A 54,183-nucleotide genomic window follows, 5' to 3' on the forward strand; every position below is an offset into this window, starting at 1 on the left:
TTCTGTGATAATATTATAGTCAACTTTTACATAAAATGCATAACTCATAATTTCATGTAAATGTGTGATATAAGTTTTAATAGTTTTAGTGAATTCATTTGTCTGTTTAGGTTTTAAAATACATCAAAGTCAGCATAAATAACAAATGGTATTCTAGAAGTTTTTTATAACTTTTAAAAATATGAATTTATTTTCTTTTCCTTCTTCAAACATTATCGGTCTTCCTAATTTATTCTTACTACACATTTTTTATGTTCAGTTAATCCTGTTTCACCCAAAGTTACTTTTACATGGTTTATTTCCAAAAGTTGTAAAACACCTCTTACAAATAATTAATTTAGAACAATTTTTAGTTTTCTGACTTCTAATAAATCTTGAAAAATCTTTAATATAACAATAATGTGATGTTTATGATTATTGACAAAAATAAATCAAAATGATTTTTTTCTTCTTTATTATTTATAAATAGAGGGAAAATAGTACCTTTATTATTTAAACTATAAACATTAACTGAAACATTATTTAAACGTTCAAATTTTTTTAATTTGATTTATTGGTGTTGGGAAATCAATACATTTAAAATCTAACCCACTCTTTTTTTCAAGAAAATCAAAATATTTTTTGGTTAAATCGTGATTTATTAGAACGCTTATCATATTTGGTTAGTATAGAATATTTAAAACAGTATTTATCTTTATTTTTAACGTTTATAATAGCCTTTTTTTCTAGTATAAATTAGGTAAATCTAAATATGCACCTCCTTTTAATGGATTTACTAAATTGATTCTCAACTGTAACCCATCTATTGAAACAAGTGTCCATCCTGAACTTTAGCAATAAATTCAGATTCTTCAGCTAATTTTTATCAAACTTTATGTTTAACAAACTAGCGAAATCGGATGAATACATGCTAAAACATTCGAAGTTTTAAAAGCCACATCTTGTTTATCATGTGTTATAGGACGTGTGTAAGTAGCGTCAACGTGTAAATTAAATTTGATCGACGTTTTAATACACGATTGTCTTAACTTTAAAATTAACTCATGTAAAATAAGTTAAAAAATAATTTGTAATCTATATAATTTTCACAGTTCTTAATTATGAAAGTTTTTGAACCTTTCTAAATCTTTCTATTTCAATAAGTCCACTTCCAATCGTGTTCATACGCTGTTTTTTGTTATTATATTTCTGTTCATAATGAGACTGAAATAATAAAAAAAAAACACATTAAATTTATATATATATATATAAATGTATGTTTTTTTTTGTTTTACATTTTTAAAAAAAATAATAATAATAAAATTCTTAAATAAACAATGAGTACTTAGTTTTTTTTAAAAAAAAAATCATTTTAATTCAAACTAAAAGATTCTGTTAATAAATTTAGATCATCCAATAATGTACAATAATCGCTATGCAGATGATAAGCTAACGTCTGTTTTCGAAATCTAACATAACCATACAAATCATAATATTTATTAACAAGTAATATTTCATTTCTCAAATTTATTATATTCTCTTTTAAGATTTTTATTTTTTTTATATCTTGTAAAAGTGTTTTAGCTAAGTATTTTTCATATCTAATATTTTAATTTTTCTTTTGATTAAAATTATAGTTTTTCTTTGTTCATGTTTACTTTGTACTTCCTTCTCATCATTATCATCGATTTCTTCATCCAATCGATGAATTTCAATTAAGATATGGTTAAGTAAATCCATTTTCTAAAAAAAACATTTTTTTTTTTTTATGTTTTGGAAAAGCTATTATGAACAAAGTAAACTTCTATATAAGTAGGTGTATAAAAAAAGAAAAAATGGAAAATAGATTAAAGAAATAATATAAATCAGGTTAAAAAAATAGATTTATTTAAACAAATTTATTTATTTATTAATCTTCTAGTTGATTATTTAAAATTGTGGAACGATAACGTATAGGTCTATTACATTTTCACCAATATAATAAGAAAAATTAAACTCATCTAAAACGTTTCTTTTTTCATTTCTTAACCTATCTATTTCAACTAGATCTATTATTTTTTTTTTATATAAATTATTAATTTTTTTATTTAAGCTCTTATGTCATTTTTTTTCTTTCTTCATCTTGATCAACACTTTTTTGGTTTTCTAAAACTTTCAAATGTAATTCTTCAATCAAAGATCGGAGGTAAACGATTTGAGGAGATTCCATTTTATAATTCTGAAATTATAGGTAAATATTTATTCGTTTATTTTTTTATTTTAAATATAAAAAAGGTAATGTAAAAACTATATCTCATTTACACCACATCTAAAAAAAAATAATTTGTACCACTTTCAAGTTTATAATTCACACCAAATAAAATTTAAAAAAGGGGCATTATCTAATCTGTACTTACTAAAATTATAATTTGTAACATTGTTCACATATTAAAATTATAATTAAAAATAAACTTAAAATTAACGTGATGTAAAAAAAAAAAAAAAAAACTAAAATTTATTTATTTATTTAACGCAAATACATGTTATATTTTTGGTACAAATGAACCTATTTGTGGTGTAAATTATGTAAAATACCATTATTAAATGGAATCATTTTTTATATTGGAAATTATAATAGTAAATATTTAATTTAAAGCTAGTTAATAGTAGTAAAGTAATAGTACTTACATTTCTGTTAGCGTGAGATGCTTGAAAAAAATATACTGGCTTCTAGTTGTAGTGAACGGTCTTGGTGAAGATGGTTCAGCACGATTCAACGACAAAGTCCACTTTGTCGTATGTGTAAGAAATTTGAAATTAAAGTTATTTATTCACTGAATATAATAAAAGCAAGCTCGATGTATTGTTAAGTATAGAACAATGTCATCGGTCTATGCGTAAGTGAAGCTTAACTTTGTCTAATTCTTAATACTACCACAACCCATTTTATATTAAACTATTTGGGAGTAGTCCCCCAAAAATACGTACGTGTCACGGTAAACAGGAAATTCGACTATACGTTTCTATTTCATATTTTACTATAACCAATTATTTAAATACATATTTTTTAAATATATATATATATATATATATATATATATATATATAAACGATTATTAAAACTATGTTCGTAATCCAATTATTTAATATATTAATATTTATTATTCTAAATCTAACCAACTAATATCAGCTCAGGGCCACAATAATGAAGTAATGTAATATGTCGGATTTCTACATAGTGTTTTTACTGAACTAGCTGTATGTCTAATTCTTAATACTACCACAACCCATTTTATATTAAACTATTTGGGCGGCGTAGTCTCCAAAATATACGTACGTTTCTATTTCATGTTTACTATCACCAATTATTTAATTTTAATCTTACCTTGCTAAATTTACGTACCTTGCTAAATTGTATATAACCTTTCAAATCTGACATTGAAATGTAGAAGTCAATTACATTCTTTTAGATACAAATTGCACTTGTTATTACATTCTATTTTTTCGAATTGAAAAGACGTACCTTTCAAATTTTATTCTAGTTAGTGTTTTAGCTGAACTGATTATTTTAGTCTTAAGAGGAGGAGTAGAAGTGGTTATATATATATAAGAGACTCATCGATACAGTATATTCAGTTTACTTCAACAGATTTACAATCTAGACTTTTTTTTTTTAATAAAATTAATTTAATTTTGAAAAAATGTCCTGCTACTCATTTAAAAGCGATGACGAGGAGTCGGTTGTATTTTCCGAAGTAAGTAAAAAAAAAACATTTATTTTTTTTATTTTTTTTTTTATTATAATATAATATATAATTATTTTAATTAAAAGTCATTAAATATTTTATGAAAAATTTATTTTGTAAACCGTCATCAGCTTATCGTCTATTTTAATTATAGGATAATATTGCAACAACATCTCAAAAAAAAGGTACATCGAAAAGGTTAGCTGTAAAACCGGAGAAGAAACCAGTATCGAAAAAGACGAAAAAGGTGAGTTATATAAATTTATGACATATTATTACGAAAAAGTAAAAAAATATAATTTAATTATTATTTTATAGAGCACTGCTATTTGTTATACAGACAAAATATTAGATTTAATAACAGATCCAACTATACCAACCGATGCAGAGAACACCTTGAATATAAAAAAGGATGATTGTTCATTAACGGTTAAGACACCTGTAGACAATACGGCTGTAGATTACTGGACTATAGCACATTATAAATGTGCTAAAATTGATAAAGTTGCTCTGCAAGATAGGTAACAATAATAATAATAATAATAATAATAATATATTTTTAACTAAAGTGAAATATTTATAATAAAAATTAATTTAACCTAACCTAACTTTTTTAGATGGAAGCATGCTGAATGCTCACTCAAAATATCTTTAACAGGACAGCATCCGGATGATTTAACTACAGCCAAAGAAATGGTGACGCTCATTCAATCTGTTTTCGACAAAATGATGCGACATCCCGCCAAGAAGCTAATCAGACACAAACCAAAAAAATAAACTTATAAAATGTATGTAATAGGATATGGTGTTGGATTAATTTTATTTAATAAAAAAAATTTTTTTATATTTATATTTATTTTTTATTATTTAGATAAAAAAAAATAATAATAATTCATTTATAGGTTAAAATAAAAATAAAACAAAAACAAAAAAAAATAAAAATAAAAATATTGAAAGTTAGTATACAAGTGGTATTAATTTCACATTTTTTTTTTTTTTTTTTACAAGAACGATAAATTAAAATAAATTAAGAAACTTTTTTTATATTACATCACTAAATCTTGTAATATCATGTTCGACAATGAATTAAAATGAAATTGTAATAACTCGTACATAAATGAACAATCTTCACTTTGTATATTGCTGTAGCTGAAATCATAATTTTGAATATATTGATTTGTAAATTCGTTTCGTTGACAAGATGATGGTAACCCATTTACGTCAGACTTAATTAACGTATAAGCTGTATCAAACGTTTTTTGGTATGATTCCAATTTTTTCTGTTTTTCAACAATATACAAGTCAATACAATGTTGTAATTGTTTCAAACGATGAAGATCAATATGAGATAATGTTATATAATTATCATTAGAATATAAAACTATAGTTGATTGGTTTACATTAACAGAGTAGAAAAAATTATCAGCTATCTTAACACGTTTACAACGAGTATGCAAATTTTCGATAATTGTATTAAAATTGTTTTCGCACATTAACTTACACCACTGATCAAGATCTAACGTTACAACTTTTTTAGTTAATTTACATTCTAATAATATAATAATTGAAATTTGCTTATTAACTAGAAGTCCAACGGTTACACTTTTCTTACTAAAAGGACGAATATCGAACACAGATTTTGATACAACGATTGATGGATTCATATTGATAAAATAAAAAAAAACAGTAAACAGTATTTTTTTTCTAGAAATATGAATATGATCACTAGACAGCTTAGCTCAAACTAACAAGTTTTGTTTATCCATACATGTTTTATACTAAACAAATGTAAGGTTACAAAAGAAAAAAAAGAAAAAAAAATGTGAACGTATAGTGTCTAGTTGGATAAACAGTAAAGAGTTATTATACTTACCTACCTAATTCGATAGAACCTGAAACATTTTTTAAAAATCATTAACATATTAAATTTAAATTAGACGCGTTATCCCACTAGGCTATACGTTCACGAGGTATTAAATAAGTTATTAACACATTTAAGTTTATTAAATTCAGATTTTTTTTATTGAAATATAGAAAGTTAAATGAACTAAACAACAGTATCATATGACCTTGATCCACAATCACAATCACAAATATCGATAATCTTACCATATTTTTTTACTACATTTTCAACAAACTGATTTCCTTTTGATAATAATACAAAAACACATTTCGGATTCCATCTTGAATGTTCAATCCATGGATTATCTTCTTTTTCCCAACGATGCAATATAATACCGCAGCAAAAACATTCAACAATATCTTTTTCCCTGAATATATAAAACCGCTTTCAGCTAATGAGTATTTATCTTGAGATGAAGTCAACGGAAATAAATTGAATGTTTTCAATCTTGATATAAATGTAGTGAATTCTGGATATGTAGGATATGCATTGTTTCGTACTAACGAAACAAGTGAACAAAAACTGTTGTTAATTTGTTGAAAATTCATTTTTTATAAAAAAAAAATAAAAAAAACTTAAATGAATTAAACTTGATTAAAACTAACAGAACCTGATTGAACGATGGTTGAATATTAACTGAACTGTCTGAACTGAAATGAATTCAATAAAACGACTTTTATCTATAATTTATTAAAAAAAAAAAATGAAATTATTGTGTAACCTGAATGTTTAACTTACAAGGGAAATAAATAGTGTTGAAGTGTGTATACACTGTTTAAACTTTATGTGTAACAGGGGAAAAAATAATTGGTTAAAGGCGGAAACTATATCTTAAATTTTAAAAATCTCCGCAGTCAAAAGTGCGCAGAACATACATTATGGTTTTTGAGAATCAGTGTTTTTTACTAGTACAGCGGAGAAAAAAAAGTTTGAGGGGGAAAATCCCCCTTAAAATTTTACAATCTCCGCAGTCAAAAGTGCGCAGAACATACATTATGGTTTTTGAAAATCAGTGTTTTTTTACTGGTACAGCGGAGAAAAAAAAGTTTGAGGGGGAAAATCCACCTAAAAATTTTAAAATCACCGCAGTCTGGTAGAGCGGAGAAAAAAAAGTTTGAGGGGAAAAATCCCCCTTAAAAATTTGCAATCTCCGCAGTCAAAAGTGCGCAGAACATACAAATGTATACTACTTGCACCATTTACTTTGCTTACAACTTGTTTTAAAATTATATCAAAACATACATCTATTATTTCATTTTGTACATCTGCACTAAGATATGATGCGTTTCGAGGAGCATTCTGTAAATGGTTAGTTAACTCTTTATCACCCGCCTCAACTCTAAACTGTAACAAAGCTCGAAAGTTACCATCATTAGTGTTGTGTTGTAGGTATATTGGTCCCGAATCCCTATGACCTCTTAAGACTATTCCTTGACGACCACACAGAATAATAGTTTTAATAATTGGTTGTATTTTCTTGCGATTATGTTGAATTTCCATTTTTAAACTATTATTTATCTGCACATCAATAGAATTTTTGTTTTTGTTGTATACAGATAACAAATTTTCAGTATTCAAAACTGACATTTTATGGTAATTGGTATTTTCATGTTTATTAAACTCTTCAATAGCTTTTTTAAATTTGAAAATGTTCTAAAATAAGTTTTCCTAATTTTTGTTTTTCGCGACCTCCTTCATTTTGATTAAATAACACACAATATTTACAAAACACATCATCTAACATCTTTGAATAACTTAACCAGGACCATCTTGTCAACCAACTTAGTTGAAATTTTCAATTCCGATTCCCGCTTTTAGGAAATTTAATAGAAGTATCAGGTTTCCAAATGGTCATTAGTAGTTCAGCATGTTTATTTGAGTTAATCTACAATACAAGTAATACTAGAAACTTGCATAAAAATAGGCAACTATCTACTAAATAATAGAATATTAAAATAGTAATAGTATTTATGAAGCATATTGTTGATAATAATATAGTTTATATTCCATAATAATAATTAATAAATAATACCAAGAACCCCATTTCAAAGTTTCAAATCATTCATGAAAAACATAGTTTTTAAATGAAAATGTAACATATTGAATAAATCTTTTTTAAAAATCTAATAAAAAAACTCATAGCAAAGCTTATACCTAATAATTATTATAAAAGAAGTGATAATGTGCTACAATGTTGCATACTCTATACAGTGTGACACACTAAGAGGTACCACTAAATATTTCAGAACGATGACCTCGTATAGAAATGGGATTTTCACTAAATGAAATATAGTACCATTGATTATAAATACTATAGAATATACATAGCTCACTGCAATACGAAATACGCTGAGCGGAAATTATTTCCGATAGAGCGCGATATGATATTATTTTTGTCTATAATAAAATTTATATTATTATATTATTTTCTAATTGTCTGCGGATCGTCGAGCGTCGTCGTCATTACCGACCGCTGTCAGAACATCATCGTCAACCTCCGTTGCGCGTCAACCCGCGACCCGTACTCTTGCACGTGCAATATAATTTTCGCCCTCATAGCGTAACATTCGAATCCAACAAAATTAAAAAAAATTGTTAATTATAATCATCTTCGGTTGCTAGCAGCAGCAACTGGATTACAATTTTTGGGAGGAATAAAATACTTGTAGGGACATATCCTATGTGAACCGTGAGGGCTTTGCTCCCACACTACCAATAATATACTAACTACATTTTTTGAATAATATAATACAATATTATACAACATATTATTATTTATTAGCTTTTTTTTTATTTTATAATAAACACAAATTTAGAATAACATTTTAATCGAAGTGACATGGTACAATATGTTAGTATAATACAGTTAAAAAAGTACTAGGAAAAAAATGTATGGTATTTTAGGTTTTTTAATTATAAAAATATCTTTAGTTTATTCGCCTGTTGAATTTCTTTATTATGAAGTTTTGATGTAATCCATTTGCATTGTTTATACATTTTGGTTCTGAAAAGTAGCTCTATTATGTACATGTAATAATCTTTGCACGATGAGTTTAAAGTTGAGGTGGTTTTAGTAATTTTGTCGGTAGCATCGTTTATAAGTTGAATGACTATTTTTTTTTCAATTTTTGTCTTCAAATTTTTTTTTTTTTTTAAATAGTAAGGCATATATTTGTTATTTTCAAAAGTATTAATGAAGGCATTTTTAAACCTTTTGTATCAGTAAATATATCATCAAACGTTTTATAAGTTAATAATAATTGGTTTTTATCATTAAGATCTTTTTTGGTGATCAAATTTGCAAAACAATCAATGCACTTAAATTTCTCAAGACATTTATTTGCTAAATATCCTGAGAAATAAACAACGGTACATGTTTCCAGTGAAGTGGGTATGGGGCTACAGTCTAAAGATAACGAACTGGTTTCCGATGAGTTATTAGACAGTAAATCATTTTGTTCGTCATCGAGATCGGTTTCCATCAAATCTGGGTTTGGGCGATCGATTAAAATGTCTTTTAAAACATCAATATTTAAATATTCATCATTATATTCTTTGCAGTTGCATTTATCTGAACATTTCATCAGACTGTATGAACAGATGCTTCCGAAACAACATCTAAAAGCGCAAGCAATTTAATTTCTATTATAACCGTTTCTTTGTCTTAGTATTGAAAGTAAATTTTCCAGCGGATCTTGAGTTAACCGATTGGTCATCAAAAAAAATGCAATTTCTGGATATTTTTCAGACATTTCCCCAAGTTCTGACTCGTATAGTTTAAGCAGCGCAGTTGAAGTCCAAACCATCCCTGAAAAGCACGGTGGAGTACTGGTTTTTTTATTTTTATGGTTAATTTTAATAAGATTTTTAAATGTTGAAATTGATTTTTTTAAATTTGAAATAAATTGTGGATTTTTTACACCTAATGGACGTTTATTGGGATTGTTATCAAATAAATTTTTCTATTTCCAGAATCAAATATATCGTTTACTGTAATAAAAAAGTTTGCAGTGTTGATTGCCGTTGAAGATTTTAACTGACCCGTAGCTACACAAGTTTTAATTGTAGCTGCTACTGATCTACTCAACAATTGTATAGCCAACTTACATGACATTTTTTGAAATGCATTTGGCGCGAGATGAACTGGCGTGATTTTTATCATGGACCGTACTTTTGAATTTGTATCAATTTCATATGTTTTTATTCACGTCATTTAATGAAATAATTTCTTCTTCATACTTAAAGTTACCACTTAGAAGGTTGTTTCTGACGCTTTTAATTAGGTGTGGCAAAATTGTGGTAAACGGTTCATTTTCAGAGCCACCTAAAAGTGAAAACATTCGCCTATTTTGAGTACCCTGGTCACAAATAATAGAAGATGGTAAATATCCAAGTTCTAATATTTTCTGTACACATTCTTTAATAATTAATACCAAACTGCCACCTTTTACTCCACTGCCTGTGAAATAGTAGCTTAATGGAATTTTCCAGTTTATATATAATTTACAAATCATAACAACAAGAGCATGTGATCCAGGTTTGCTTGTTTTTCCTAATGACCCAAGATCTTCAAAACCTTCAACTTCGTCTAATGTTTTATTATATTCGATAAGTTTTTTTATAGCCATCTCGTCCAATAAAATCACGCATTTTTGTAATAACGCAAAAATAAAGAAACTAAAAATAAGAATATTAGTTAAGGTAAAAATATTAATATGTGATTAATATTTTCATTTTTATGAAAGTAATTGTTTTGATTTAAGCGAAGTAGTTTAAATAAATTGTATCGGCAATCACAAGGGACACAAGCCTTGAATGATTGCTTCAAATATATTTGTAAGTTATTAGAAATTTATCGATTATTTTAGCCTATGTTTTATCATTCTAAATTTGCGGAATCACCTTCCTCCTGATGGTCGGAGGGTTCTCGAGGTCGAGCTTCGAGAGCGATCAAGTAAACTCTATAATACTATTGTTGTTTAAATATGGATGTTCATGCACCTTACCTTGTCCGCAGCTGTCTATGGTTGCAGTCGACGTAACAAGGATAGAATTTATTAAATTTTTTAGCACTCAAAAAAAAGAAATAACTAAACACTTTAACAAATTTCGTTATAGAAAAAAGAAACAGTAAAGTTGTCGTAGGCAATGTCCTTTGAGTGGTTGTGAGTAAGTCTGCTGTGCTCCTGCACTTGTCTGTCTGGGTGGTGCTCGTGCACTTATATATTTTGGATGTGCTCATGCACTACTCGCTATGGAGGGTGCTCATGCACTGATGAGAGGAGACGATTTAGGCCAGGTCCACCAGAGTCATCGGCGGCCCGATCAAAGGTGTCGGTGTCCCCAAAGAAAATTGTCTTTTTCCCTGGTGAAAGCGACCCTGACCGGACCATCCCCCGTCTCCGGCGGCACATGAAAGAAGTTGCATGTGTTGCGCTGTACCGTTATAATCCCGTACAGTGTCCTGTACGAGACTAGATAATAGGAATCGTTCCAATCACCAGTGACTTGATTTATTGGGGTTATTTTAGATATTATTACATGCGTGCGACAACTCGACCGTTATATATTTTATTAAATGAAAATAACGACTTTACAAAAATCATGATATGTAGAATCGAGCATATCATTACATTTTCTTTCTTTAAATGACATAAGATCAGCATTAAGTTTTAATTGTTCCATGTATTTAAGAGAGAATCCAGTCGAGTATGAAATTGAATTTAACCAGCGGCGTACAGTACTCTCCCCTGGTAAAACTATTTTGTTTCTACGCATATGCTTATAAGTAGATGGTGATTTATAATACAATGACATAGATATATTTTTTTCTGCTCTAGTCCACAGCTTACGATTTTTGTGCAATACTTGCATTGTAACAAAGCTTTCGAAGATGTCGAAGAATAGGAAAATTTGTCCAACATTTGTTTCATTTGAATTTTTTTTATATTTTTTATTTTTATTTTTCAAATAACGTATTACTGATCTTTTTCTTTTTAACAATCTTTGTAAATTAATATTTCTTGCTAGAAGTTGTTTATTTATCATTTGCATTTTTCTAGGACTTTCTGGTGTGTTTTATATGATTTTGATTTATTTTTCTGTGGACTTGGTAAATCGATTAACCTTGAAACCCAAGATTTTGTGCCTGGGGATGACAAAGGGCTACCAAACATCCCATGGAAAGATTCGGATTTTTATCATTATTTGTTACATATTGTTTCACAGGTGTTAAAACTTAAAATTTATTCGGAGAAGGTGACCAACCAGGTCTTTTTGAAATTTTTTTATCGCCTATATACAACAATATTAAATATATATATATTAAATGGTGGAATAAATAATAAGCTGATAGAATCGATAAATGAACGATCCCAAATGTTTCCAAGGATTAGTATAAAAAAAAACGCTTACAATATTATAACATTATTATTACAACAATTATTTTCCTAGCAATTAAATTCCCTTAAAATTTAAAATTTAAATTGTTATTATGCTAAATTTCAAAAAGTGTGCCTATAAAAATTATTAAAAATAATGCTGTTGTCATTATTTTTTATAAATTTTTTAAATGAAATAAAATAGTGAAAATATTTTCACTCTTTTTGAGTTATTTTTAGGTATTTGAAATTAATTTTTGTTAACTGAGTCAAAATACTTGAAAATACCTTTACACAGTGGCTCATAATTTATTTTTATAGTGATTCAAAAACTATAAAAATACATACGCACAACTTTTTTTATTAGCTTTTGAAGTTCAAACATTCATAAAAAATTCGTCAAAATCATGAATTTTTATAAATTATTTTGTTAAAATTTATAAAAATATTTGTGTAAGTAGCTAAGAGTTTAAAATGTAACACAAGATTCTTCATATGTTTGACTTACAGTTATTATAAAAGAACTTGAATGCAGACCAATTAAAAAAAATATGTATCCTTAGTTTAAATGTTTACAGTATCCAAAATTTACTCGTAAAATAACAATTTACTATCAAATAATTTTAGATTTTTGTTATAGTTATAAATTATTATTAGTCCTAGAAACTTGATACATAATCCAATATTATTTTAAAAACTTAAAATAATGATTTAAGTTTAAAATTACATTATAAAGTATGTGTAGTTATTAGTAGATAATCTAATTACCAGAGTAAATTTCAAGTTGAGTGTCTCCAACCGTCATGTCTGAGAATAATTTTCTTTTTAGTTTTACCGGCGTTTGTATTATTTCAGGTACTATAATATCATCATGAATTGGTGATTCTAAAAACGTATTTATATTATGGCAATATATATACATAATCAATATTTTTAAAAATCTAACATATTAAATTAAATTTCCTTACGATTATTCTTTTTTTTATTGGTATATGGATTTTTTTTTTGGATAGCATTTGGAATTAATGTTAAACGTTTGGCCGATGGGTTCATAAACATATGTTTTTCAAAATGATCTCCACAAATCAAACTTTCTTCAACGATGTTGGGCTTAAAAAAGCCAAATCAATGTTTCCTAGAGTAAAATGAAACAGTTAAAAAGTATTTTTTTCCATTTAGCCCCCCCCCCCACCTTATTTCATTTCATGTTTATTTCTAATAGATCTGCGTCAGTTATAATACCTATATTTTAAGCAATAACTGAAATTAACTGCATTATATAGTATATACTTGCCGGAATTTTCTATCCAAGTTTTTGATGAGTTTTCGTCATTTGGAAAATGATGAAAACTCAATTTTTTAAAGTGCCTACGACTTTTTTTTAAATCAAAATAGTCACATTTGCCACCAGACATTTTATTTCTTATAAAGTATCACAAGTATCACAATAAAATATACATCAACAACACGACTGATCAAATTTAATGGTCGAATGTACACTGTATTGTTGTAGTACACACATACAGACATACAGTTTATAAATCCAAAATAAATAGTTATTCTATTTATACCCAAATTGTTTATTGGGTTTAAATAGAATATAATACGATATGATACTTATAATCAATAACAGAGCTAAAACATAAAAATGCACGAATAAAAACAGACAAATAAAACATATTTTGTCTCTCACAATTAATATGAAATTAAAGTACACACATATATCTATGAATGATAATAATATATTAATATATTATAATACCTAATTCTTAAATTATTTTTCAACCGGCAACCGAGCAATTTTAATGTGTTAACAAATATGTTAATTACTTATTTATTTAAATAGTTAACAATTATTTTAAACAAAATGTTATTATTGACTATTAAGAAGGTATTAAATTCACAACTTTTTGGTGGTAAGTGAATTATACACCACTACACCAGTTCCTATAAAAGATTTATTGTTTTTTTCCTGTGACGTACAAAGGATTAATATCAGCCTCCAATATTAAAAAAAAATAAGTGAGTACCGCTCTGCTGTACATTAGGTGCCGTATGGATCATTATTATATATTATAGGAGTGTTAAATTTGAATCCAATGATAGTTATCATTGTATACGAAAAACGATTCTGAACGAAGATGATTTGTCAGCCTAGGATATAATTTCTAGTGGTGGTGAAAAAAGGTGGTTTATGTTTTAATGGCCTGAATACAACAAAATTTAAGTTCTTTTATAATAATTGTAAGCTAAACTTATAAAAAACCTTGTATTAAATTTTCAACTGTTAGCTACTTATACAAAAATTTTTACGAAATATACCTACGAAATAATTTGCAAATATTCATGGTTTTGACGAATATTTGTCAATATTTGAACTTCAAATGCTAATAAAAAAAAATTGTGCCTATGTATTCTTATAATTTTTTAATCACTATAATAATAACTTATGAGGAACTTTGTATTAAATTTTCAAGTATTTTGATACGGCCAAAAAAATTTTATCAACACTTCAAAAATATTTTTTCAGAAAAATTGAAAATTTCAGTTGTCTATAAATAGCTCAAAAAAAGTCAAACTATTTTGAAATTTAAATCACGTAAAGAAAACGCGAATCTTAATAACTGGTAAAATTTTCAAGTATCTACGACTTATACTTTTTGAATAATAACAAATATCAAAAATCGTTTGAGGCTAAACTGTTATTTAACGCGGTTTTTGTAAAAATTTAAATTTCAAACACTCATAAAAATTTTTTGTCTGAATCCGGTAGAGTTTTTTTTACAGATATTTGAAGAAAAATGTATGGAGAACCTTGTACCAAATTTTCAAAACTTAGTTATAAAAGAAAAAATTTTTATGATTTTTCAACTTCAAAATTACTTGCAAATTTTCGTGTTTTCAACAGATTTCGTAAAAATTTGAACTAAAAACGCTTATAAAAAAAAATTGTGACTAACGATTTTTAATTTTTTTTAGCTACATTAAAAACAACTCATAAGGAACTTTGTATTAAATTTTCAAAACTTTTTGGTCATCCAAAAATTTTTTATCGACACTTTAAAAAAAATTTCTCAAAAAAATCGAAAATTTCAGTGGTCTATAAATAACTCAAAAAAAGTCAAAATTTTTTGAAAATTTAACTATATACGGATACCACTGACATTAACATTTGGTGAAAATTTCAAGTATTTTCAGTGATTAGTTTTTGAATTACAACCATAAAAAAAAATCGATTTGGTCGAAAACTGGTTTTGCGAAAAAATTGCCGTTTTTTCCGTCATTTTTTTTTTGTTTTTCTCGATTTTTTTGAAAACTGTTGGAAAATGTTAACTTTTTACCTCTATAATGCACCAAGGATATTCACTTTTACATCGGAAACCACCCCCATTGTTTGAAATTGGAGCATTATTTCGACTAGTTATGCTGTACACAGACACAAAAACAAAAAAACACACACCATTGTAAAATCAATACATTCATCACTTCGTTCAGAATCTAAAATAATATACGAAAATGAAGAATTAATAATATTAATATATTATTCATTTTAATAAGACAAATGCTTGCAAAAAAAGCCGCTCAATGCGTAATCACGATCGCGATAATCACAAACAGACGTATAATGGTCATAGGCTCGGGCCACACGATGCGTTTTTTCCGCACGGAAAATATGAATGCGGATATTCCGCAACAGCCGTGTTTGACCATACGATGAGGAATTACCGGATGCGACATTCATTTATATGAAAATATTTTAAATTTAAATATTAATATTGCACTTTAAGTATACCTGATCATTGCCTGCTATAGGTACATAGCACAGTTTAAGTTCGGTTTGCGACCAGTACAGTCGATTTTTTTTTCATTATGAGTGACTACGACTTTTTAAGTATTATTTGTGTCGCGGAAGCAGCCGGTGAACTAGATGATTCTACTTCACACGCTGTTAAAACCACAAGAAAGTATTGGGTACATCCACTCAATCAAAAAAGAGATGAAGAGGATTTGTTTAAAAACTTCTGTAGTTCAATTCGAAAATATCCTAAACATTTTTTTGAATATTACCGAGTCAGTAACTTTTTTTGATGAGTTGTTAGAAACTATGCGTCCTCATTTAACAAAACAACATACCAATATGAGGAATCCTATTTGCGTTGAGCAAAGACTTACAATTACTATAAGGTAAGAAAAATTTTAAAAAATTATCATATTAAGATATGATGTATCCAAGTTAGAGTCCGAAGAGAAGAGTCGGTGTCTTAAAAACAGACTAAATGAACAGTTGAGAACCATTCATTTTGATAGTATAGGGTCAATTGACGAAAGATGGGAAAAAATGAGAGACTCAATAAAAAAAATAAAGAAGCCATGGTTTAATGAAATATTCCAGAAAGCACTAGTTCAAAGAAAGAGTCTAAGGACCATATGGCTTGGTTATCCTACAAATAAAGACAAAGAAGAACAGTATAAACGATACCAAAAAGAGACACATAACACATTAAGAAGAGAAAAACGGTTGTACGCCCAAAAATTGTTAGAAGAACCGGAAAAAAATTTTAGAATAAATAATATACGACAACTATATCAGAAGATAAACACGACAAGAGGGGGATATAAGAAACGAGAGAGGTTTCTAAGAGAAGATGATGGGACGCTAGTGACTAAACAAGGGAAGCTTCTGGAGAAGTGGTCTGGATATTTTGAGAAACTCCTTAATTGTGATGACCCAGTGGAAGAATTTCCAAGATTAAACATAACTACAAACGATAGCGTTTATCCAACACCTTCTAAACAAGAAAATTGCTGTACAAATCAAAAGGCTAAAAAATCATAAATCCCCGAGAGAAGATGGTATTCAAGCAGAAATTCTGAAGAGGATAGATGAAGAAGCGATTTCTAGAATTCACGAAGTAATAGAACTGATTTGGGAAAATGAAAGACTCCCGTAGGATTGGAACACTTCGTTAATATGTCCAATACATAAGAAGAATGACCCTCAAGACTGTAAAAATTATAGAGGTATAGCTCTAATAAATGTAGCCTATAAGATTCTGGCGTATTGTATTCTCGATAGGATAAAACCTCTATCAGAAGGTGTTCTGGGAGAATACCAGGGGGGTTTTAGACCTAACAGATCTACAACAGATCAGATTTTCTGTATTCGCCAAATTGCACAAAAGTCATGGGAATATAACAATGAATTATACATTCTATTTATCGATTTTGAGAAAGCATATGACTCCATCCATAGACCATAGAAGAATTTAACTTCCCAATAAAACTAGTAAACTTGATAAAGGCTAGTCTTGAAAACACTTTGATAAAAATTAAAATTGCGAATGCAGTATCAGCGACAGTTAGAGTATCTACGGGCTTAAGACAAGGAGACACTCTTTCTCCTGTCCTCTTTAATCTAGTGCTTGAAAAAATTATCAGAGAGCTAAATACTATTGACGGGGTTGCGATGGGTAACACGACAATAGGTTTACTAGCATATGCCGATGACTTAGCCCTTTTGGGGAATAATTTAGATACTGTAAAACAGAATTGTAGAAAACTAATAAATGTAGCAGGCAAATTTGGTCTAAAGATCAATGACAGAAGAAAGGAGTATGTCATAATTGGAAGAAGAAGTAGAGAATACCGACAAGGAGAGTTTATGGAAATAGATCAACATAAGTTTAAGAGAACGTCACATTTTAAATACCTAGGATCTATAATAACACAAGATAGTGACCTTAAGATGGAGATGGACACTAGGATTCTAAAGGGAAATAGGTGCTATTTTGGCCTAGGAAGTATGTTTAGCTCAAAAATCTTGTCGACAAAATTAAAAATACAATTATACATGACCCTGATAAGACCAGTAGTGTTATATGGCTCTGAGACATGGACACTGAGAAAGGTAGAAGAAACAAGACTTGCGGTGTTTGAACGAAAAATTCTAAGAAGAATCTATGGACCATGTATCGATTCTGACACTGGAGAATGGAGGATATGTCACAATGATGAACTGAAGAACTTATTTCAAAAACCAGATATTATATCCGAAATTAATAGGAGAAGATTAATGTAGGCTGGACATGCCTGGAGAAAAGAGGGCTCTTTCATTAAGGCGGTTATTAAAGAAAATCCGACTGGAAAAATACCGTTAGGAAGACCACGTTTACGGTGGGAGGATCGTATCAAAAAGGAAGTTAAAGCAGTGGAACCAAATACACAGTGGAGAGAAGCTGCAGACTGCAGAGGATAGGGAAAGATGGCGACAAATTTGTTTGCAGGGATAGTCTTGAAGGCCGTAACCCACAAGAAGAAGAAGAAGATCATATTAAGTTCTCTACCTATATAATAATACATTACATCGAAAATATAATATTATATTATACAATAATTGATATAATAATATATTAATTATAGTAATCATAGGTATTTAATAAGCAATCAGTAATAAATTTATTATAAGGAGTCATTTGAGGAAGTGGGAAAATAAAAACAACATATAATTTTAATTTATAAGTGATAGCAAATCATTTTCTTTTTATTTAAATTTTAAAACTGAAAAACAACATCTATTTCCTTCACTTGGAATTATAATATAATTTAATATAAAATGCATCGAAGCTGTAGATATTTGTTTGAATATTAATAATAAGACAATATGTAAGCAATTACAAATAAAAATAAAAAAAAATGATAAAAATGATACCTAAAAGTATTACCATGTAGTAAAATACATAATCATATAGGTACTTATAATTTTTAAATAATATATACAACATTTTTACATAACTATACATAACTAATAAAAATAAAAACCACCTTTACCTAGGCACTGTACTAATATAAATAAAATAAAAATTATAAACCATGTTTTAATTGAAATATTAAATACAACTAAATAAAAACTTATTTATTTAACCTCTTCATGCACGAGATTTTTTTTTCTTAAAAATAAAATATTAAAATTCAGAATCATTTATCTTGTTGCTTCTAGATGTTGGGAAAATTAAAAAAAAAATTTTTTTTTAATTTTTTAATTTTTAAATCTTTTTTTTTATTATGTGGTATCATATGATACCTAGGTGCAATATTTCAAGGAAAAAATTTTTTTTTATAGTTTTTATTTTTTAAAAATAATTCTAAACTTGTATATTTAACATTCAAACATAACTATTATAAAATTAGTTAACATTGTTAAAGTATTTTAGAATAATTAATCTATCATTTAAAATGAATTAAAATCTATCAAAATAATTTAAAAAATACAAACTTGAATAGTTTTTTACTGATCACAAATATCAATTACCTGTGCATAATAAAACTATAGATCATAAAATAATGAAAGACAATTCAAAACATATTTTTTCAATTAGGAACATTAGTAAAAATTGTGAATTACCTCTATCCACAATTACACAATAAATAATATAATAAATTGAAATAAAAACAAAACAAAACAAATTTTTTTGATAAAAACAGTCAAAATGATGCACTACTTGTGCAAAGTTATACAATGGGAAATATAATAATAAAAACAAAACAAAACAAACTTTTTGATAAAAACAGTCAAAATGATGCACTACTTGTGCAAAATTATACAATGGGAAATATAATAATAATACTTTTACTATTGTGTATGATATGACTTCATACACTCAGGGCATACAGCACATTCACATTTTTCACATGTGTATCTTGTTCTGGACATACAGATCTCATCACGGCAGCGAGAAGCTTGGCCAGTTTCTTTTTTTAATGGATAATGATCAATATTGTCGTATCTAATTTCCGTTGGAATAGACTTCTTATATTTCCTTTTTATTGGTGAGGTTTTTTGGTCCATAGAGTTAGATTTTCTACCTCTTTTTTTTTGCTTTTTGTAACTCCAACATAGTCCAAACTATTGAACCTTTAAAATTTAACAATAACATATTTCCATCCACACTTTTTCTATACAATATCCAACTGTTCACTATAGCCATGTTAACTAAATGAAAAAAAATTCTAAGATACCACTTTCTATTTTTGAAGCCATGAGGATAGTGAGCTATCATCCTATCCATCATGTCCACTCCTCCCATAAAATAAATATTCTTGAACAGCAAATGGTCGACTGATTTCAATTTTTTTTTTCTTTCCGGTGTAACAGGCGATTTTTACCCCCCTACAAATTTTACCGAGGAGGTAAAAATCGCCTGAGGTAAAAATCGTCTACCGTAACAGGCGATTTTTACCCCCCTACAAATTTTACCGAGGAGGTAAAAATCGCCTGAGGTAAAAATCGTCTACCGTAACAGGCGATTTTTACCCCCCTACAAATTTTACCGAGGAGGTAAAAATCGCCTGAGGTAAAAATCGTCTACCGTAACAGGCGATTTTTACCCCCCTACAAATTTTACCGAGGAGGTAAAAATCGTCTACCGTAACAGGCGATTTTTACCCCCCTACAAATTTTACCGAGGAGGTAAAAATCGTCTGAGGTAAAAATCGCCTAACATAACCGGTGATTTTTACCCACCTATGCATTTTACCGTAGGGAGGTAAAAATCACCTGAGGTAAAAATCGCCTGTTATGTTTCACGATTTTTACCCACCTATAAATTTTACCGAGGAGGTAAAAATCACCTTACATAACGCGCGATTTTTAGTTTTTACCCACCTATGAATTTTAACGTTGGGGGTAAAAACTGCCTGGCGTAATTATATACCTAGGTGCTAACTGACAACCCTATGTAGATTTACTTGAAACAGTGGCTTTATTACCTTTGATGAGAAATGAAATTGAGCATAATTTTAACTTGCCTGATTTCTAAATATGCAATAGATATTATAATAATATTATATCAGCAAATATTGAATATAGCCAATATAGGTTACTGACCAATGACAATATATTTGTTTTAGAAAAAAATACTAAGTTATGAAACTAATTGACAACAGCAATTATTAGACAAAAAGAATAAATATACTAATTGATTATGAAAATAAAAAATGATTATTTAACCACATTTACTCGAAAAATGAGTATCAAATTATTATTATATAAGTATGAAAAGGTCACCTATAGTCAACTCTAAGGGCACTATGATTTCTACATAGGGGCTTCTAACTCTATATTGTATTTAATATATAATAATATACTAGGTACGTACTTACCAGTATAAAGATGAAGAATGAAAGATATATTAATTGTTTAAATTTTCTCACATCATTTTATGCAAAAAAAAAACTGCATTTTTCAAAAGAAATACATTTATATTTCAATATTTTAAAAATTATTATGTTTTTCTTAAAGATTAGATACCGACAGCTAATTAGAAGATGTACGACAGTCACAGCATAGCGTAATACTCAATGAGTCACAGTGACCCATCTGTCAAAGGTAACCGATAACGGCGGTCGGCGATAACCAAAACTTGACAAATTAGTATAGGTATATGTAACTATTGTAACTATATAGGTACATTTCAAATGCGCGTTAACGATATACTACTCAAAGGTTCGTAATAGTTAGACAGGTAGATAGACGATAGACTATTGTTATGTATTGTTATTTGTGACAATACACTATACAGTAAGTAAAGCCATAGTGCCATACCGCGTTAGTATGTATAAAGAACATACCAAAAAATGTTGATAAACATTAAACCCATATTAACTATACTATAGTTAACAGCTAATAACTTCTTGGTAAAAAAAAAAGTAATGCAATGTTAATATCTGATATCTTAGAGATGAGGGAGGAATGGGACAAAAAATAACAATATAGGACTAATTTCAGATTATTATTTTCATTTACGTATTCACCTTCGTTCTGAAGACTTCAACACGATGTTACAAATTTTTAATGTGTATATTTTAATGTAAACATATGTGTTGTGCGTACGATATTTAAATTTTCGAATTTTTTTTATCAAAATATTCATTTTTATCTACAACTCCGTAAAGGGTAAGTACCTAAATAAAAATATTCTAATTATGATACAATATAAGTACTTTTAATATAACTATGTAAAATAACTACATTTTTATCATTGAATTTAATAATAATATAATATAGTATACATACTTATTAAAAAATAAGAATAAATTATTGTACAAAGAAAAATATGTAATGATAAGTTATTATAAAACAAAATGTATACTATACATCAGGGATGGCCAAATTTTTTTGGACACGATCTTCCATAGGAATCGCGGAAAAAAAGTCTCGATGAATATATAAATACATAAAAAGTCATATAATATCATAAAAAATGTTAATTACTTACTTAAATCGCATGTTAAAATATAATTTAATTTAATTTAATACAAAGTCCCGATAAAAATGAATAAATTAATGAAAATATATCAAAATTTAAGTATTAATATGGTAAAATTGTATTGAAAAATACATTAAAGTTACATAAAAAGTCACATTAGGTATATCATGAAAAATGTTTATAAATAATAAAATGTAATAACATAATAAATAGTCAATAATAATAACACAATTACAGTAGGTACCTACATAATTATAATAATGAATATATAATTATCAACCTTGGTTCTATAAAAACTATATCACTTTATTCTGGTAAGATAGCTCACGGAAATTAAAAAATTTAAAATATCATTTGAAAAACTTTCGTATAATTGTTTTAACCTATCGTCTTTACCCAAAATTACTACGAAAAAGCTCCTGATCTATTATTTAAAATTTTTATTGAAGCACTTGAGTAGCTCATTTGTAGAGCTTCAATAAAAAGCCAAATATTTGGATGATTAATTCCCACTAAAGTTGCAAATTTATTATTCCAACTATAGGTATATAACCGTGGTAATTTGAGTGGAAAGGCCTATGATAAAATTGTTATCGACGATAATTATTTCTCGAGCTATATAATTCATTATTCGTACCTTAAACTAAGAAAATGCATTAAAATCGTCAAAAAATGCAAAAAAATGTCTTTAAATAATCAGTATCATATATTAAGATGATCGTATACTTCTGTTAAAACCAAAGTACCTATTTTCAAACTTATTATTATGTAAAAAAATATATACATCGATTCGGGGGGGAAACGTCTCTTTGGCCATTTTAACTACGAATCGCGGACGTTTCGTCACCCGGCAATTATTAAGATAGGACGTTTCGTCCCGGAGAGTTATTAACCATAGGACATTTGGTCCCCGGCATATTTTTATTAAAGGACTTTCGCGGTTCTCAGGTTTTTTAAAATTATTATTATTTATTAATTTCTTCAAAGTTCATTATTTTAGTACCTAACAATTAATAAATTTCTTTTTAATGAACAATTCTGTAATGTCTAATATAGTATATAGGCCAGGGGTGGCAAACCTTTTGAACACTACGTGCCAAAAATTTACCTTTTTTTTTTTTTTAGAGCGTGCGAGCGTGCCATGTGTGAAAAATATTATATTATTATGTTGAATGTAATATTCAATATTGTAAAAAAAATTTTTAAATGTGTTAACCTATTACCTTTACCTATGTCCTATAATATTATAGTAAAAATCTTCGCGTGCCCACAAAATCTTTTCGCGTGCCACCTCGGGCACGCGTGCCATGGGTTTGCCATCCCTGATATAGGCTATAGGCTATAGGCAAGTAATGGTATGCGAACAATTGGTCCCCGTCATATATAATTTTATACTCGGACAAATTAGTCTCCGGCGTATAAGTATAAATTTAAATACAAAATATTTTTTTACCTATCAATAAACGTTCTTAAAAAATGTTTTTTCAATGATATAGGTAATAGGTAATAGTTTAAAAAATAAATAAAAATGAACATAATAATAAATATTAAATAATATAGTAGAATAAAAAAATGATAGTATAGGTAATATAATAATTAAAATTTATGTAAATCTCGAAAGCCTATACAAATAATTTAAAAGATATAAATAAACATTCTAAAAATGAATAAATTAAAAATTATATATCATCATTATATTTAAATTCTGTGCAATATGATTGTAATTTATATTTCTTAAAACTAAGTATTTTCGGTACATTTATTATTTCATTTTTTTTTTTTTTGTACCAATGCAGTCGTTGCAGATATATTCATATTTTTTATTTCTTTTTGTAATTATATACTCCACATTTGTATTATATACGCACTACAACACGAACAAAATACAACTGGGAACAGACTAGTGTGTGTAATTGTGGAAATAGTACCTAAGTATAAAAGCATTTTATCGAATAGGTTTATCTTAAATCTTTATAACGATATCATACTTGTTATTATTAGTTGTAATTTATTGATACCTATACCTTTCTTATCCACCCTGCCGATTTTATATACTGTACGTAGAGAAATTTCGTTAATTAGACTGACACTGATTAGTAACTAGGCGAGAAGTAATATGGGCAGGTTAAGAAGTCCATATTTTAACAATATAAATATATATAATATATATCAAACTTTTAGGTGAGAATTACCTTCATTATTTCTGTTTTCAATAGTTTTGATAATAAGTTATTATCATTAAAGTTATTATCTAGGGCTCGGAAGTTGTTGCATTTGCATGTTTTTTTTGAACCGTTAGATTTATTGCTAAGTGAGCTAGAAATCCGTTCTAAGACACTACGAAAAACATATCAAAAATGTATAGTGCATATTTTTGCATATTTAGTGAATTTTTGATTTTAAAGCATATTTCTTAATTTTACAATTTTTTTAGAGCATATTTTATAATTTATGAAGATTTACTATGAAAATTTGTAAATAAAAAAATAAATACATTAATATTGAGAGATATTATTAGATATTCTTGTATCGTATTTTTTTTTTTTTTAAATTATTATTGAAAATTAAAAATCAGAATTATTTTTATTGTACCTACTCACTAACCCGCTTTTTTTTTATATAAAACCAATTCGACGTCTTCTTATAAACCTATTTGAAATAGGCAAACCGACAGTTGCACGAAAATTAATTTATTTTAGATACTCGTAATTATTAAAACAAATGTATACTTTTGACATTAGAAATTATAGGTAGGTAGTTATATCGATCCGTTTAAATATCCAATTTCGTAAAAAAGTTCCAAACGTTCATAAAATTTATTTTTGGAATTAACAATTGACTTGTTTTATAATTATTATAAGTAGGGCGCGGATTTATATTCTTTTAAAATAGCCAAAATATGATACTGATATTCTCTAAAAAAATTGAATTAATGCTTTAAATATAAACTTTTTAAGTAGGTATATACTGTTGAATACACTTGCAGTATATTCACTTATTACATGAAAATGTATCGACCATGGGAAGATAACATCCCAATAGCTGACAACAAAATAGATTCTTCAGTACATTTTAAAATTGATATGGAAGTCGATGAAGTGAACAAAGAACTACTTTCATATAAAACAATTAGTAAGTACTAAAACTATTATTTTTATTTAAAAAAATGATCAAATAAGATAAACTACATTATACTATAATTTTATAAAATTTATTTAATTTTTTTTTTTTTTTTTATTATAATTTAAATTTTTTAAATTTTAACTATAATTATTTTTTCATGTAACGCGAATAAGAAGTCTATTCTGAAGATCCTGCCTTAAAAAAAAAATCGAATTCAAGCTCATATAAGCACGTAGATTTAAATGATGTTGCAACATACCTTAGGAATAGAAATTATCCATCGTACTTAAACAGTCGTAATGAAAAATCTAATTTTCGTAAGCAATGCAAGCCTTTTGTAATCCAAAATGAAGTATTATTTTACAAAAAAAATAATACACGTGTTATACTGGACCAAATGGAGAAAATTAAAATTATAAATATGATACATTGTGGTTCAGATATTTCTGAAGAGGCATCAGCATTATCAGCTCATCGAGGAAGAGATGTAACACAAAACTTGATAAAAAAAAGGTAACCCCATAAATCCTGACAAATAGGGCCCAGTTTTCAATGCAAAGTGCATATATTTTTAGTTGATCATAGACAATGCTTTTTAAGTATATAATTTGATTCATGCAACGAGTGTTTCAAATCTATAAATTTTATTTTGCATATTTCAAAGTTTTATCAGTTTTAGTATTATTGGGTAATTTTCTGGTTTTTAATGCATATTTGTTCAATATACTACACAAGATTAGCCTATTTAAAATATTATCTAAAGATAAGTAATTTTATTGATACATTTTTTAATAAAATAATAAATAATAATTATATCTTATTTATAAATTCCAAATTAAAATACCAAATTGTATAAATTTGTTTTTATATATATGGCATTTTTAAGGTAACCTTTGTAATAAAATGCAATTCTGAAGGGAATTTATGGCTATTTTTTAGTGCATATTTGTATGCTTTTAAGTGCGTTTAAATCCAGGCCCTTTTGATAATTTTAGTTTTTCATTATTTTAAAAATTATGCTTAGATATTTTTGGCTACGAATGGCAGAGGATGTTAGAGAATATATACAACAATGCGAAGCTTGTCAAAAAGTGAATACAGCCACATTAAAAGTTATACCAGAGTTGAAATCTGTTGAAGTTCCACAACAGGTATTATGTCAAACAATATTCTAAAATATTATATAAAATATACATATAAAACATATTTCCCCCCGGGTATTGAAAAAAATAATTGTATAATCATTGTTGAAACACTTGAAATGAATTTTAATTTTTTTTATTTATTTAGATATCATAACATTTATATTGTTATTTTCTATTGTAAATAAGTTCTATTTGTTATGTTTAGGTGTTCAAACAAATAGGAGTTGATTTAATGACATTACCTGAAGTCAGTGGATACAAATATGTTGTAGTCGCCATTGATTATTTTTCGAAATGGTCCGAAGCAAAACCATTAAGGGATAAAACTGCCGTTTCTGTAGCTAAATTCATATATGATGATGTAATTTGTAGGCATGGTTGCCCGAAAATACAAATCAGTGACCAAGGACGAGAATTTGTGAATAGTTTAAACAATGAACTGTCCCGCCTTACAGGTACTCAACAGAGGGTTACATCTGCCTACCACCCACAGGCAAATGGCTTAGTTGAACGCCAAAATCGTACTATAAAAAATTGCATGTTGAAAGTGTTACAAAATAATGTCCAAAAGTGGCCCTCTATTTTGCAAGGCATTTTATTTGCTCACAGAACAGCCAAACATTTTTCAACAGGATATTCACCGTTTAAAATATTATATCAACGAGAAGCAATACTTCCAGTTGATATAAATCATAACGATAGTTCTGCTAGTTCGGAGAATGATGAAGAATTTGAGGAAGAAAATGACTTAAATGTATTTGATCAAGAATCATTTCAAAAAACTTTAGAACAAATGATTGATATGCGAGACGTTATGGAACAAAGTGCAAAAATCAATATAGTCGAGGCGCAAAAACGACAGCGCAAGTCATATGCAAAAAGACATAGAACTGGGTTTATTTTTAAAAAAAACGATAAAGTGTTAGTTAGAAATTTAAAAAGGGACGATAGAAAAGGTGGTTGGCAAAATATGCCTTGGTTAGGGCCTTATATAATTGAATCGCTTATTGGAAATAACTGTGTTTTGAAATCTGGCAATACAATTTTAAAAAAAAAACAAAATGTATGTAATTTAAAACATTTTAAAGAACATGTTGACGTTGAAAATTGGGAAGAAAATAAAGATCATGAACTGGATAAAGAAATAAATAATGAGCTGATGATGCAAGACGAGGACATTGATACATATTTGAATGATGATGTGATATTGACTGAACGTGTTGCATTAAATGAAGATCGCGTATTTAATCAAACATCAAAATCCTGGCAAATTATAAAAAGCAAACAATTAAAATTGAAATTTGTTAAACGTGTTCATACTGCAGTCAAGAGGAAATATCTCGGAGAACCAACTGCTACAAAGGATATCGAAGGAGATGGAAATTGTTTATATCGAGCGTTGTGTTATTCGATAACAGGAAGCGAAAATGATCACTTACTTTTACGCAAATTGATATCTGAAGTAAGTATAGTTTTATACTAAGTATTTAATAATTAATAATATGTTACATATTTAATATATGTTTTTTTTTAAATTAATTAAGGTAGTGAAAAATAATGAAAAAATTGAGCAATATGTTGGCGGAAAAGATAAACTTGCAATTCATCTACAAAACAACCGTATTGAAGACAATGGTAAAAGTTTATTATAATCAGTAGCGTATCTGTGGGAAAGTCAAGAGGGGATTTTTTTTGTCATTAAGTAGTTAATAAATAATAGTTTTATAAAAAATTAAAAACTCAACCCATAGATATTAAAATATTAGATTCTGAACGAAGTGAAGAATGTATTGATTTTACAATGATGTGTGTTTTTTTTTTTTTTGTTTTTGTGTCTGTGTACAGTATAACTAGTCGAAATAATGCTCCAATTTCAAACTATGGGGGTGTTTCCGATGTAAAAGTGAATATCCTTGGTGCATTATAGAGGTAAAAAGTTAACATTTTCCAACAGTTTTCAAAAAAATCGAGAAAAACAAAAAAAAAATGACGGAAAAACGGGAATTTTTACGCAAAACCAGTTTTCGACCAAATCGAATTTTTTTTATGGTTGTAATTCAAAAACTAATCACTGTAAATACTAGAAATTTTCACCAAATGTTTATGTCAGCGTTTTCTATATACAGTTAAATTTTCATAAAATTTTGACTTTTTTTGAGTTATTTATAGACCACTGAAATTTTCGATTTTTTTGAGAAATTTTTTTTAAAGTGTCGATAAAAAATTTATGGATGACCAAATAGTTTTGAAAATTTAATACAAGGTTCCTTATGAGTTGTTTTTATTGTAGCTAAAAAAAATTAAAAATCGTTAGTCACAATTTTTTTTTATAAGCGTTTATAGTTCAAATATTTACGAAATCTGTCGAAAACGCGAAAATTTGCAAGTAATTTTGAAGTTTAATTATGAAAAATCATAAAATTTTTTGTGTTTATAACTAAGGATTAAAAATTTTAAAGACGTTATTTTCTCACTTTTAATGTTTGATAAAAATTTAAATTATTCGTTATGAATAGGGCCTAGATTTAAATGCACAATAAACCACTGAAAAATGCTCTAAAAAACAGCTAAATATGCACTTTAAAAATATATTTTACCGCAAAAATGACTCAATTATTTTTAAATTTATTATTTTATTATGTAACTTTATAAATGAATAATTTTTATTTTATTAAAAACAAAAAAAAAGTTAAAGGTATTTGAATGACATTTGCATCTTTTGGGGTAGCATTATTCATTGTAAACATAAATAATATTTTGTATTACCAAGCTTAACTTAAATTGTTATGTCATAAAATGTATAAATACATTCCGCAATGAAATCCGGACCCCCCTTATGAACAATATAAAATGTTTGGAATATATTTTTCATTTATATATTTGTGTACGTAATTAATATATGATTTTTTATAGGTACATGGGGTACTGATATAGAGATATTTGGAGCAGTTTTACTATTAAAAACATCTATTTATGTTTTCTCAACTCGTAACAACACTTGGCAGCTATTTCCTAAACATATGGATTTAAAAAAACCCTTACAAAAGTCAGAGAGATGTATATACTTACGAAACATAGCAAATGTACATTATGATGTAGTTACAGATGTATAGAAAATAGTTGATAAAAAAAAAAACTTATACAAGCCGAAAGACGAATTGGTATATACTTATTATATTTATTTTATTTTTTCATTTTATATATTTTATTATATTTGTTTTATTTTGCATTTTCATTTTATATATTTGTTTTATTTTGAATTTTCATTTTATATATTTTATTATATTTGTTTTATTTTGCATTTTCATTTTATATTTATTAATAATAATAATAACTTATTATATTTTACATTTTCATTTTATATTTATTATAGGTATTTATTTTATTTTGCATTTTCATTTTATATTTATTATAGGTATTTATTTTATTTTGCATTTTCATTTTATATTTATTTTATTTTGTATTTTCATTTTATATTTATTTTATTTTGTATTTTAATTTTATATTTATTATATTTAATGTTCTTAAGGAGAAATATGTAGGTATTAAAACATTAAACATTTTTGAAAGCCTTGGGGGAGTATCTGAGCATCGTGTAGCCTTGACTGTCGTCATCGTGAGGTCAAATGAAAATCCATAGTTAAAAAATGTATTTTATTAAAAAATATTATATTATAATATTTATTGCTGTTTGATGCTTGATATAAATTAAAGATATAGATTTATTTTTTTGAATGAATTTATTGGTAATGTTATTAGTTATATAGGCGCACCATGAGTATTATATTGGTTTATTTAAAGCGTTTCTTCTATATTATATACACTAAAAAAATACGTTTTGATTTGATCTAGGCCGTTACACTAAAAAAAATATCACTTTACCAATTAGCAAAAATAGTTAGTTAGATGATAGTTAGAAAACTAGCATTTACCAAAATTGTTGGTTAACACATAACTTATAACGTACCTACTATAGGTTACAATTAAGAATTATGAATAAATAATATTCAAATAGTGTACTTATGACTGCAGGGCTCGGATGTTTAAGCACTAAAAATAACTGTAATATGTATGCATTTATGCACTAAAAAATTACCAAATATGCAATCAAAATATGCACTTAAAATCATAAAATATGCGTTTTTAGCTAAAAAAAACAACAAAATATGCACAATTTTTTTTATTATAAATCATAAATTCATAAGTATCTTATTTTACAATAATATATTTATTACACAATATAAAAATATAAATTATAAGTATTACTGATAAACGTATACAATCGTATAGTATATAAATATAACATTTATATTTTATTTTTTTACGTTAATACGTGATAGACTGTAGTTACCACCAATCTGAATATAAAACTTGTGAAATTAATTTTATAATTGCTTTAAATAGATGGTTTAATTTAATTTATTTTCAAATAATTGAAAAATGTACCAAAATATGCATTTACATTCTTAAAATCCCAAAATGTGCATTTAAAATATAAAACCATTAAATATGCAAAATAAAAATAGCATTATTTGATTCAGTAGGACATGAATAAAATTTATATCCAGGTCGGCATTAAATTGGATAAATAGAAAAAAATATGCAATTTCATAATTATCCGAGCCCTACTTATGAGTTATGGGTACTTATGAGTTTGCAATAAATAAAAAATCCAAACTATAGTATTCATATCCTTCAACAATAAAATGTATTAGGTATTATGTATTGAACTAGTGGATAGGTGAAAAAATCTTTGCAAAATTAGTAAAATTTGTACCACCCCCTTATTTTTTCCTCGGTAAAATTTGTAGGTGGGTAAAAATCGTAACAGGCGATTTTTACCTCAGGGATTTTTACCTCCCTACGGTAAATTCATAGGTGGGTAAAAATCGCCTGTTACGGTAGGCGATTTTTACCTCAGGCGATTTTTACCTCCTCGGTAAAATTTGTAGGTGGGTAAAAATCGTAACAGGCGATTTTTACCTCAGGGATTTTTACCTCCTCGGTAAAATTTGTAGGTGGGTAAAAATCGCCTGTTACGGTAGGCGATTTTTACCTCAGGCGATTTTTACCTCCTCGGTAAAATTTGTAGGTGGGTAAAAATCGTAACAGGCGATTTTTACCTCAGGGATTTTTACCTCCTCGGTAAAATTTGTAGGTGGGTAAAAATCGCCTGTTACGGTAGGCGATTTTTACCCCCCCCGGTAAAAATGCACGGAGGTATAAATCGCCGGTGACACCGGTCATATCTTTGAATATAGTCTTCTGGCTGTACCCCAGCATAAATTGAAATGGTATGAACTGCTTTAGTGTCTAGCCATCTTATAACAGTAATATTGTCATCAGATGTTGCCATAGTGCTCCATCCCCTTTGTAATAGTTTAGGATCTACTAAGAATTGATATACATCTGGTGTTCTATTAGCCCTTAATGTTCCAAGTACAAAAATATTAAAAGTTCTTAATTGACGAAGAAGGGGTAAACTTGTGAATAAATTGTCCATAAAAAGTTTATGATTTTTATCTTGCATGTCATGACATAGTTTTAAGACTGTATCACCAATGGGTCCAAAATTTGACTTAACTGCACTTTTACACTGACCTTGATACATGTCAAAACAATTTACATAACCATTTCTGTTTGCTTGTACCCAAACTTTGAAGCCCCAATTTTTTTTGGTTTAGCTTTCATGTACTGTTTCAATCCACTTCTTCCTTTGAAAGGAATTATCATTTCGTCTATTGCAATGTGTTCATCTGGAGATGCAGCAGCATGAAATGAATCATGTAACATTGTAATAACTGGTCTTAATTTCCAATATCTATCAAAACTTGGAACAGCAGAATCTGGTTTTTTAGTATTATCTTCAAAATGTAAAAATCGTTTAATTTCTCCAAATCGATTTACATTCATTGCATCAGCAATCAAGTTCATTCTTATACCTGGTAAACTAGACCAATACATCCTCACATTTGGATATCGTAAATATGTCATAGCAATATTTATAGCAAAATATGTTTTTAATTCTGTTATTGTCAACGTAAATGAATCTTTACCATTTTGAATAGCATAACGAATGGTTTCTACTCTAATATGTTCAAATATGTCATCAGTAAATAGTTGGGTAAAGTATGAATATGGTGTATTATGTGTCTGATTAATATTTATTACTGAGTTGCCAAAAAATAATGGTAAGTTTTCAACAAAATTGTTATCTTTTCCTGGTGACCATTTGTTGATATTTTTGTTTTGGCACATTTTTTGAAAGCTTTTACATTTTTTTTTTGAAATGACTTTCTTATCAATTTTCTTTTTTTGTTTGGTATTTTTTTTCTTTGATATTTTTTTTGTAGGAGTATCTATATAATAATAAATATTAACTTTATAGTAATTTATTCTAAGTAGGTATACCAATTACAATAGATTACCTATCATAAGTTCTTATTTGAAGATAAATATTCAATTTTTATTTTTATTCCCATCCATAATATATTTTTTTCCTAATATAATAATATATATGTTACATTATATTTTTACCTGATAGTAAAACATTACTGGAAGTAGACTTGGCTTTATTTGGTTTACTTGGCAAATCACCATCAATATTCTTTTTTGTCTAGTTGGAAGGGTATCTAAAGAATAAAAATAAATAGCTCAATAAATTGTCACCATTTCTTACTATTAAAACTTTATATACTTACTGGTTGGTGATATTAAGATCTCGTCAGGTTCGTTCTGTGATGAAGAAGCAATATTTTCATCATAAATTCTCAGTTCTTCTTCAATTTCTTTATGGAATTGATTAATTAGTTCAGATGTCACTAATAATTCGTCTATATTTTCATCCAATGGTGGATTTTCAATAGTTTTTTCAGAAAATAAATCGTCTTCATCATCATCAGAAGCACAAAAACTGACATCTGAATCACTGGGTATATCAAAATCTAGAAAAAAAGCAATATCTTTTTCTCTAAGATTCATATTTCCCTAGGAAAACATAATAAACAAGAATATTATTAAAAAAATGTACTATAAAACAATTATACTTATTCACTAATTTTAATTTCGTATTATGCACAGTGGTATCATTTGATACCGCGCAGTTTCTAGGTAATTTATTATACATAATTACATTATTTTGCTTTGATCTTATCATAAATGAATTCTACGTGTAGTTTCACATCATAAAAGTAATTTATAATAATGATACTTACCTAATTTAATATTTTTTTTGATGTTACAAAAGAAAGAAAATTAAAAATTTTGAACACCAAGAAACTGTTGATTGATATGATTATTATTTGTATTACGATAACATTAGTGATACCACGACTGTTTAGAACGTTTCGTAACGTTTCGTACTTCAGCTGAAAACATCAATAACACTGCAGCAATGATTCTCGATAATGTACAGTCGTATTTTTATTATGGTATCATATGATGCCGTCGTGCATGAAGAGGTTAAGGAGATATTAGGATTATTAGGGAGAGGAATTCGCAAGATTTTTATTTTGTAAAAATGTTGAACTTGTAACTCCTTGTTGATGAGATAATGGAGATTGAGGTGCAAGGTTTTGTTGGTAATGAAAGAATGAAGGTTGAGGTGCAGGTGAATATGCTACAGGTTGATGATAAGGAGATGGAATGTTATGAGATGTATTTGAATAATATGTATTATTAATGTCAGGTTGTCTGAGTGGAAGGTATATATATAGACGCAGAGTGTTGATAGAAATTATCGTAAGTTAAGGAAGATGAACTATTATTATCAGGTTGATGTAAATTTAAAAAAAAATCAGAACATAAATACGAAAATCTAAGTTTTGTGAAGGGTTTAGATTTTTGTAATCCGGCAATAATGATAATAAAAATTGTTTGTCAGAATCATTAGACCCCGTTTGATCTATAAAAGATAACAATTTATTTTGGAATGGAGAAATTGTTTCTTTTAGTGTTTTTTTAGATTTTTTATTTAATTGAGAATAAGAAGTTGACGCTACTCCATTTTCCTGAGTTTCATCAGCTAGTGAATGATTTTCGTCAAAGTTTGTTCACCTTGAAGACTTTCGTTGGGGTCATCAACAAAATTACCAGATGTACTTGACAAAAAAAAAAAAAAAAATCAAGAAATTACTTATAATACAGGGGTATAGATAAAAATGAGTTAATATAGACGTAAAGATTTGTCCACGCGTACTAGAAAAAAGTAGCAATAGAAAAAAAAATATAACTTAAAATACTAATAGATTTAATTTCTTTAAAATATAAAATAAAAATCTATAAAATGAGTAAATAAATACTAATAATAATGTTAATTGCAGTTATGATAAATATGACCAATAAAAATAAATTACTTTCTTTTTTCAGCAACTGGTTTTAAAAATGATAAAATATCGGCGTAATGATACTTCCTCTTTTTTGATGCACCGGAACCTGATGGGGTTGAGTTCTCCTCTTTATTCCACTTTATATAATAGTCACGGACATTCCTCCATTTTTTTTCTTTTAAATCTTTAGCTTAATTAAAAATATTAAAATAGTTTATTACCTAATTTAATTTTAACCCTCCCCGTTTAATGTTTTTTTTATAACTAAAGACTCGATTTATATGCATTTATTAAAATTTTAAAATATGTAAGCAAACATGCACCAAAAAAAGTCAAAATATGCAAAAAAATAAAATTTTTATTTTTATTACATTTTATATTTGATTTTAATTTTGCAGTGATAATTATTTATTAGTTTTATTAATTTTCATAAACAAAAAGTAAGATGTACATTATAACAAATATGTAATACAATAATGTTATCTGTTAAATTGTTATTTAATTTTTAATTATTGATACATTGTAAAAAAAAAAATTATTAAAATTAAATAGTAGATGCATTGATGATATACCTACTGATAGGTATAAATAGGAAAAAGTTCGAAAACTGTAATATAGTATGTTAATTGGAAAAACAATAACCTAATCTACTTTTATCGTCCGAATATTCTTTAAGATTAAAATATTAGTATTAATATTATATAAACGTACCTTATTTGAGCCAAATTATAATATAAAAATATAAAACATGTATTTTGTGCCACATTTAAACATTAATATTGGTAATTTTTAGGTATTTGTCAACTGGAACTTGCTTTAAAGCTTTACAGTTTGATTTTTACGTTGGTAAAAGTACCATTGCGGAAATTATAAAGGAGACCTGTATTATTATTTGGAAAATACTACAGCCAACAGAAATGCCAAAACCCACCACTCAAAAATGGCTTGGAATAGCTGATAGGTTTTATGAAAGTACCAACTTTCCAAATTGCTTGAGAGCCATAGACGGCAAACACATAAGATGTAGGAATCCCATAAACTCCGGTTCATATTACTTTAATTACAAAAAATTGTATTCAATAATTTTGATGGCTGTAGTTGATGCTAACCTCAGTTTTATTACTATTGATGTTGGAGCATATGGTAAAGAATCAGATTCCAGTGTATTTAAACAAAGTATATTTGGTAAAAAACTGTATGCTCAACAACTCAATATACCAAAACCAGCGTGTTTGCCTTACATAGAGAATTCCGCAAAACCGTATGTGTTTTTAGCTGATGAGGCTTTTAGGTTGCATACAAATTTGTTGAGACCCTACCCTGGACGAGGTTTAACTAATGAACGGCGTGTATTCAACTATAGACTTTCAAGAGCACGAAGAACAGTAGAGTGTGCATTTGGAGTACCTATTATCTAATAAATGGAGAGTGTTACACACTCCTTTATTAGTAGAACCAGATTTTGCCGATGAAATAATAAAAGAGTGCTGCATACTACACAATTTTGTTCGGCAAAGAGACGGGGCAAATTATGAAGATATGGAGTCAAATTTGTTGGTTGATGGCTTAGAGGTTCGAGTAGCACCAGCATGAGGTAATGGAATAGAAGTTAGAGATGCATAGGCTGATTATTTTATGAGCCCAGGTGCAATACCATTCCAATACCGATATACTTTATAATATTGAAATAAATATAATGCGTAAAAATATTAATTTAAAACTTAAATATTTTTTTTTTTATTTCTTTTATTTCTTATTATTTAACTATATTTTATAACTTGTTTTTAAATTTATGAATTTATTTATTTATTTATTTTTTGATTGTTTTTAAAAGTATTGTACTATATTATACTTTTACATTACAATTTAGTGTTAATAATTAGTTTATAAAATTTTAATGTATAACAAGTAGTGTGATGTGATTCTTATACTATAAAAAATTATATTATACTTAGTAAATTTATAAAATACAATGTTAATTTTTTAATCTGAATGTGTATGGATATTTTTATAGGTAAAGAAAAAAGAAAATACATCACTTCAGCGACGGAATTCCAAGATAAGGCTTTTAAATGATTGTCACTGTACTCAGCTAACTCTATATCCCATAAACATGGTCTTGAATCGATTTCAATAATCATTTTTTCATAATCAAACATGTTTATTAATTTTTTAAACTGATTACAAAATAATTTAAAACAAAATAATTAATACCGCACGCCGAAAAATCAGATCGTGTGGTCTACCTAATTTGAAATAATGTGAATTTCAACTATATCCGGTTTTACCGATCCGGAATCGCCGCAACATGTTGCGGTAGGCCGCGGGTATTTTTAGCCGTACCTCGTCGTGTGGACGGTTGTATTTATAACTGTGTGTTTTCATAGTCAACCCTGCCGCATGCGGGATTGCAGCACTCGCGGTCTGCGGAAAAAACGCATCGTGTGGCCCGAGCCATAATGACGTCTACGGCGTCTTCCCTCTACAGTCTACACTTCGCACACGATTATGATAGGTAGGACCACTAGCGATTCAAACGTGAAACGCCGGTACTCATATCTGACTACGGCGGCTTATAGTGGCAAACTCCGCTGAACAGGCAGGGGATTTTACCCGGCAGTGAGCGATCTAATAGTATTTATGATCAATGATGGTACTTAAATACACATATATGTATGATATTCAAATTTTTAACACTTATGGATTGCACATGTGCATTACAACTTACATTTTTTTTAAATGAAAACACTACTTTTTTTACATATTCGGATAGATTATTTTTTTTAAAACGGTTTTTGTATAAAAAGTTTTTTTCTATTTACAAAACTGACAAAGTTAGATAAGTCAACATTTGAGTTTTTGCATAATTTGTATAATTTGCTTAATTTTAAACGAAATGTTCACTTATAACTACTAGAAATAACAAAAAATAGTGCCAAATCAATTCATTATTATACCTTATCTGTTTATAAATAATCATTTAATAATATCGTACCCCGTCCTGATGGATATCCCGAGTACCTGTGTGATATAATTTTTGTTTAGTAAACTGCTATAATACGATTACAATTTTAACTCTTTTTTTGTAGTGGAATTTTATTTTATTATTCAATAGTTCTAATAACGATAAGATAATCAGATAATGTAACTATTAAAATATTTTGTTTTAAGAAAAAAGATCATTTTGGTTTTATTCTTTAACTAGACCCATACCAAAGTTTATGTGATATTCGTGTAATATCTGGTTATTAAGTGTTATTATAATTTTATTATTGTTTAAATATTAAATATTAAATTTCCTAAAAGCGGGAATCGGAATTTAAAATTTCAACTAAGTTGGTTGACAAGATGGTACTGGTTAAGTTATTCAAAGATGTTAGATGGTGTGTTTTGTAAATATTGTGTGTTATTTAATCAAAATTAGGAAAACTTATTTTAGAACATTTTTCAAATTGGAAAAAAGCTATTGAAGAGTTCAATAAACATGATAACTGATGCGCCCATCACTCTGGTCCGGTAAAATGACGTGGACGCCATCGCCAACGTGTTTTTTTGCCTGTTGTTCGTTACCGTCGCTTTTACGTGCTGCTCCGCTCTGATCGATGTAATTACGCGTCGTTTTTGCTCTCGATCTTACACCGTTGTTGTGCGGTTGTAATGGTTGCCATTGTTGATTGCTGCTAATGTGCAATTCGCGCCCTGACGTTTACGTTATGGTTTATTCTGCCGTGTTCCCGGTCGTCGCATAGTCGTTGCGTACGTATTGGTGTTACATTTGTACCTTGGTGATCTCCATTACACACGTGGTTTGTGTACGTCAGCTCAGCCAAATTGTTCGTCCAGTTCCGATTAATATTCAGCTCTACTCAAGAATCCTGTTGCTCACGGAGAATTGAGTGTGAACGATGTTCCCTGTCTCCTTCTCTCCCTTATATATATTATATATACTTATTTGTTATTGTTATAATATATGCTCTATAACATTATATCATAATTATTATATGTATTACTATCACCCTATTGTTCCTATATATACTCATCAGGTGCCTGAGGACTGTGTATCCGACGACAACCTCGTCAAAAGGCTCGTTGGTACAAACACTTGGGGATTCAACACTATCAGGATCATTAACCTTAGATTTAACATTATCTGGATTATTAGTCATGGATTCAACATTACAGTCACTCTGGCATTATTAAAAATAAATAAATTAATATAATTTCAAAACTTTGTTAAGTAAAACAGTAAAAAAATCTGTTAATTTAATTAATATTGTGTTGAAAATACATACCACATAATCAACTACTTTAGATTCTGAGAGTTCTGGTAGTTCTGGAGTAGGCTTCAATTTCTTAAAATATCCTAAAAGATTATTAGTTTGCTTGCGCTTTTCCATCTTGGTTTAATAATATTCATTAGGTATCTGCTTAGCAGGTATTTAGTTACACAATAGATACAACATATTAAATACTTTATTGTCAATTGAATAATACTGATGAGAGAAAAAACCGTTTTTGTATATCGTACATACGATTTAAGATATTCAATTAAATCTTAAATTGTGATCATTCATGATAAATTGATAACTAATATAAGTGATAAACTGATAACATGGAATATCGTCATATCGACAATCCAATAATCAATATGATGTGTATGCATTATTATATACATTGTTACGTACCATTTTTCAAATAAGAACGCACTGTACGTATATGCATCGTTATCAGTCGCAGAACACAAAATGAGTAATTTATTGTTCTATGATTGATCACCATCGGTTGTCTACTACAGTAAACTATCGACGACCGCGTGATGTACAAGGAATTGAATAATTAAAAAAATAATTAAATAAAAATCAATGGGGGGGAGGGGGTTGCAACACCCAAAACCCCCCTGGCTACACCACTGATTATACTGACCGCCGCGTCGCGCGTGGCACGAATGCGCTGTGAAAAATATTTCACACTGACACTGCTGCTAGCAGATAGTGTTTAAAATTATAATCTAAATTATTATAAAATACAAAATGGTAACTTGTTGAGTACCTAAATAATACTGATTATCATTCAGTGCAATGTTGACGTTTTCATCGAACGTCATGGAGCTCGCAACATCTACTTCATAAAATGGCAAACATAGACAAAATACAAATCAACATAATAAAATACACATAGGTGAACATACAACATTTTTAAAAATATGTCTCTGTGAGATCCAGCTATTTTTCGTTGGAAATCATTTAAGGATACTTGTTATATCAATACATGAAGAAAACGTTAAGAGATACACCATTCGGATCTCACAACGAAAACGGATCTCGTAACGCTGCTCATTTTCCATACGCTGGATCTCCTAACGTACCATATGTATGGCCACACACACACACACACACACACACACACACACACACACACACACACACACTAAATTCAATTGTAAATGCAACGTAATATTAGCACTATCAATACAATTTAATTAAAAACTAACACACGGCATACGAAAATAACACACGGGTAACGCCGTGTGGGGTTAGCTAGTATATTATATAATAAAAATATGACTAACATCAGCAACAGAGGCGAATTCTCCGGGCATGGTTCAGCATGTTTAAGAATACTAAAATAATTAGTATAAATATAAAATTATTTTGTCATCAATAATATATTACGTATTTAAAAATATCATAGTATATGACAAAAATTTCATCTAAACAGATGAAATTATTATCTGTTATACTTGCATGCGAAAGCTGTTTGTGCAAGCTATGCAACGCTTCTTATTCCGTTAAATATTGTTAATTATATTATTATGTTTATAATATTATATCAGCCACGGTACTATACACCCAGAGCATGCTCAATGTGTTGCGCTTCGCCAATGATTTATATTATTGATGTGTACAATGTGTGGTAATTAAAACTTTTTATAAATTTAAATAAATAACAATTTCCGTATTGTTTATCAATTATAAATCAAATAGAGCAATAAACTATACCTAATGCATTATTACAAATGAGCATGCCATACTCCGGATTCATCATTCGTCACTGATCAGCAATTAAGTATTCCACAAATATATAAAAAATATAATAATATATAATCAATCATTTCATATATGCTAAATTAGTACAAAAAATTATAATAACTGTTTTTTTTTAATCCAAAATCAAAAGGACAAGGAGAACACTAAAGTCAAAAAGAAGTTCAGTCATAGGAAATATGGTTTACTACAAAACCATTTTACCAATACCATTTTTTTTATCTTCTCTGACATAAATGTTATATTTTTTGGCAAATGATTCTTCATTACTGTACCCATAGAAAAAAGTTTTTTTTGAGTAGTATCTGTACTAATTTTTCAGTGGTGAAATAATATCGATCAACTATAAACACGTTTTGCATGGGACTATTTCACTTAAATACTATACAACTGATTCAGCCAAAGTTAAGTAATGAAAATTCGCAATCGTCATGATCAATTGTAGTTTTTTTACCTTGATAAATAAAAAAATCTAAAACTAAGCCATTTCTATCAGTTAATACGAAATTCCCGAAGTCCTTCGAGGTTAGGTTTACTGTTTGAGCCAGGAACGGACAATAATAGACCGTGCGCCGGGTTGCGTAATGCACTTCGTATGCACCTTGTATTAAAATATCACACACCGGCCGATTTGTATGTGTGTGTGTGTGTGTGTGTGTGTGTGTGTGTGTATAGGTGTAGCACTCAACAGGAAGTGGCCAGGTTCGCCGAGCAAGACCTGTGAATGCTAGTGTGTGGTGGATGTGTAAGTGTGTATATTTGTGTGTGTGTGTACTTAAAACTAGTGACACGGGTAACTAAGAATAAATGGTAACACAGTAGAAATTTGGTAAAGAGTATAGTATAATAGATTAATAATAACAGATTACGACCCTTTTGGTCCAACAGGTAAAAAATATGTAATAATAATAGTTGCCGGTTTGGCACAACCAATTGTAATAGTAAAAAATAATTGTGACAAAATAAATACCAATAATAAATTAATACGAATAAAGCGCGATTCACATTGGTAGGACACGACACAATACGACACACAAAAATTTTGTACAATTCACACACGACCGACAAAAAACGACAGACACGTACTCAGTTGATTCCAATTTTCGTGTCGAACGGTAGGAAATTGCTCCCAACATGTTTAAAAATTTAAACTTTGAAGATTTGGCAGTGATGGCGTTATAACTGGACGCTGACGAGGAGGAAAGTATTGACCGAGCGGTAGTCAAAAAACGATCTATTTGGGTTCACGACATTTTAAAAAAAGAAAAGTTGAAGGAGAACATGCAACTTTGTGTAAAGAGTTGGAAGACTATAAAGACAAATTTTTCAATATTTTCGAATGTCAAAGTACCAATTTAATGTTCTACTTTTAAAAATTGAGAGCAATATTTCCAAACAAAATATACACTTTCGAGAAGCAATACCTCCAAAACAAAAATTAGCTGTTTGCTGAGGTAAGTGAATTTAATATTTTTATCAAAAATAAAAAATTAAAATACATACATATTTATAAATGTATTATAATAAATATAATAATTAACTATAATTATATAAATTTATTGATTAACATATTATATTACATATTTTTTTAGGTTCTTAGGAACAGGTGACTCTTACCAATCGATTGCTTTCAGTTTTAGATTGAGGCATTCAACAGTGCAGTCAATTGTATTAGAAGTATGCAGTGCAATAATCTCTAAATTAAAGGAGGAGTATCTTTCAATTCTTAGTGAAGAAGATTGGAAGCGAATCGCTAAAGAATTTTGGGATATTTGGAATTTCCCCAATTGCTAGGTGCATTAGACGGAAAACACGTGGTTATCGATGCTCCTCCTAATAGTGGAACACTCTACTATAACTACAAAAAAACTTTCTTGATAGTATTACTTGCTCTTGTGGATGCTCAATATAAATTTTTAGCAGTCGATATAGGAGCATACGGAAAAAATAGTGACGGAGGAATACTATCGAATTCAAATTTAGGAAAATCTTTAGAAAGAAATAAATTAAATATTCCGAATGACCAATACCTTTCAGATACTAATGAAAAATTGCCCCTAGTTATAATAGGAGACGAGGGTTTTCCGCTAAAAAAAATATTTATTAAGTCCTTACCCAGGACCGCAAATGTATTAAAAGACCAGAAGAAAAAAAACTTTAATGATCGACTTTCCAGAGCACGTAAAGTTGTTGAGGACGCTTTTGGTCAACTTGCAGTCAAGTTTCGAATTTATTGTAGAAGGCTGAATGCATTACCACGAAATGCTGATACCATAGTGATGACAACTTGCATACTACACAATTTTATTAAAACAGGTTCCACCGAGGTTCATAATAAAGAAATGTCATCAAGTTTACCTTTACCTGAACATATTACACGATTACATCGACATGGGGGAAGTGCTCAAAAAGAAGCTTTTGAAAATCGTGAAAAATTCAAAAATTTTCTGTGTTCCCCAGCAGGAAAACTTCCTTTTGAATAAATAAAAATAATTCAGAAACGCCTTTTTTTAAAAAACAATGTATTTATTTATTCATTTTAATGTATACAATTAATTTCAAATGCGTTATTTCTAAAAATACTGCAAATTGCTAATAATTAAATCGAATTTCTTTTCATAAAATAAAAAAACAAAGCTTTTTGATAAAATAAAAACAATATTCTGTTAAATTTAAATAAATGTTTACAAATACATGAAGAATAAATACTTTAAATAAACAAACTTGTTTTGTTGATTTATATCCTGTCTGTATCTACTTGATAGTGTTGGAAATAATTGGTTGCTGAAGATATTAAGTTTTGGGCCTCTTGACTATCTTCAGAATGTTGTTGAAGTGGATATAAACTGTTGATTTGTGACTGAGGATGATGTTGACTTTGGCCCGGAGGCATCTGAGGAGCTACTGCTTGCACCTGATGTTGTACATCAAAGTTTGATATAGATTGTGAGCGTGGATGAAATAGTTGCTGTTGTTATATACTTCCCAAATTTCTAATTCAATCTCCGAAACGATGGAAAAATTTTTGTTTTGGCCAGATGCTGATGATACGGAGAAAATTGTTTGACCGTAGAACACATGCTCAAAAAAAATTGATCAATAGCACTTAACTCACTTTTTGACTCATTTTTTTTCTCTAATATATACTTCATTAAGTTGAAGATGCCGTTTCTGAAGGAGAATTTGATACCTTGCTTTTTTTTTTGGCCATTGTGGCCAATGTATTTTTAAGAATTGGTTGGCGATATTCTTTTGGTGATGGTGTTGACGTGCATGGACTTAATTATTAAAATAAATATCATTGCAGGAAGGATCAATTTCAAGTTCAGTGTTCTTTTCGGGTAGACATATTTCATTATCCTCTTTAATCACTTCTTCATCGTCATCACTCACTGTATCGATGTTACTTATGGATTCTCTTTCTTTCATATGCGATTTTAAAAACTGCAACTCATCTTCAAACTTCCATTTTTTTAAAAGTTTAGACTTTTGTCCAGATTTGGTCACCGCATTTTTTTGAGCTCTTCTAAATGAGTCTCGCAAGTTTGTCCATGTTTTTTTTCAATCTTGTACTAAAAAAATATAGTCTAATTAAAAAAGGTAGGCAAGTGGTTGTCACTTTGATGTACAGTAGATTACAAGTGAGTCACTGTAATGGATTGTGTTTAATTTTAATCTAATGATATAATATCATTGTATACGAAAAACGATTCTGAGCTGAGATTTTTTATCATGTGTATATTTTAAATTATATTTATTTTTGTTATTACTTATTAGTTATTATTAATAGGGCAGCAGGTGAGTTTAATTAATATTATAAAATTACAACACAATAACTAAAATTGTTATTCTTGGTTATTAAAAAAGTAATTTTGTCCAAATTTGATTATATAATAACTAAAATAAAAAATTGTGTGTTTATATTTTTGAGATTTGTAAATAACCTACTTACATGGAACCTTGTTTTAAATAAAAAAAATAAAAAAATACATATCATTGTAAAATCAATATATCATCGCTTCACCCAGAATCTAAAAAAAGCCATATTCCACATTCTGAATAGGATTATAGATTTTTGTAATAAAGTGTTTTACATACCGGGTTGTTTTAATATAGCAGCGATTTCTCTCCAAATGGTTTCTTTATATGCATGATCACTGTATTTTTTGATACTCAAATCATATAAACAAGGTCGCTCTCTGACCAATTCAATTAACATTTCAGTATTCATTTTTTAAATTTAATAAATACTTTAGTTATAAAAATTGTATTAAAATAAAGGTAAATGTAATTGAATAATAAAATGTTGCAGACGTAATTCGTCTTAACAGTTTACACTACAAATGCACACAAATCACAATAAATAAATAATATTATTAGTAATCAGTTTATACGATGTAGTTGTTGGGTTTTTGGGTTGTTATTATTGTACATGCTATGATTAGTATCTATTTTGAGTAATATAAACAACATATTATTTACTATCATACCATAATTTATATATATAAACCATATTTTATAAGTAGTCGAATCTAATGTAAAGACTGTACTTATGTAGGTACTACGTCTATAATAATTATATAATATTTATATGATAATATGAGCATATGGAAATATGTATATTTCAACTAAAGTGATTCCGACAGGGACCGACAGACCGACAAAACATTCTTTGCTCGAATGTCTTGTCGTGTCGTGTCGTGTGGTGTGGTGTCGTTACGGAGCTTGTCGGATCGGTGTAAATTACCGTATTCAATTATATGGATATAATTTTTGTCGCGTCGTGCCGTGTCGTGTCGTGTCGTATCAGTGTGAATCGCGCTTTAATAATAATAATAAATAAAAACTCACAATTTGTAGAGCACTGCTGGCTAGCCGCTACCAAAACCCTGTATAATAATTGCACACACACAAACACGGAACAATTTAAATATAATACACCAAAAAATAAACGATATAGGTAGGTAACAAATAATTTTAGGTATAAAGTATGGCGATTTGCGCCTGTACCAATAAAATAAATAACAAGTGGCGATTTGCGGCTGTAATATAATATAAATAACAGGTGGCGATTTGCGCCTGTAATATAATAAAATAAGTGGCGATTCGCGCCACAATATAACGTATATATAATAATAAACAACGCGGCGATTACGCGATACGTTTTCGTAAAACGCTGGAGAGGAACTAAAATAATTATAATATTATACCGACGACGCGGACGGACGGGAAGATATAATAATGCGGCGGCCGTGTTATATTTTTGGTGATTTGGCAGAGCGGCTGATTGCGCTTCTTCGAGCGTAATCTTAATATTATATAACTCACACAACAATTAAAACACAATTTTAAACAATAATATAAATGAACAGTGGTATGTATGTGCGTGTGTGTGTGTGTGTGATCGGACGGTGACAAATATAGGCCGTTGACCTATATAATAAGGTGGCTAGGTGGGTGGCTGAAGTGGTGTGAGCACCCACAGCTATATAGCAGTTGTTACTAATGATATAAAAATTGAATCTAGGCGCTAGCAGTACTAACATACTGTATTAGTAGGTAAAATTGAAATCTAAAATTGTATCTAAAACCCAATCAATTGCTGGGTTCAATTGGTAGGTAATTAAAAATTTAAATTTAAAAATTCAATAGTAATTAATAATTATATTAAAAATAATCTGTAATAATCTGTTACGGGTATAAAATATATATATATATATATGAACGAAGATTAAAAAATGCATGTTTAGATATAACAAAAGAATCGTATCGGAAATTCTGCATTATTTTTTAATCTATTATATTTATACAAAATTTTTTTATTTATTAATTTTTATACAATTTTTATTACATTTATAATATTATTCATAATTTATTCATAACTATGTAGGGAGCACTTCAAAGTGGTCCAGCATTAAAAAAGACGGTTTGAAGAAAACGGAATGATATACACGCAGCACCAAATTCACCGAATGATTTGATAACGCTAGAGATACCAGATTCATACAAAGTTTACTCACCGTCTTACTACTCTTACTTACTCTCACTTATTTATTAGACGATAGCGGACCTAGTGAAAATAGAATATTAATTTTTGGAAGACCTAGAAGTTTAGAAGTATTACATTTTTCAAAAGTTTGGTATTGCGATGGGACATTTAAATTAGCACCAACAATTTTTGCTTAGGTTTACGTTATTCTTGCGGAAGCGCTAAATGGTGTCCATCCATTAATTTATGCACTGTTGCCAAATAAACAGGAAAAAACATACGATAAATTATTTGATATGCTAAATTTATTAAAACCTGGCTTCAATCCAAAATCAGTGTCATGTGATTTTGAATTATCAGTAATTAATACCATAAAAAAAAAATACCCTGACGCTGATATTCACGGTTGTTTGTATCATTTGACAAACAATTTTCATAAAAAAATGAACGGAATGGGTTTTTGCTTCAAAATATAAAAATGATACTGATTTTTCAATATTTATAAAAATGGTTGTAGCTCTTTCATTTGTTCCAATCGAAAAGCTAGATGCTGCTATACAAAATTTAGGAGATGACTTATCAGAATGCTTACAACCTTTACTTGACTGGTTTGAGGACAATTATGTTGGAAGGGTTAATAGAAACGTAAGAGGTCGTCGGACAGCATTATTCCCACCACACATTTGGAATTTACACCAACGAGTTTTGAATGGTCAAGATAGGACTAACAACCATGCCGAAGCAGCTATTAGATGACTAAATGTCAAAATAGGAGTTCAACATCCTAGTTTGTGGTCTTTCATCGACTGTTTACGAAAAGTACAAGCTGAGCGAGATGTATTTTATAACCAACTTGAAGCAGGTAAGAGTCCCCCCCAGAAAACTAAAAAAATTTATTGACGCAGATAAACGTATTTTAAAAATTGTTCAAAGTTATGACATTAGAACTAAAATATCATTTTTACGCGGAATCGCTCAAAATATTTCATTACATTAAAATAAGATGTTGATCACTTTTTAATATAACAACAGAATAAGATAGGTAGGTGATATAACTAATATAAAAAACTATGTTTGACATCCAATAACTTTTTAGATATTATGAATTATTTGTATATTTAAATATTTTATATTCATTTTTTATGTATTATAATAAATATAAATATTTTGACGAACTACCTATAGTAAATATAATTAGTATAAGTATTTTTTTTTGATATTGTATTTTAATTGTTTTGGTATTTATTACCTATAATAAAAAGATTGTTTTAGATATATTTTAAATTTAAATATTCTATATTATGAATTATTTGTATATTTAAGTATTTTATATTCATTTATGTTCATTTTGACGTATAAATATAAATAACTTATTAATTGTATTTATTTAATAATGTAAATATGGATTTATATATATATATATATATATATTTTGACGTCCAATTGTCCCCACGTCCAAATGGCTACGTCCATTTATCCTAGATCGCGTTTCTGGGATATTGTCTTAATAAACTGCTATGCTCCAATTGAGCAAGGAAACAACGACATAAAATGTAAATTCTACGAAGAACTAGAACGAATATATGACACCCAACCTAGAAACTGCACAAAAATACTAATGGGGGATTTTAACGCCCAAATTGGATGAGAGCCTTTATATAGACCCACAATAGAACTGGAAGGCTTGCACTTAATATCAAATAATAATGGCATGAGAGCAATCAATTTTGCAACATCTAAGGTCCTGGAAGTAAGTAGGAATTTTTTCCCAAGAAAAGATATTTTTAAGCAAACATGGATACGTTTGGTCTAACCAAAAAGTATTGTGACTGTTAAAAAAAAAAAAAATATTTATTAGATAGTTATTTACATTCAATCTCCTTCAAAGTATGCTCTTTCTAAGTCCATACATGTTCTCCAACGTTCCTACCATTTTTGAAAACACCAGTGGAAGTAATTTTTAGAAACTCCTCGTAGCTGCTCCGTTTTATTTCATCTATATCTTGAAAACGTTTACCCTTATGCGCCATTTTTTTTTTGGGAATAAAAAAAAATCACATGGAGCTAGGTCTGGTGAATAGGGAGGTTGAGAAACAACTGGGATACCATGTTTGGCCAAAAACTGCTGCACAACATGGGCTGAATGGGCTGGTGCATTATCGTGATGCAATTTCCAACTACCAGAATCTTTAAACTCGGGTCTTTTTCTTCGTACAGCGTCTCGTAAACGGCGAAGAACATCAATGTAGTACTCCTTTGTTATGATCTGTTCTTTTGGAGCATACTCATGATGAACAACACCTTGGTAGTCAAAAAAAAACGGTCAACATGACCTTCACTTGACTCCGAACTTGACGAGATTTTTTTGGGTCGTGGTAAATCAGGTGTCTTCCACTGCGAAGATTGTACCTTTGTTTCTGGATCGTAGCCATATACCCAAGTCTCGTTACCAGTTATAATTGATTTAAAAAAAAAATCATCAGATTCGGAACACTCTAGCAAATCAGTGGCGATCTGTTTTCGGTTTTCTTTTTGCTCACCTGAGAGCAGTTTTGGAACAAATTTGGCTGCAACTCTTCTCATGTCTAAATCAGTCGTCAATATGGTTTGAACTGATCCAAATGAAATTTGAAACTCATAACTTAGTTCCATAATTGTCAAACGACGGTTATCTCGTATTGCTGTTCGTATTTTTTGGATCATTTCCTCATTGCGGCTTGTTGATGGGCGTCCTTCACGTTTATCACTTGCAACAGTTGTTCTACCCTCTTTAAATCGTTTAAATCATTCAAAAACGCGACAACGGGACATGGTTTCATTTCCATAAGCTAACAATAACATTTGGTAGGTTTCAGTAGCCGTTTTTCCCAGTTTATGGCAAAATTTAATGCACACTCGTTCTTCTGTATTTTTGCTCATTATGAAATCCGACGGGACGTAAAAACACACTTGACTTAATCGCACCTAGAAGCCGACTAATATAATCTATGTCTAATATATTTTCCCAACATATAAAGTTAGATTAATATAGCACGTGCAAGTTCATACTCAAACCGGTTTACGATTAATCGTATCAGTCTCGATGCTTTTTGATAAGACCTTATCTCCGGATGCAAAAACTAAAAACCAAATTGACCACGTTATAATTAATAGAAGACATAAAACATGCATAACCAATGTAAGAAGTTATAGGGGAGCAGATGATGACTCCAATCACTATTTAGTAATCACGAATCTCGTGCCAAAGTTGTTAGTAAGCTGGAAGAAGAAAAAACAACATAAGCCAAGAACTAAAAAATTCAGCGTTGATAAAGCAAAAAACCCAGCAGAAGTCGAAGCATACCAAACTAATTTGACTGGCTTAGTTAATAGAGAAAGTGTGCCACAGAAAGATATTGAAGAAGCATGGGTAAAGATCAAAGAATCAGTGAATGAAGCCGCAGAAAACTTTTGAGTCTTAGGATCAAAGAAAAATAACAAGTGGTTTAATACAAAATGTCAAGAAGCAATCGGGGAGCGAATCTTATACAGGATTTACATGTTACAAAACACTACTCAAGAGAACATTCAGGCCTATCAAAATGCAAGGTCTCGAGCAAGTAAAATATTAAGACAGAGTAAGAGATTAGCTGAAAACAAACTGATATAGGATATTGAAATATACAAAAGGAATTCAAGATTATTTTTTGAGAAATGTAAATTTATAAAACAAGGTTATAAAGCAAGATTGACATTAATGAAGGATGACCAGGGAAACCTTATAATAGACACTAAGAAAAGTGTTCTGCGCTTAATGGAATTCTTTAAGAAAATTTTAAATAGTATACAAGATAACATCACACCCTACAAAAAAATAATCTATCAAAAAGTGGAACCAGAAATCACAGAAACTAAATTGGATGAAGTTAAAATGGTAATAAATTCCCTTAAGAATAATAAATCCCTCGGCAAGGACAATATAAATTCGGAGTTAATAAAGCTTTCGGGAAAACATTTAGCAACTGAAATACATAAACTAATTTGTAATGTATGGACTAGAGAAAAAATACGGATTGGAATATGGCGATCATCTGCCCAATTTTCAAGAAGGGAGACCCAGCGAAAGTAGAAAATTACCGAGGAATCTCCCTTTTGGACACTAGCTACAAGATTCTTTCTTTGATAATCCTCAGCAGAATTGAAATATATGCAACGAATATTATTGGAGAATACCAAAGCAAATATATAAGAGGGAATTCAACTACAAACCATATATTTACTATTCGATAAATTATGGAAAAATACTATGAATACAATAAAGAACTCCACATGGCTTTTGTTGATTTTAAACAAGCCTACGACAGCATAAATAGAGACCAGTTATGGATTGCTTTGGCGAATCTAGGTATTCCAAATAAGTTAATAAGAATGATAAAGATATGCAACTCCAACACACTCTGCAAAGTCCGATGGTAAGGGGAACTATCCCCTCATTTTGAAGTAAAATCGGTATTAAAGCAGGGAGATGCCCTCTCTCCCGTTTTGTTTAACCTCGCTCTTGAAAAAGTTGTTAGAGATGTAGGGGAGAACCGAGTAATGGAGATTAATAGAGATATGACAATGTTGGCGTATGCGGATGATGTAGTCGTATTAGGAAATAGTCGCCAGGAAGTTGCACACACTGTAGAAAAATTAATTGCATCCAGTCGGAATATGGGACTTTTAATTAACGAAGCAAAAACAAAATGTATGCTACGGCACGCCATAGGCATATTATGAACGATTTAGTGGTCGGACCATACACCTTTAAATGGGTCGACGACTTTAAATATCTAGGAGTAAACATCAATCATAAAAACGACATGCACAATGAAATCAAACTTAGGATAAACTCGGCGAATCGTGAATATTTCTCACTGAATAATCTGTTAACTCCAAGAAGGCTATCATGGACGACAAAGGAAAAAATGTACTTAGCTTACTTACGTCCAATAGTGACATATGAATGTGAGACGTGGTCGACAACTCAATGAGATGAGGAGAAACTTCTTATCTTCGAGAGGAAGGTGCTGAGGAAAATATACGGCCCTGCGAGATATGAGTTAACTGGAGATTATGAAAGGAGAAAAATACCAACTTAGAATCGCTTTATAATAAACCAAATTTTAAATGCTTTCTAAAATCTACACGTTTGGAATGGGCCGGTCATGTGTGGCGAGCTGAGGGAAGCATAATTCAAAAAGTACTGAATAATAACCTTACTGGTAAGCGTCCCAGGGGAAGACCTCGCCAACGTTGGCGGGATAGATTGAATGCAGATATAAGATTGGTGGTAGTAGAAACAAGTTTCGAGACTGCCATTGATCGTGACAAGTGGAGAGGTTTAGCAGAAGCTTCAAACGGCCTTAAAGGACCATAAAACACTCAAAATTGACATGTATTAAAAATTCACAAAAAACTGACAAAAAAATGACACCAATAATATTTTTCTGCGTTGAATAGTTTTCGAATTACGACGTCTTTAAAATAACGTGTGACGTCATAACATCCTACTCGCGGCGGCGACGTACCTATTTACACGTGTTACAAATCGGGTATGTTCTCACTGTTCTTAGTAAATTGATTCCTATATTGTGATTTTAAACATTAAATATTTCACATAATTGTCTAAACATGTAAGTATTATCTTTGTGATATGAATATATTGTAACGGACCTATACTGTCCGTATTGATTATTTTATATGCATAAGATCATACAATGTCAAATTTCCTAACTTGTAAAATTAATACCACAGGCACACGAGTACAGGACACGAGAGAGTAGAATATTATATTAATATAATAATTTGACAATTAAAGTAAATTCACACGTCTCTTTGCAAAAGTCGAAACTCGGTGTCTTAACGATTCGATAAGAATCATGGGTAAGAATACACAAGCAGTCGTTCCGGGACCCCTCGTATGACGAAGTCACCGCCCCCTCTTGTAAGAAATCATATAAAAGAGGGATCGAGACAAGAGCTCGACAGACGGTTAATGTATAACCAACGAATAGGGATATCTATGACACTCAGAGGCCGGTCGTAACACCACTCACCATCTTATTTTGTATATTCTACATTAAGCTTATAATATTTGTATTCGTGCAAGACTTATTTTAATAAACAATTAACTTATACTTGAACAACACGACGTATTCATTTTGTACGTTGATGCATGAATCGACCTAGTCGGGACGCAACAATATCATACCATGCTATGATATTATTTATTTATGACAAATAACATCTGGTTCATATGAGTGACAAAACAATGTATTTTATTACGTATTAATTATGTATGTATACAGACGTTGTTTACAGTTTAAATTTATTTAGTATTATTGTAAGTATTGTATTAAAAAAAAAAACAATATATTTGTACATATAGTAGGTAATTAGAAATACAGAAATTAGGTAGGAAGTTTATCGTTGGGCCGAAATCCTACATATACATCATTTTCTTCCGGATAAGTCTGTCTTATTTTATAAATCACACATGATGGAATAACTATACTATTTCCCTTTCCAATCGTTGTCCATGCATTTATCCACGAAATAAATTGTTTGTAAGCCAAGTATCGCCAGACTTTATTTTGGGGTTCACTTTTACATAAAACTTTTTTTTTTTGTTTATTTTTAGACTTTAAAATCGTTTTATGACGAGAAATATTTAAAACGTCTTTGTCTAAAACTAGTTTGTTGAATAACACATTGTTTGTCAACTATTCCACTAACTTGTTTTACTTTTTCACTTTCTTGACAACAGACGCTTTCTTGATTTGTCGTCATAACCATGACTAAATAGATAGGTATGATCACATCTTTACTGATACGCACATTCCCCTTCAGACCCAGTCTATTACTCAGTTCTCGGCTTCTCATTGGCTATCCATATTATCAAGTATCAACAGTTTTCATCTAATCACCTATTCTGTTGGGTCAACACTAAAATACTAAATTTATAATCATTTTTTATATAAATTGTTGAATTGTAGAATTCTTTTTTCTTATGACTTAACTTAATTACTTAAGTGTTAAGGTATACTGTTATGACTTATCTTATGTGCATTATGGTGTGTCACATACTCACATGGCTAAATAGACAAACACAAAATATATTATAAATTATTAATTATCTTCTAGTATTTCGAGGTACTTATAATATGTTATATTTTATTGATATATTAATGAACACAAACTGTACAAGAATGTATCCATACTTTTTATGAAGTAAATTTTTGAAGTTTTTTATTTTTTACAGGCTTTTTGCTAAATAATAATG

General features: G+C 28.8%; 3 protein-coding genes and 3 pseudogenes across 3 annotated transcripts; 2 read left to right on the top strand and 4 right to left on the bottom strand.

Annotated features, from left to right (window-relative positions):
* The first annotated feature begins 3,556 nt into the window (after nt 1–3,556).
* LOC126555037 (uncharacterized) lies at nt 3,557–4,491 on the top strand. The gene is made up of 4 exons (XM_050210000.1): nt 3,557–3,713; nt 3,859–3,951; nt 4,023–4,225; nt 4,322–4,491. The coding sequence occupies exons 1-4, from the start codon at nt 3,660–3,662 to the stop codon at nt 4,479–4,481; spliced, it is 510 nt and encodes a 169-aa protein (XP_050065957.1). The 5' UTR covers nt 3,557–3,659; the 3' UTR covers nt 4,482–4,491.
* A 198-nt stretch (nt 4,492–4,689) lies between these two features.
* LOC126555036 (death-associated inhibitor of apoptosis 1-like) lies at nt 4,690–6,155 on the bottom strand (annotated as a pseudogene).
* A 25,987-nt stretch (nt 6,156–32,142) lies between these two features.
* On the bottom strand, nt 32,143–33,501 carry LOC126555033 (piggyBac transposable element-derived protein 2-like). Its single transcript, XM_050209999.1, has 2 exons — nt 33,222–33,501; nt 32,143–32,690 (listed from the first exon to the last, which is right to left on the bottom strand). Exons 1-2 carry the CDS (start codon nt 33,499–33,501, stop codon nt 32,143–32,145), a joined length of 828 nt encoding a protein of 275 aa, XP_050065956.1.
* A 500-nt stretch (nt 33,502–34,001) lies between these two features.
* Nucleotides 34,002–39,244, bottom strand: LOC126555034 (uncharacterized; annotated as a pseudogene).
* Nucleotides 39,245–43,884: 4,640 nt separating this feature from the next.
* On the bottom strand, nt 43,885–45,122 carry LOC126555035 (uncharacterized; annotated as a pseudogene).
* Nucleotides 45,123–47,176: 2,054 nt separating this feature from the next.
* Nucleotides 47,177–47,636, top strand: LOC126555038 (uncharacterized). Its single transcript, XM_050210001.1, has 2 exons — nt 47,177–47,309; nt 47,353–47,636. Exons 1-2 carry the CDS (start codon nt 47,177–47,179, stop codon nt 47,634–47,636), a joined length of 417 nt encoding a protein of 138 aa, XP_050065958.1.
* Nucleotides 47,637–54,183: the final 6,547 nt, after the last annotated feature.

Source organism: Aphis gossypii, unplaced genomic scaffold, assembly GCF_020184175.1.
Source record: "Aphis gossypii isolate Hap1 unplaced genomic scaffold, ASM2018417v2 Contig00685, whole genome shotgun sequence".
Taxonomy (NCBI): domain Eukaryota; kingdom Metazoa; phylum Arthropoda; class Insecta; order Hemiptera; family Aphididae; genus Aphis; species Aphis gossypii.

What these genes read in the sequence shown, in the direction of transcription:
- LOC126555038 (XM_050210001.1), top strand. Translation starts at nt 47,177, where the DNA reads ATGCTAAATTTATTAAAACCTGGCTTCAATCCAAAATCAGTGTCATGT. An exon ending in TTTGTATCATTTGACAAACA is followed by an intron (nt 47,310 to 47,352) that starts ATTTTCATAAAA and finishes TTGCTTCAAAAT; the next exon opens with ATAAAAATGATACTGATTTT.
- LOC126555033 (XM_050209999.1), bottom strand. Translation starts at nt 33,501, where the DNA reads ATGAATCTTAGAGAAAAAGATATTGCTTTTTTTCTAGATTTTGATATA. An exon ending in GATCTTAATATCACCAACCA is followed by an intron (nt 32,691 to 33,221) that starts GTAAGTATATAA and finishes TTGGCAACTCAG; the next exon opens with TAATAAATATTAATCAGACA.
- LOC126555037 (XM_050210000.1), top strand. Translation starts at nt 3,660, where the DNA reads ATGTCCTGCTACTCATTTAAAAGCGATGACGAGGAGTCGGTTGTATTT. An exon ending in TATCGAAAAAGACGAAAAAG is followed by an intron (nt 3,952 to 4,022) that starts GTGAGTTATATA and finishes ATTATTTTATAG; the next exon opens with AGCACTGCTATTTGTTATAC. An exon ending in AAAGTTGCTCTGCAAGATAG is followed by an intron (nt 4,226 to 4,321) that starts GTAACAATAATA and finishes TAACTTTTTTAG; the next exon opens with ATGGAAGCATGCTGAATGCT.